Source organism: Telopea speciosissima, chromosome 8 (assembly GCF_018873765.1).
Source record: "Telopea speciosissima isolate NSW1024214 ecotype Mountain lineage chromosome 8, Tspe_v1, whole genome shotgun sequence".
Taxonomy (NCBI): Eukaryota; Viridiplantae; Streptophyta; class Magnoliopsida; order Proteales; family Proteaceae; genus Telopea; species Telopea speciosissima.
In genome coordinates, this window is record NC_057923.1 from 42,472,054 (window position 1) to 42,544,142 (window position 72,089).

General features: G+C 42.0%; 1 protein-coding gene across 1 annotated transcript; it reads right to left on the reverse strand.

Annotated features, from left to right (window-relative positions):
- Positions 1 to 6,336: 6,336 nt before the first annotated feature.
- On the reverse strand, positions 6,337 to 35,534 carry LOC122672311. Its single transcript, XM_043869805.1, has 6 exons — positions 35,206 to 35,534; positions 34,773 to 35,004; positions 34,592 to 34,728; positions 34,362 to 34,495; positions 34,238 to 34,258; positions 6,337 to 6,398 (listed from the first exon to the last, which is right to left on the reverse strand). The coding sequence occupies exons 1-6, from the start codon at positions 35,532 to 35,534 to the stop codon at positions 6,337 to 6,339; spliced, it is 915 nt and encodes a 304-aa protein (XP_043725740.1).
- Positions 35,535 to 72,089: the final 36,555 nt, after the last annotated feature.

Genomic DNA, 72,089 nt, shown 5'->3' on the forward strand with positions numbered 1-72,089 from the left:
CAGTGGAGGAGGCAGTAACAACCAATACTATAATGTGTAGGAGGGGGGGCAAGATACTGAGACCAAGCCCTTGGCCTTGCAAATCACCAGCAAGGAAAAACGACCAGGCTAAGCCAGTGTCCGCATGAACCAATCTATGGTTTTCTTTGAATGTGGGTTTACATCATGTGGTATCATTATCTAATGTTGGACAAATTGAACTTGTAATTGCATTGATCTTCTAGTACTAGTCTAGCAAATATATTACTTTGTAATAGGTTCATGAACTACCAAGTTTTCACTATCATTGATTTATAAGATCCTTATACCAGTCTAACAAATATGTTAATTTGTAATTGCATTGATATTCTAGTACCAGTCTATTGTTCTTGTTGTTAATAATGTCATTATCATCAAATCACTATCATTATTGAAGCTATTCCATATTACTTCAGGAAGTCCCCAGAATGCAAAATCCAATGTTTTGTAGAAGAACAAGATGGAAGAAAAGAAGTCTGGTTCATAAACAAAACCCTAGAAGCAAAAAGCACAATAATGAAGTGTCTCCATCGGATCAACGATTTACCAGACTGCACTATGTGTTATTTCACCACCGACTGAAATCACTTGTAAAACATATTAAGTGCTATTTCTATCAAGTAATACACTTCCTACCTCAATGGCTCCCTGCCAAATACCTCCATCACCACCAAACTGCATCCTTTTAAGAAAATCTACTTTTTGTGTTTCCTTGTGATGCAGGCCAGTTCCCCCATTTTGTTGTTGCCAGGTTGACACTAAGAGGGGGGAGTGAATCAGTGTTCTTCAAAAATAATCCCTAAATTCCAACCTTATATTGATGTGGATGGTTCTCCCATTTTGTTGATGCCAGGTTAACACTGAGAGGGGGGGGTGAATCAGTGTTCTTAAAAAATAATCCCTAAATTCCAATCCTATGTTGATGTCGATGGAGAAGACTTCAAGCAAATCTGATTGGCCGGGGCAATCTCGTAATTACCAATCCCACAACACACATGCACGTCCACCTCGCAACCACTGTGTGGCCAAGTCCACCAAATAGTGCACCCCACTCTGTAGATCAAACACACTCTAATATATGCAATGAAAGTAAAGTAGACAAGACACCAAATTTACGTGGTTCGGCCTAACTGCCTACGTCCATGGAGCAATACCCTACCCAGGGTTTCGTATATTTCTCAATATGCTACTCAAATTTTTTACTGCAACAACAGCCCAGGAACTACAATCCCTGCTTTGGTTTGTGCAGCAACACAAATGAGGACAACTACCCCAATCTCTGTACAAGCCCCCACTTGACAGAGTTATAATAATTAATTACAAATAACATAACCAAATCCCCTAATACAATGGCCAATATTGGCTTATAATCAAACTTGGTTTTTTTCAACTAAACATGAAACCTAGAAACTCACGATGGGGATTTACAATTGGGGATTACCTCTTGTAGAGTAATCCAACAATCATGAAGCCTCTGACACAGAAATCGTGTCTATGTACGCTCCACTGCTCAAACCATCTTCAATACGGAGTCATCGAGCATAAAATAGTAATATCATTGAATTTTTGTACTCAAACGATGCTGCAACTCCTTCCAATGACTTCCTCTGGAAAAAATACCCAATTTGAGAAAAAACTTCATCCCATTTGGACATCGGATGGCCAAGATACGGCCTTCCAAAGTTGAATGCTCCAAAAATTGGTAACCAGTGGTAAATCCGTAAATAAAGAGATTCTTCGTGACAAACAGTGCACAAAAGGAAAAACGCGTCAAAGATTTTCACACTCTCTTCCTTCATGAGAAATGGGGGTGATGTCATGGCAACATCACACTTCACTACACCTTAGTTATTTCCTTTATCTCCTCCTTTTTTTCTTTTTCTTTCTTTTTTTTTTAATGAACCAAATCTGATGCCATTGCATGAACCTGTAAAATCACAACTTTAACAGTATGAAACCTTCACCTACTACTTAGCCCCTTTGCCAAACACTATATAAAGACTTAATATGCTTTTAAATGGTGTTCTTCAAGTGCGGGTACCCTTGTAACCCTACCAAATGACCAAAATACCCTTATAGCTGTGTAGGTGACTGTTTGACCATTTTAACTCTTCCAAACCACCAATAGCTACTGCCACAACACCACTATGACCAAATACGTTGCCAACAATGACAACAACATACCAAATACGTTGCCAACAATGACAACAACATTCCACACACTCCAATGGAATAACAATCTCCCCCTTTGGAATTGTTGGCAACTCACTGCACAAAGTCATCATGACTGTGTGATGCACTTCTCTCCCCCTTTGACAACAAGTACAAAGGGTACCGACACTCCCCCTGCACGGAAGCTCCCCCTACTCTCCCTGCACATGTATCATCATCTATTGTGCTCATGGAGTAATAACTTTAGGTTTATCTTTGAGTGCTTCAAGGTTGTTGTCGAGAAGTACCCCTTTCTTGCATATCATGCACATTTCTTCAAGACCTTCAGAAAGTGCATAGAGATTACGAGTTGTCCTTGATCCTTATGCCACAATCTTCCCATTCTTTGTCTTCTTGATCACACACCCATCTTTAGTGAATGGAACTTCATTGCCACTATCACATATCTGACTGACACTCAAGATGTTGTGTTTCAGTTCACTAACATATAAAGCATTATTAGAAGAAATATGTCCATTGTATAATCTGATTTTTCCTTTTCCTTCAACTCTAGCGCCATCATTATTTTGAAATCTAATCGAGCCTTTTCCAACATGTTCTAGATTCAGAAATTTATCTTTATCACCTATCATATGAGTAGAGCATCCGCTGTCAAGAATCCATGGTGATGGTTTACTGTGTGTCTGGAAAGCAGTTTGAACAATAAGTGAACTATCATTGTCCCCTTCTTTTTTCTCAACCCAAACTGCCTTCTTTGCCACTGTGATGTGTTTCCTTTTTTTATCTTCAACATCCACTTTCTGTTTTTGACTTTCCTTCTTTAGAGGATTCTTCTTCAGGTTTCTTCTATACTGCCTCTGTGAGGGAAGTATGGTTTTGCAGTTCCTTGCCATGTGTCCTAACCTGTAACACCTGTAGCATTCCACACTCTCCTCTCTAAGTGGAGCATACCTGTTCCTGCTTATGAAATTCGTAGGCTTGACCTGATTTTGCATTCTGACAACCTGTGCCCATAAACATTACACCCATAGCAGTAACCATTAAAGTAGCTCTGTCCCTGTCTTGAATATCTCCCAAAGTTCTTGGGCTTCTGATGACTAACTGTGGTAAATCCATCTCTGTCAACTTTCTTCTTAGTAAACTTTTCAACATTAGAGTTCTTTGGTTTTTCACTAACGAATCTCGCCGGATTCCTAGTAGTGCCCTTACCTTTAGTCTTCTCACTTCCAGATGAACTTCCTTCAAAACCAAGACCAAACTTTATCTATGGTGACCTCTAAAAGCTAAGGATCTCATCAAGTATATTATCCTGTCCTTTGTTAGATGGTGGATGGTCTGTCTTAATCAACTGTGTGCTCACTTCCTTGTCTTTTCTCTTCAATATAGTAATTGATGGGGTTGTAGGAGTTGGATCATCATTCTTCATTAGCTTCTCAATCACTGTCCTCAACATAACAATTTGTTCCTCCAATTTATTGCATTCTTCTATCTTCAACGAAAGACTGCTATTAATATCATCAGTTATCTTCTCTATCTCCACAATGGTAAGCTTTAGTTGACTGATCATTTCATCTTGCTCTTCAAGCTATTTTTCAAACTTCTTGTTCTTCTTTCTCTCTACTTTAAGTTCTTTTAATGCAGAGTATAATTCAACTTCAAGGTCATATTCACCCTCAGACTCTTCCTCTTCATCAGATTTTTCAACTGTTTTATTTTGACTTTTGCTTCCAAATGCCATTAAAAGTGTCTCATATTCTTCATTATCTGAATTTTCACCTTCTGATGTTTCTTCTGAAGAGGTGTTGCTCCTTTTTGAAATTAAGCTTCTTTTCCTGTAGTTGCCTTTTCTAGGAACAACCTTCTCCTTACCTTTCTTGGTTTTACTTTAATGGATATCTTTATATAAATCATCTGTCTTACCTTTCTCTGGACACTTCGATGCAAAATGACCAATGCCTCCACAGTTGAAGCATTTTAAGGGAAGTTTTCCCTTGTATTTTCCTCTTCCCTTCTTGAACTTCCTTGCAAGATAAGCTATCAACTCATCATCAGAATCATCTGAGTTACTTTCTTGCTTAATTTTCAGTTTCTTCATGGCTTTGAATGTAGCTTCCTTTTTGGTAGGTTTTACCTCCACCATCCTCATCTCATATGTTGTCAGTGTGCCGTGCAATTCATCTAAACTCATGGAATTCAGATCTTTTGATTCTTCTATTGTAGACACTTTGGGGTTGTAGAGATCTGGTAAAGACCTTAAAATTTTCTTCACCACCACTGCATCAATGACTTGCTCACCTAGCCCTCTGATAGAGTTAATAATTTCATTTACTTTGTTCATATAAAATTCAACTATCTCTTCTTCTGACATTTTTAGGCTTTCAAATTGATTTTTGAAATGCTCGAGCTTGGCCTCTGTAATCTTGTCATCCCCCTTATGGATGCCTTTCAATTTGTCCCAAACTTGTTTAGCTGTCTCACATCCAGACACTCTTGCCAATTCCTGGTCTGTCAAGGCACTCAACAGTGCACTTCTGGCGTTATTCTCATGTTCATACTTTTTCAACTCTGTCGCATCTGTAATGCCCTCTGTAGAAATGATGTAACCTATCTGCACAATCTTCCACATATGATATCCCTGTGATTTCAAGTATGTCTCCATTCGAATTTTCCAAAAGCTATAATTGGAGCCATAAAAAATTAGAATCTTCCCGTACATGCTTTTTCCTTTACTGGTGTTTGCCATCACTATCAAATCTCAATGTCCAACCCATAACTGTTAAGTTTTCTTCCTTGGGAATCTAGCTCTGATACCACTTGTTGATCCCAGGTTGACACTGAGAGGGGGGGTGAATCAGTGTTCTTAAAAAATAATCCCTAAATTCCAATCCTATGTTGATGTCGATGGAGAAGACTTCAAGCAAATCTGATTGGCCGGGGCAATCCTGTAATTACCAATCCCACAACACACATCCACGTCCACCTCGCAACCACTGTGTGGCCAGGTCTACCAGATAGTGCACCCCACTCTGTAGATCAAACACACTCCAATATATGTAATGAAAGTAAAGTAGACAAGATACCAAATTTGCGTGGTTCGGCCAAACTGTCTATGTCCACGGAGCAATACCCTACCCAGGGTTTCGTATATTGCTCAATACGCTACTCAAATTTTTGACTGCAACAACAGCCTAGTAACTACAATCCCTGCTTCGGTTTGTGCAATAACACAAATGAGGGCAACTACCCCAATCTCTGTACAAGCCCCCACTTGACAGAGTTACAATAATTAATTGCATATAACATAACCAAATCCCCCAATACAATGACCAATATGGGCTTACAATCAAACTAGGTTTTTTTCAACTAAACATGCAACCTAGAAACTCAAAATGGGGATTTACAATTGGGGATTACCTCTTGTAGAGTAATCCAACAATCATGAAGCCTCTGACGCATAGAAATCGTGTCTATGTACGCTCCACTGCTCAAACCATCTTCAATATGGGAGTCATCGAGCATAAAATAGTAATATCATCAACTTTCTGTGCTCAAACGATACTACAACTCCTTTCAATGGCTTCCTCTCAAAAAAATACCCAATTTAAAAAAAAAACTTCATCCCATTTGGACACGGATGGCCAAGATACGGCCTTCCAAAGTTGAATGCTCCAAAAATTGGTAACCAGTGGCAAATCCATAAATAAAGGGATTCTTCGTGACAAACCGTGCACAAAAGGAAAAATGCGTCAGAGATTTTCACACTGTCTTCCTTCATAAGAAATGGGGGTGATGTCATGCCAACATCAAACTTCACTACACCTTAGTTATTTCCTTTATTTCCTCCTTTTTTTCTTTTTCTTTCTTTTTCTTTTAATGAACCAAATCTGATGCAAGATACCGATCCGATGCTCGAGGAGATTCTAGAGTTTTAACAAAATAATGGAGAATGTCTGTCTACAGTATAGCACTTAAAAATAAGCCAAAAATTTTGGCTAAGTATATAAACTTTTGCCTATTCCAGATTTGCTCCGTGTTTGTGCATCGACACAAAAATATCTGTAACTTTCTCGTCCAACACTCAAATGATGCAAAACCAGTTTCATTGGAACCGTGACTTAACAAACTTCATTTCTCATGAAGATCACTTCACCCAGAATTTCCATTAAGCCTTCCAAAAATGACCTTAAAGTCACTACCATTGTATGAACCTGTGAAATTACAACTTTAACAGTATGAAACCTTCACCTGCTGCTTAGCCCCTTTTCCAAACATTATATAAAGACTTATCATGATTTTAAATGGTGTTCTTCAAGTGCGGGTACCCTTGTAACCCTGCCAAATGACCATAATACCCTTATAGCTGTGTAGGTGACTGTTTGACCATTTCAGCTCTTCCAAACCACCAATAGCTACTGCCACAACACCACTATGATCAAATACGTTGCCAAAAATGACAACAACATTCCACACACTCTAATGGACTAACACATTTGAAAAGAATTCATGGGCTATGGCCATGCATGATAGCTACCTGGTTAAATCAAATGGAGAACTGGATTTGGTTGCAAGGTTCTTGAAGAATACAGGGAAGAATTGTGATGCTAGTTACCATTATATATTGTTATGAATTCTGTATTGTATTGCTTGAACCATTGGGGTACAATCAGTGAGTATAAATAAGGGTATAATAGAAGTGTCCTATTGGGTTGTGGATACCACATTGGATAACGATAGAATGAATTGTTATCACATGCGGTTTACAAGTGATATATGATGGGAGGAGTTCTACACACATAAGGGAACCAATATAGCGTTACTGGAATGTAACGACTATATTAGTCAATACACCCCCTGAAGATGAAGAGTCCAAGCAGCGGATCTTTAGCTTGTCCCTCATGAATTGAAAACAGGCTGTAAGAAGAGCCTTGGTCAATGCATCCGCGAGTTGGTCAATAGTGGAGATAAACTAGACCTGAAGTTGTTTCTAAGCAATACATTCCCAAACAAAATGGAAGTCTATCTCCACATGCTTAGTACGACCATGGAAGACAGGATTAGCAGGCAAGTAGGTGGCGCCAATGTTATCGCACCACAGAATTGGCGCAGTAGCTTGAGGAATCCCCAGTTCATTGAATAAAGATTGAAGCCAAATAATTTCAGCAACAACTGGGGCCTTATATTCAGATTCAGTTGAAGAATGAGAGATAGTTTTTTGCTTGCGAGAATTCCAGGAGATCAATTAGGGCACAAGAAAATAGCAAAGCCACTTGTGAAGTGATAATCAGGGATAGCGAAGAATCCACTTGATGGCAGACCAGTGATCAGTTGTGGAGTTGTGCATGAATTGACAGACTTTATTAATAACAAATTGAATGTCTGGCCTTGTCAGAGTTACTTATTGGAGGGCCCCGACTATACTTTAGTAAAGTGTTGGATCAGCCATAGGTGTACCTGCAAATTTGGTGAGACTTGTAGTGGTGGACATTGGTGTAGATACGGGCTTACACTCAGTCATTTTAGTTTTTGCCAGAAGATCAAATATATATTGGCATTGAGAGAGAGACAACCCTTGGGGCAACTGAGTAACATTGATTCCAAGAAAGTAATGTAATTGACCCAAGTGCTTGATGGAAAAGGTAGCACCAATCTCTATAAGAAAATTAGTGAGAAGAGTATCATTGCTGCCGGTGAGAATGATGTTATCCACATAAATGAGAATGTAGATAGTGTCACTATCATTTTGATATATAAATAGAGAGTTATCAGTTTTAGAGCTTTCAAAATCATTCTTGAGGAGGAATGAACTCAGACGGTCAAACCAGGCTCGCGGGGTTTGCTTTAGCCCATACAAAGACTTATGGAGCTTTCATAGCTCTCTCTTCCAAACCCTGATTGACCTAATTCTTTCACTAACATAAAGATGACTCGAAGGGCTATATTTTGCATGATATCACCCTCATCTCAAGGTCAATGCACAGATACTGAAAATAGAAGCATATATTTCAAATAAAAATTCCTTAATTTATATGAGAATAGTGTAATTTTTTTGGTTCCCTTTTTTTTTAAATATAAACGTTTAACACTCATGCCATCTACTTTCCATGTTTGGAATTTGTTAGTGTCACACCCAATTTCTTAACCATGGGAAATATGACAGGAATACTCCCGTATCCCAAATCATTCGACAGGATTGACATTCTTTGTTATGTCATGTACACTACCTGGCTTCTCATTCATTGAATAAGAAGAAATCAGAGTTATGGCAGAAGAATATATACATAATGATCACCATTAATTAGGAGTTCTATGTGATATCTTATAAGTAAATTAAACAGTTTAACACAAATATCTCAGGTCACAGTTATATCACCAGCACTAAAATCATATAATTGTAAGAGAAGAAAAGTCAAGTAACAATGCCATTATTACATTCATCCTCGAATCCACAAATACGAAGTATCCCAATCAAGTTTGAACCCCAGGCTCAAACTAATAACACTCGTGGGTGCACTTGTTGCAAAGATAATCCGATGTCAGCTCCGACTCTGGCTGAGCGCCCCAAGCCTCGAAGTCCTTGCCCAAGGGTAATGTTGAATCTCCTCCAATAGTGTCTGTAGCCCCTGTGTCGACATCTAAAAACAAGGTTCCCGAGGGATGAGCTTATAAAGCCCAGCGAGCGATCAAACCAAACGCAATACATTAAATAGATACATCATCAATGCATGCTAAAGTATGCTCATCACACATGATGCATGAATGTTCTTATTCGATACCTTTCCCCTTAACAATGAGACTCTAAGTCAGGTCAAGTACTACAGTAACACAAGGAGCATCATCGGCCAACGGTATCATACACGGATGGCAAATAACGGTGCCATAAACGGATGACAATAACAGTGCCATAAACGGATGATAAATAATGGTGTCATAACGGATGGTATTCCGACCATGTCAACCCCATGTTACCTAGGAAACCAGCGAGACCGGACTCGCTCACCGAGATTGTCCATGAGCCCCCAATACAAACCCCGTCTTAACATCACCGAAGTATGGCGATGACTTCATGGTGGGCAACCCCGAAATACGGTTGGGACCCATGGGTTTGCCCAACACCTACACCCCTGTCGGAAGGGTCGTAGTACTGGGTTCATCCCCTCCTAGCCAACTGAGAACCATAGAATGCAATGATAATGGTTACAATTCTACACATTATGAGTGTAATCCAGGGGTTGAGTTCATAGTGCCAAATTTGGTGGTCATTACCTTCTCATTTTCCAACTTACACCCACACCAAAGTAATAATATGGCGGGTGTGTTACCGAGATAACGGTCGGTCGGTCACACCCGAATCAATTCCATAATCCATCATAATAAAGAATTATAAATAAAGCTTCTTATATTGTACACCCCCCCATAATAGCATGATCAATATGTAAAGTGCATCACTATTCATACATGAATAAACCCGCCCCCATTCATTACACATAACACAGGAGAGATAGTCATGCTCATGATACCTAATTAATTCAACATGCATAACTAACTGGATGCCTAATGAGAAATACTCCATAAAATAGTTCAAGTGTTCAATCCACTTACTTCATTGAAGCATAGGTAATCTTATCTTCCGTGTAGTGTATGGTCCTCCCGTACGCGTACGCTAGCCTAGAATGTCATCATACAAGTATACAGTAGGTGAGAGAGTGTCAGGGTCCAAGGTCCGGAGTCAAAAACTCCAATTCAGTACCAATTTGGCCTAGGTGGATCATGCACCTGGCGGATTGTGCATGCAATGTGGCCTTTAAATAAAACAGATGGGCTATGCTCAATTTTACCCTGGCGGATGATGGCATCGTCCGCTAGCTGTATCGTCCGTCAGAGCCCGAAAGTGCAGGAAATGGCTTGGATTGATTCCAAACCCTGGTTAATGGCCATGGGATCGGTTGGAATCTATGGGTTAGTGTATTAGGCCTTCAAATGAGCCATTAAACATGTACATTGGATCCTAATTAGGTCCCAAGGCATGGATTGTGTGTTCAGTGCTCAAAACCTCAAAATGAAGATCTATAGAAGGGGGTTTCATGGCATCTCAGCCAAAGGCAAGGGAATGGGGTGTTCAAGGGTTCCAAATGGTGCTCTAGGCATCCAACTAGGTGAATACACTAATTAAAAATAGAAGCCCTATGGTTTGGTAGGAGATTGGATGGACTTCAACATCAAGAATCCTCAAATTGGAGGTTCTTCAAGAGGGTTTCATGGCAATTAAGCCATGGGACTGAGGATGGATAATTCTAGGTCAATAGTTGATGTCTTTAAAATCAAATAGAAGGGATAAAGCATTTAGAGCAAGAAGTCCCATGATCTGAACTAATATTGATCATTAACTCATCTAAACCTAAGAGAAAGCAATAGAAATAGAGAGGGAAAGGGTTGCTTACAATGGGGAATCAATGGAACAGTAGAGGGGAGGTGTTCTTGAGCTTGGAGTAGTTCAATCTTCTTCTCCTCCACCAGCTCCAAGGTTGGAATGGGTTCCAATGGTGCTGGAAAGAAGGTAGAGCTCACACATGGTGCAAAGGTGGATTTGGGAGTGATCTTCTTCCTTCTTCTTTCTTCTTTCTCCTTCTTCTTCCTCCTCTCTTTCCTTCTTACTTCCCACGTTCTCTCTCTTCTCTCAGGTGTTAGAGATGGTAGAAATGAGAGGGGGCTGTGGTTTCCACCTATTTTGATAAGGATTCAAAGGTGTGTTTGGTTGGGGTTGATTTGGGGCTTGAAATGGGTTTTAAAACACAATAGAATCCAAATAGGTCTTAGGTCTGTGGTCTTAGGGTTTAGTTAGGTCATATGGACCACAAATAGTCTAAAATAACCAGAGGTTAAGCCTTGGGTTGAGGCAGGATGAAACTAGACCGAAATAACATCATTTTTGTACTTGGCGGATGATGTAGTGGTAGACTGTGTGCATCGTCCGCCGGTTTCCCAGGCATGAGCCGTTGGGTCAAAATACAGCAGACTTCTGCTCACTCTTTTGGCCATAACTTGATCAATACATAATGAAATGATGCAATTCAAAATGCGTTGTAAACTAGACTTAAAGGGATACATTTTTCATGAAAAAACCATTGATCAAATCATAAGGGAAGAACCTCTAAATTGGGTTCAAAGATAGTTATAGTGCGTTGACAGCGGAACATAATTTGAATCGACTCCGACGATCTTGTCTACTTCGAGGATGTTAGGGTAATAGTTTAAAAGGGATTCTAATTGGGGTTGTTATACATGCAGGGAGGACATGAAAGAGTACCACTAATACACATAGAAGCCAAGGCAATGATCAGGAACCAAATCATGTAAAATGAGCAAACAACAAGGTACAAGGTCTAAGTCTAAAGCTTGCCTAGTCAAGGTCTTCCTTCGAGACTTCGAAGGGCTGTATAAGCTACGCAACAACACATACACAAGTATTATTAGTACAAGTTGGGTCACAGGTGTAACAGTTAGCGTTTAAAACCCGCACCATAAGACTCTAGTTTTTTGCCTTTCATGTTTTTGCTAACTGCTGTGGTTCATGCACAAGCTCTCATTGGCCCTGCGCTTGTGCAATGTGTGTACAGCCGGTTAGTGATCTTTTACCCAATTAATTAATAGGAATAAATTTTTGTCACCAAAGTGGTGAGCTAACAATTTATCCTTATTCCCAAAAAATATTTAATGCAGGGAGAAAGGGGTTTTCAAAAAGTTAAATTGCATATCTTATTTGAAAACCGATTTTTATCCCTATAATAAATATTGTATGAAGGGAAAGGGAGCCTATCCGGGAGTGTCTCCAATGTCTAGACATAGACCCCAGTGAAATGACCACCATCCGTCCCCCATAAAAGGCAAAAACCCAGCCCATGTTGATGCTTTCGTGCACACTCCCATTAGCCCTATGTTGGGGTAAGGCCATGCTCTCGGACAGTAAATTCTCTCCTTTGTATTAAAGAACTTTTAGGAATAAGAGAAAGGGAAAAAAGTAAGATTAAAATCATATTGCAATCATCCTTAAATTTTTTTTTTTTTTGTTTACCAAAAAAGAAAAACCTTAATTTTTTTTAAAATTAAAATTGTCACCAATCTTAGATACAACAAGATTTTTCCTAATTAAAAACATGGGAAGAAAGTGTGCACATCTATCTCTCTCCTTCCTCCCCATGAGAAAGGACCATCCTATCCCTACCATTGGGCAAGGCCGCTCACCGCTTACTTGGAGCCGGTGGTGTGCCCACCCTCTACCTTAAAAATGGTATAATCTTTGTGGTGAAAAAAAAAAAACGCTAACTAATTGCGTGGCTCCTGTGCCCACATAGGCTGCGTGAAATTATCACTCAATCACTAGTAAAATAAAATATTCCATTTAGGCGGATCCCCATATCCGTACTCTCATTGGCCAGCGTGCTTATGCAAGCCCTATATGACCAGATTGCGATCTCTTGCCCAATAAATGAAAAAAAAAACATTTATATGGATATATGGGTGGGATCTAGACAATCATAAGTATTATTTCCATGTGACATAAAGTTATTTGTTTCATTTTGTACGAGGGAAGATGTTTTAGGGAGGCAGTTTGGCAAGTGTATCGAGGGAGACATCTCTTCCTTGTTTCGTCTGGTTCCCACCCTTTCGGCCTTTGCAAAAATATCTTTTCCTTCTCACCTTTCAGTTTCTTTCAATTTCTTACTGGGAATTAAGTGGGAAGTTATAGTCTTACAGACGCTGTTGCGTCAGGAAATCATTCAGGGGTCCCTCGAGTGTCGTAACCTGCAAAAGGACCAGGGTGACAAAGGAGAACCGGTGTGGTTCCGGCCTAGGACTTTTCGATGCCTAAGTTAGATCTCTCTGAGCAAACAGATGAATGATAGAATTCAAGATATTCAAGATGGGTTGATGGGGTATAGTACCTTCTCTTTTATAATGGAATGTGGCGGTGTGGAGAGTCCCAGTCAATAACAGGTAGTCCTCGTAGTTGATAGAGTCCCTGGGTGGCAGGGTTCTCCCTTGGTTGGCTGCCCCTCTGCGAGAGATAGTGTCCTGATAGAGTTGATGTCTCCAGTAGATAGATGCTTGTGCTTGTTGGATAAGGTCTTTGGTGTTTGAGTCCATCAGGGACGATGTGACTGGTAGGCGATGGCCTAGAGTCCTTGAGATGGTGCATGTCTTATTGATGGCGGCGGTAGTGGCCTGGTCTTAGATCAAGGTCTATGTCCGGGATTCGATCCGTACCCAGGGTCCACGTTCGTGCTCGTGCCCGTCCGAGGTCCATGCCTATAGGCAGTCCATGTCCATTGTGTGGTCCACGCTCGAGGGGGTCCGTGCCCATCTTCCGGCCAACGCCCGAGGTAGTCCGCGCCCGAGGGTGGTCAGTGCCTCAGGTAGTCCGTGCCCGTGCTTGGTCCTCCACTGGTCTTGACACGGCCCACCTCCTTGGGCCAGGACACATGGCAGCTTCTGATTGGTCAGCATGAATTTAGGTTTATCATTTGCCCCCACTCTCTTGGAACGAAGTGTTCAAGAGAGTATCCTTTTCATTTTTGTTTTGAAGCTTTGTCTCCCTTGCTCTCTTCTAGTTTCTTCCTTTCTTGGCTATTAGCCCTTGGCCTTCCTGGTGGCTTGCCCAGCCTTGGCCTACTTAGTGTTGCTTACTCTTGATCTTGATCACGCCTGCGGTCTCGGTCACGAACTTGTCGCCTCCTTACACCTGTGTCGCCCATGCCTCGGTCTCACATTATTTGCTCGTACCTTAGCCTGTTTGTGCTCATCCGTGCCAGTTGGTGCAGCTCAAATGTCCGCACCCGTTCATGCTGGTCTGTGCCCGTTGGCGCCGCTCGACTATCCACGCCCATTGGTGCCGCTCAACTATCCGCATCCGTTGGCACCGCTCACCTGTCCATGCCTGTTGGTGCCGCTCGATTGTTCGTGCCCGTCTATGCTCGTCCACGCCCATTAGCACCTCTTGACTGTCCGCGTCCGTTGGTGCCTATCGACCGTGGTCCTTGGCCGTGGCCAAAGACCCCCTTGTTTTTTTCCTCTTTCTTCTCTCTTACTTTTTCTTCTTTTCTCTCTCCTACTTTTTCTCTCTTCTCTCTCTTCTTCTTTTTCTTCTTTTCTCTCTCCTACTTTTTTTCTCTTTTCTCTCTTCTTTTCTTCTTTTCTCTCTCCTACTTTTTCTCTCTTCTCTCTCTTCTTCTCTCTCTTCTCCTTTGCTCTTGGGCGGCGCCCATTGATGGATTTTGAGTTTTTGTTTTTTCATTCTTTGTCTTCTCTCCCTTCCCTCTCCAAGAGTCGATGCCCATGCCTTTTGGGCATGGACCCTTGGCCTTTTTTTTTTTTTTTAATCACTCTCTTTCTTCTCTCCCTTCTCTCTCCAAGAGTCAACGCCCATGCCTTCTGGGAGTGGACCCTTGGCCTTTTTTTTTTTTTTTTTCATCACTCTCTTTCTTCTCTCTCTTCTCTCTCTTCTCTCCTCTCTTCTTCTCCCTCTTAAGAGTCGACGGCCATTGATGGCACCCATGGCCCTTTGGCCCGTGGTCTCTTGGCCCCTTTTTTTTTCACTCTCTTTCTTCTCTCTCTTCTCTGCTCTCTTCTTCTCTCTCTTAAGAGTCGAAGCCCATTGATGGCACCCATGGCCCTTTGGTCGTGGCCTCTTGGCCGTGGTCTCTTGGCCCCTTTTTTTTTTCACCCTCTTTCTTCTTTCTCTTCTCTCCTCTCTTCTTCTATCTCTTCTCTCCTCTCTTCTTCTCTCTCTTAAGAGTCGACGCCCATTGATGGCACCCATGGCCCTATGGCCGTGGTCTCTTGGTTGTGGCCTCTTGGCCTTTTTTTTTTTTTTTCTTGCTCGCCCTTGGTATGTTTGCCCATGGCCCTTTAGTCGTGGCTCCTTGGTTGTCGCCCGTGGCCAGTCGTCTATTGTCCGTGGCCATTGGCGGTCATCGCACCCATTCGGGTTCCACGCTCATCCATCGTCCTCGTCCCTCTGGCATCCGTGCCCATTGGCTTGTCTGTGCTCGTTTGGCTCGTCCATGCCCATCTTCGTTGGTTCATGCCTGTCTTCTTTGGTATAGAAAATATTTGCTCTCTTATTTTTATTTTTTTTGTATTGAGTCGAATCAGTCTTTGGCCACAGACACATCTTTACTCGAACCTTGACCTTGACCCCTCGTAAACTTTGACCTCGAACCTCGCCCATGCCCATGGCCTGTCACCTACGGCCCTTGGCCGTGGCATTTTTTTTTTTTGTATTGACTCGAATTGGTCTTTGGCCACGAACACATCTTTCCTCGAAACCTTGACCTCGACCCCTCACGAACTTCAACCTCCGACCTCGGACCTCGAACCTTGCCCATGCTCATGTCCTGTCACCTACGGGCCCTTGACCGTGGCAAATTTTTTTTTTTTTTATTTTTTTTTATGGTACCTTATGGGTGCACTTGTTGGTCATTGCAGCTCGCTTTCCATTCTCCTGGGTCGGCGGCTTAACGTTGGGGAAGTACCACCCAAGTAAGTAGCCTCCCTTCTGGGTGTTGTTGTTCCTCGTCCCTCGTATATGGCCGATAGGCCTTGGTAGTCATTCAACCTTGATGGCCTTGAGCCTTGATAGTTATTGGACTTTGGTGGTCCGTGGACCTTGGTGGCATTGCGCCTTGGTGGTCCGGAGACCATGGTGGCATTGTGCCTTGGTGGTCAACGGACCTTGGTGGCATTGCGCCTTGGTGGTCTAGAGATCATGGTGGCATTCCGCCTTGGTGGGCCAGAGACCTTGGTGGCATTGCTCCTTGGTGGTCCGGAGGCCGTGGTGGCATTACACCTTGGTGGTCAGCGGACCTTGGTGGCATTGCGCCTTGGTGGTCCGGAGACTCTGGTGCTTTGGAGGTGATCCGTAGACCATGGTGCTTTGGAGGTGTTCAACTGACGGTTAGGAGTAGACGAGTATATCCCAAAATAAAATTTCAAATTATCCTTGAAAACTGTAATTGTAATGTGACCTACTGTGTACCATGGCTGACAGTCGACTATGCTATTGCTACTGCTACTACTACTACTACTCTTCTCCAGCACTACTACTGCTATTGCTGCTCCTCTTACTAGGTGTTCTGAGTTCTAGGTACGATCTATCTTCTTGCCCCCCAGAGTTTTCAAGCGGTAGGTCCCTGGGCGTATTTACTTGGAAACTATATTAGGTCCTTCCCAGTTGGCCAACAGCTTTCCCTCCTTTTGTGGTTGTGATGCACTTGCCCATCATAGAACTAGGTCTCCCTAGTGGAATAGCCTCTCTCTAACCCTGGCATTATAGTACTTGCCACGTTCCTCAGTAGTGCCTTCTCACGAACCTCATCCAGAAAGTCCAGGTTTGCTCAGAGTCCATCGTCGTAGGTGCGCTCATTGAAGTACAACACTCTATGAGACATGACGAGGACTTCTACTGGTGTCAGTGCCTCTGTGCCACATGGTAGGCAGAATGGGCTTTCTCCTATGGGTGTCCTTACTGTGGTTCGGTACGCCCATAGAACACTTGGTAGTTCCTTGACCCACTTCCCTTTGGCTCCTTCTAGCCTTTTCTTGACCCCTTCTAGCAATGTTCTATTTGTCACCTCCACCTGACCATTGGCCTGTGAGACAGGACGATAGTCAATGTTGTAGCTCTAGCAGAATGCTCTGAACTTGGGGTTGTTGAACTGCTTCCTGTTGTCTAAGACTAGTATCCTTGGTACCCCCAAACCTATAGATGACGTCGTCATAAACGAACTTCTCCATTTCATTCTCTATTATTTTGGCTAATGGCTTAGCCTCGACCCATTTGGTGAAGTAGTCTATGGCGACCACCAAGTACTTACGATTCCCAAATGCTGCTGTGAAGTCGCCTAGGATGTCCACCCCACACATGGCAAAGGGGATGGGGTTGATGATCGATGTCAATTTGGTGGCGGGTAGATGGGGTACTAGGACGAACAATTGACATTGCTCACAAGTCTTGGCATACTATATTGCTTCTTCTTGCATCCGTGGCTAGTAGAACCCCTGGCGGAGGACTTTGTAGGCTAGAGCTCACCCTCCCATGTGGCTTCCGTATATCCCTCATGGACCTCCACCAAGGTATACTTGGCTCCTTTGGGTCCTAGGCACTAGAGTAGTGGTGCTATGACCCCCCTCTTGTATAGTACTCCATCAAAGACAGTGTATTTTTCTATTCTCATCCTTAACTTCCTTGCTTCGATCGTATCTTCTGGTAAGATGTCATTTTGTAGGTAGTTGAGTATAGGGTCCATCCAGCTAGGTCCTTCCTCAATCTCGTTGACCTGCTTCTCCTGATATGTTGGCTCATGTAGTATTTCAACGTAGACGACACTGGCCAGGTTTTGGAGCTCATCGTTGGTTAGCCTGGATAGGGCATCGGCAGTGGCATTCTCGATCCTGGGAACCCAAACCATCTCGAACTTCACAAACTCCCCAATCAATGCTCGAGCACATGCTAGGTATGCAACCATTTGCTCGACCTTTGCCTCATACTCTCAATTCACCTGGTTCACTACAAGCTGGGAGTTACTCTGGATGGATAGATGTTTGACTTAGATGGCCTTGGCCACCCGGAGTCTAGCTAGTAGTGCCTCATACTCTGCTTCATTATTGGATGCTTAGAATGTGAATCGGACAGCATACTAGATTTGGAAACCTTCGAGGCTAGTGAGTATGAAGCCAGCCCCACTTCCTGCTATATTACGCGCACTGTCCATGAACATCTCTCATGATCCTCGATCATGCTCTTCTGGTTCTTCTGCTTTTGGCTCGATCTCAGATAGGGTGCATTCGGCGATGAAGTCCGCCAAAGCTTGGCCTTTGACGGTCGTCCGTGGTTGGAACCTGATGTCATGGTCACTCAACTCTACTGCCCAAGCTATCAACCATCTGGAGACGTCTGGCTTATGGAGTACCTTCTTCAGTGGTAGGTCGGTGAGTACTGTGATAGTATGGGCTTGGAAGTAGGGTCATAGCTTCCTAGCCGTAATCACCAGCGCGTAGGCTACCTTCTCAATCCTTGTGTACCTGGTCTCTGCATCAATCAGGACATGACTGATATAGTAGATGGGTCTCTATATTCTACCCTCTTCCCTCAACAGTACTACGCTTACCGTGACCAGGGTGGCGGCCTAGTAGATTTACAACTCTTCATTGGGTTCTGGTCGCCCAAGCAGTGGTGGATTCTCCAGGTACTCCTTTAGTTCATCGAACACCTTTTGGCACTCCTCCGTCGATGCAAAGTCTTTAGGACTTCGGAGGTTCTTCAATATCTTGAAGAATGGTAGGCACTTGTCTCCCAACCATGACACGAACCTTGAAAAGGCGCCAACCCTTCCATTCAACCTCTGCACTTCCCTGACCTTCCGAGGTGGTGCCATCTCTTGGATGGCCTTGATCTTGGATGGGTTGGCTTCTATTCTCCGTACTGAGACCATGAACCCTAGGAACTTCCCTGATGTTACACCGAAGGCGCACATTGTAGGGTTTAGCCTCATCTAGTTCCTTTTCAGTACCTTAAATGCCTCCTCTAGGTCGGTCAGGTTTTGGTGGGCTTGGACACTTTTCATTAGCATGTCATCTACATACACCTCCATGTTATGTCCAATCTGTTCCTCGAACATCTTATTGACCATCCTCTGGTAGGTAGCTCCTGCGTTCTTCAGTCTGAATGGTATGACACGGTAGCAGTAGTTTTCCTTATCCGTCTGAAATATGTTATAGGACTCATCATCCTCATGCATGAGGATCTGGTTGTACCCAGAGTAGGCGTCCATGAAGCTCAGCATCTCATGGTCGATAGTAGCATCGATCAACAGGTCGATCCTGGGCAGTGGGTACTTATCCTTCGAGCATGCTTTGTTCAGGTCCGTGTAATCGACGTACATCCTCCACTTCCCATTGGGCTTTGGTACCATGACCACATTCGCAAGCTAGATCAAGAACTTTTCTTCTCTAATGAACCCTGATTGGCTCAGTTTTTTGACCTCTTCCTTTATAGCTGCCTGTCGGTCGAGGTTGAAGTTCTGCCACTTCTATTGGATAGGCTTTTTGGTTGGGTCTACATGTAGCCTGTGCTCTACAATGGACTATGGTATGCCTGGCATGTCCAAGGTAAACCATGCAAAGACGTACATGTTTGCTTGGAGGAGACGCCCAAGCTCATCCTTATATTCTTTACTCAATAGTGAGCCAACCTGTACAACCTTGGAAGGGTCGTCCTTGCTGAGTGACCAGGTTCTTTATGCACAGTGTCATTTTTTTTTATGCACACTGTCATTCCACGTGTGTTGCCATTGTTTTTCTTGACAAAGGTGGCATAGCATTCTCTGGCCTTCTTCTGATCTCCTCGGACTTTGCCTACCCCAATATCAGTGGGGAATTTCATCTTCAAGTGGAGTGGTGATACGGCCCCTCTAAGGGCTATCAGAGATGGCCGCCCTAGGAGGCCGTTGAAGGACACCACGGACCTGACGACCATGAAGTTCACCAAGATGGTCACTTGTTAAGGATGCTCTCCGAAGGTGATGGGCAACTCTATGGTACCTCTGATGGAGGCGTTGGCGTCCGAAAACCTATGGAGGTAGGTCGGCTCTGGTTTGAGTTGGTCATCCCCGAACCCGAATTGGTGGTAGGCTTCCAATGAGAGCACGTCCACAGACACCCCTGTGTTTATCAGTACCCTGTACACTGGTCGGTTGGCTATCTCTAACTGCACTACTAGGGCATCTTCATGTGGAAAGCTCACACCTTCCATGTCTGCATCCGAGAAGGAGATTATCAGCTTGGTCTTGGCTACCTTGCTTGGCTTCTCTGCTACTCCCACGAACCTGGCATGGGCTTTGGCCTTCCTAATAGACTCTTGCCCTAGTCCTCCTAGTATGGTTAGGATGGGGGCTCCCTTGGTGTTACTTGGCTCTACTACATCCCTCCTCTCTTCTGGGTGGTCTCTCTCTCGATCTGTCCTCCTTTCCTCCCTTCTTGGTTCTTCTCTTTCTCGGTCACGACCTCGGTCTCCCCGACAATCACGTCTTCCTTTCACGTACTTGTTCAAACTCCCTGCCCTTACAAGTTGCTCTATCTCCCTCTTCAGTTGGTAGTAGTCTTCTGTGTCATGTTCGTTATCCTTGTGGAAGAGACAGTACTTGTTGGGGTTACGCTTCTCAGCTCCTGCTAGCATGGGTCGTGGCCAACAGAGTAGGTCACGGTATTGGATTTGCATAAGGATCTGGGACCTGGTGGTGTTTAGGGGTGTGAACTCTGGGCTGCTTGCTCACTCGCCCCTTTCTGGGCGACGGTTGCTCCTTCATGATGGACAGTTGCCCTTCTCCTGTCGACGTTCTGTCCTTGACCTCTTGCTTTCTTTGTGGTCATCCGGCGCCGACCTCTTGTTATCTTGTGGCTTGGCCTCGATCACATTCTTCCAAACCTGTAGTACCTCGGCCATGTTGGCGAACTCATTACACCGCTCTAGAAGCTCCTTCAGGGTCCTGGTCTCATGACGTGTCAAGTCTTTGATCAAGTCCTGGTCTCTGATGCCCCCAGCCAAGGCTGCATGCTGGGTATGGTCGTCTAAGTCTTGAACCTCCAAGGACTCCTTAGTGAACTTGCTGACATACTCCCTAAGGGACTCTCCAGGGTTCTGTATCACGTTCAGTAGATTGACCATGGTCTTCTTCTGCTTGACACTGCTTTGGAAGTAGGTGACAAACTATTCGCATAACTCTACGAACGAACCTATTGACCTTAGTTGTAGTCTAGAGAACCATGAAGTAGCAGCACCCTTGAGAGATGTAGGGAACGCTCAGCAGGAGACCACGTCTGATCCCCCATATAAGGTCATCATCCCATTGAAGTAGTTGATGTGATCATTAGGGTCTGTGGTACCACTGTAGAGTATGAAGGTGGGTAACCTGAACCTGGAGGGAAGTGTGGCTGCCATGATCTATGTCGATAATGGATGCTGCCCGGGGATCGAGTGTGTCTCGCCCTTGGTCTGTTTCTTCAATCCTTCCAACTTCTCATCCAAATCTCGGAGTCTCTTATCTAGCTCCTCTTCTCATGACTATCCCTCACATCTGGCCGAACGTTCACTACGATCTCATTCTCGTCCTCTCCTTGAAGTCCCCTCCCATCTTGAGTGTTGGCGGGATGGCGAATGGTCACGTTGCAATGGCCCTTGGCGGGAACATGAGGGGCTTTCTTCTCGGTAGGTCTGGCTCCGCCCTGGTGTGTGACTTCCTCCTAGTCGACATTGGAACACTGACCTCCTGATAGACCCTTTTGGGCTAGGTACCACGAACCTATATGATGGTGTCCTCCCACGGTCTGACCGTACTGGGAGGTCCGCTATTCTCCTGGGATGCTGGGAGGGATCCCCCCGCTAGTGAGTGGCACTTGCGCTCTTGGTGTACCTCTCTAACCTATCACCCCTGGGAGGTGACCTCCTAGGGCTCTGCTCCTATCGAGGGACAAGATCTATCCTTGGTGCTGGCAACACCCTGTGATGATGGGATGTCGCACGCTGCCTCAGGTAGTCTCGAAAGAGTCGTTGGTCATTGAGGATCTACCGCTGCAAGTTATTGATCTGACCCACAGTCGCTGGTGCATTAGGGTTAGGTACTGGCTCCACGGCTGCTTCGGGGTTGAGGTAGACTACCTCGACTTATTGGTTCTCCAGGACCTCCCTCTCCTAAGAGGCATGGTCATTGGCCCTACGACGTGAGCTCTTTGGAGGAGGTGATCCATTCCCCTCCCTCATAGCATTGTTGGTGGAGGGAGCGATCTTCTTACCCCATGGTGCCATTGAGTAGTTATGGAATCAAGCTAGTAGGTACGATGGCTAGCGTTGTTCCCATAGACAGCACCAATCTGTTGCGTCAGGAAATTGTTCAATGGTCCCTCGAGTGCCGTAACTTGGAAAAGGACCAGGATGACAAAGGAGAACCAGTGTGGTTCCGGCTTAGGACTCTCCGATGCCTAAGTTAGATCTCTCTGAGCAAACAGATGAATAACAGAATTCAATATATTCAAGATGGGTTGATGGGGTAGAGTACCTTCTCTTTTATAGTGGAATGTGGCGGTGTGGAGAGTCCCAGTCGATGATGGGTAGTCCTCATAGTTGATAGAGTCCTTGGGTGGCAGGGTTCTCCCTTGGTTGGCTGCCCCTCTACGGGAGATAGTGTCCGGATAGAGTTGATGTCTCCAGTAGATAGACGCTTGCGCTTGTTGGATAAGGTCTTTGGTGTTTGAGTCCTTCGGGGATGACGTGACTACTAGGCAGTGGCCTAGAGTCCTTGAGATGGTGCATGTCTTGTTGATGGTGGCGGTAGTGGCCTGGTCTTAGATCAGGGTCTATGTCCGGGATCCAATCCATACCCGGGGTACATGTTCATGCCCGCGCCCATTCGAGGTCCACGCCTGTCATGTGGTCTGTGCCCGAGGGGATCCGCGCTCGAGGTAGTCCGCACCCGTCATGCGGTCCGTGCCCGAGGTATTCAGTGCCCGAGGGTGGTCCATACCCGTCATACCATCTGCACCCGAGGTAGTCCGCACCCGTGCTTGGTCCTCCACTGCTCCTAACTCGGCCTACCTCCTTGGGCCAGGACACATGGTAGCTTTCAATTGGTCGGCGTGAATTTAGGTTTATTAGACGCACTCCCACCTTTCACCGATCAACGACCCGAAGCTATAGTTCATCCAAGTTCAAACATAGAATAGCAGCGGTACGTGGTGAGTCAATTCATCTTTCATCTGCATGTAATGAAGTAAGTTAGTTACTATTTGCATTTCCAGATTTTGGCATTTGTGTTCTTCGTTTGTAGTCTCATTTCTTAGTTGCCAAGTAGTTGAATCGTACATCCTCATAATTTCTTTATTCGATTTTATATGTTTGATTTTTTTCTAACTGTATCATTCTAGTTCTTGAGAATCAACTTAAGTTATGCTTCCTGATGTATAATGTTTGTTCAATAGTTTAATCTGTTTTTCATAATGTCTGCTTCCTAGGTTTCTCTTCTTTGCCAAGCAGTTCAAGTGTTGAACAGAAGATGATTTTTGTGTATATTTAGTTGCAGATTACTTGAATTATTACATCTATACGATTTATTTTCTCTCTGTTTTTTTCTTTCTAATGTATAATGTCTTTTACTTTATTTTAGACGTTAGCTAAGTACGGTATAATTGGTTTCCCAATCATTCTTAGTTTCCTTATTTGAATAAGTTTCATAGTTAGAGAGTTAGTCTTTATTTTTTGTATATATATATATATAGATATATCATCTTTATTGCTTTTGCTGTAACTTTGATTCCTTTCTTATTCTAACCGGGTAGTGTACATGACATTGCAAAGTGTCGATCCTATATTTTGGTGTGGAATACAGGGGTATTCCCGTCACAATACCCTAATCTGGGGTGGGGTATGACACTATTGCTACACCAAATTGCTTTTAGTTGGATTAGGTTCCAAGGGATGCACATATGATCAAATCATTCATTTACTATTCAACTAATACAGTGAACAAGGAGATCAATGAAAGAATTGTTACAAATCAATTTCCTCATTCATAACCTCATACTCAATAATTTGTAACAATTCCCCTTACAGCAAGAAATTTTCTCGCAAATCTTGAAATCACTGGATAATCAATTCACTTATTCATAACCTTATACTCAATTTTTTTTTATCGGTTTCATTAGGTTAGGTTTTTTGTTTGGATATCAATCGGTTCAACGTGGTTCAGTTTTCAGTTGGTTCCATCATACCCCAATCCAAAACCAATTTGATAAGGATCGGTTTGGTTCGGTCTGGGTTTTTTTGGTTGAACTTATCGGTTCGGGCAAGATTTTGACACCCTTAGTTCCCATCATCTTACTTTTGTGGTCGGTGGCCCAGGTAGAACATGTGATTGGTTAAAATGACATCATTACTTAAATTCATCAATTATATTCCATCTATTTCTCATCTTCAAGTGGACAAGTGTGGACAAAGACTAGAGGCCGGGCCTAGGGGTGTCAATCGTTGGTTCGGTTTGGTTCAGTTCAGTTTTGATAAGATTGGATGGGTTTTTGTTGGGTTGGATAGGTATCGGTGTGAGAATGGGTGAATCCGAAACCAAACCAATAAGAAAAGGTTTGGTTTCAGCCGGTTTCGGTTTGATTTGAATTTGGTTTATCTTGGTTTTCCTCTTATCGGTTTGAATTCAAGTTCAATCCAATTTGGATTTGATTTATTTTATATGTATAGGGTGCATCTTGTTAGATTTTGGCTTTGTATCTTATAAATTCATTTTCCTTATTTTAGCTAGGATACAACTCATCATATTAAAACAATAAAATACACAAGCGCATACGTTACTATATGTTACAACCGTTTTATGGAAAATATTGATGATTCCTCTATCTAATACTCACTTCTCATTTCACAATCAGAGTTCCTCTATATAATACTCACTTCTCTTATGTAGTCTTGTTCTATTCTTCTTGTGATTCCCAGGTGCCACTGAGAGGGGGGACGAATCAGTGGATCTCAAAATTTTTTCTTCCAATCTCTAGCAAACAACTTACTGGCGACACTTCACCCATTGCAATTCAAGATTGTCCAGGGCAGTCCCATAATTACCAATCATAGATAGACACGTCCACCACACATTATAATGGGGTTGGGTCTACCAGACAATGTCCCACCACTCTGCACAAAAATCACTTCAACTATCTGCTGAAAATTAAAATAATGCAACGACATCAGATATACTTGGTTTGGCAAAAAGTGCCTACGTCCATGGAGGAATACCCATAAAAGGTTTCATATGTCCCCGATACACTACTCAAATTCTGATCGCCACAACAATCTAGGTGCAACAACACCTGCTTCTTACTAGGTTCCTACACAGTCTAGGGCTACAACTCCAAAGCCAACCAAGCCCCAACTTGATTGGTATTGCAATGTTAAATTGAAAATCAATTACAAGCCTTTCTCCAATACATGAACAAAACTAGGGTTTTTTCAACGCATAAGCAAACCCTAAAAAAAAATAATAGGACATGTAGAATAAAATAATACCTCTCTCTTGTGTATTCCAGCAATCAATCTACTACAGTACCCCTTCGAGACTTGATGCACACATCCCAATGTTCCTTGTAGCTTCAGAGATTGATCAATTAGTGTATTCCGTATATAACACCTTTTCTTTACGTTTCATGCCTTTGAAAGTGGCTCCAATAGATAGTTCTCGAAAAACACACAATTTCAAAAAAAATCGTCCTATTTAAACCCCAAATGGCTAAGATACGGCCTTCCACAGATGGATGCTCCAAAACCGGTAACCATGGGCATACAACAACAACAACCATAACCTTATCCCAACTAAATGGGGTCGGCTACATGGATCCCAGGTTTAAGCATTAGTTAAAGCAGCATCCCAGGAACATCCCCCTACGCGGGATCGGCTACACGGGTCCTTGACCTCCAAACAACTCTATCCGTGGTCATACTAGGATCTAGCCCTACCATATGCATATCCTTTCTTACCACTTCTCCAATAGTCATTTTAGGTCTGCCCCTACCTCTTTTAGTTCCTTCCAATTGAATCTGGTCACTCTTTCTTACTGGTGCATCCGTGGGTCTCCTTTGTACATGACCAAACCATCTCAAGCGGCTCTCCCAAAGTTTGTCCTGGATTGGTGCAACTCCCAATTCGGTTCTAATATAAACATTCCTTACTCTATCTCTCCTGGTCTTGCCGCACATCCTCCTCAGCATCCTCATCTCCGCTACACTCATCTTATCTATATGACTCTTCTTAACTGCCCAACATTCTGCCCCATAAATCATCGCTGGTCTTATTACTGTCCTATAGAATTTTCGCTTAAGCTTAATAGGCATACGTTTGTCATATAAAACTCCTGATGCTCCTCTCCATTTCAACCATCCTACTTTAATTCTATGGGAAAAATCATCTTCTATATCACCTTCTTTGTTAAAGGTTGACCCTAGGTATTTAAAGCATTCACTTTGTGGTAGCTCTCTCTCCTCAAGTTTCACCACTTCATCATCTCGCTTGGTTTGCCTGAAGTTACACATCATATATTCTGTCTTTATTCTGCTTAACTTAAAATCTCTTGATTCCAAGTTTGATCTCCATAGTTCCAGCTTTTAAACCCCAAATGGCTAAGATACGGCCTTCCACAGATGGATGCTCCAAAATCGGTAATCAGGGGCATAATTGTAATTAAATAGATTCTTCGTGACAAAACCATGTGTAGCAACGCCAATTCAGATATTTGTCTGTACATACATCTGCCTGGTGACATCAACGATGACATCAACAGGAATTGCAAAACACTTTTTACTCTTAATCCAACATGAGAATATTCTTTAAAATATTCCTTATTCTTTAACTCAACAATTAATCTCATGGATTTAAATGGAATCTTGTCTTGATAACTATACTCCTGCAATGCACTAGATAATGACCTGCTTAATTACCAGAACAGAAATTGGTGCAATATGACGCACGTGAATAACGCACCATGCGCCAAGCCACTAAAAAGCCACACATAAGCATCTCTCGAACCAACCCTTCTCCACCTCACTATATGCCTTCAAAATGGAATCTAGCCCATAGATCTTGATCCAATGGACAGAGACATTCTGTAACTTTAGCAAATTAAAGGGAAATGACTCCATATAATGGTCATTAAATTAAAGCCAAAAAATTTGGCTAATTATGAAAGAAAACGTCCTTCTCCAGATTTGCTCCATTTTTGTGCAACGACATAAACAACTTTATAACTTCCTCATTTGACATCGAACCAAGGTGAAACAAATTGTGTTGTAACCATGATTCGACAAACTACATTTAATGTGAAGAGTGTTTTGCCAGTTCAGCTATTAAAACTTCCAAACTTCCAAATACAGCTTCAAAGTGGATCCCACTGCATGATCCTATGAAATTACAACTTTTGATGTACAAGGCCTTCACCTGCTGCTTCAGGCCTTTACCAAACACTTCTTAGGGACCCAATATACTTCCAATAGTCATCCTCCATTTTCGGATGCCGCTGTAACCCTACCAAATGACCAAATTGACCTTGACACTAACTAGTAGCCCGTTTAACCATTATGGCTTTGCCAAATCACCAGTAGCTATTGCTATAACACCAATATGACCAAATACGTTGCCAACAATGACAACAACACTCCACACACTCCCCTTTGAAATTGTTGGCAACTTCCACTAACAGTCATTGCACTTCTCTCTCCCTTTGATAACAAGTACAAAGGGCTACGCCCCCTACATGGAGACTTCCCTATCTCGAATCTCCCCCTACATAGCTGCTAACTACTGTGCAATTGGATTCACAATTCCATGTTTGTCACGCCCCTATCCCAAGCTTAGGCCATAAGCACAATCAAGAGGGTGATTAGGATGACACACGTCACCCCAATTCCTATCAGGATCAATGACACAGTGTCCCAAGCCATAGTCAACAACCAAGGACCCACCCAAATGATTACATTTGCGTAAAAGAAATGGATATTCCATTAAACATCGGAGATAATAAGAGCGGAAGCAATATTTAAATATGGCAGTTACAATATGTTCAGCTGGCTAAGTGATACAGTAGTAGTTTGAGTTGACCACCAACTGACCATGCCATAACTACTCAGAATATTAGTAAGTTATTACAAAAAGTGTTCATAATGGGCACAAAGCCCCAAAAGAATCAAAAGTGGGGACAATCCCCAGCAACATCAGTGCCCATAAGGCCATAAGCACAGTCATCACAGGAGCAGCCATCGTCGTGTTCATTTGACACAAACTCCGGCTCCTCTACGTTAATACTGTCATAATCTGTCGGGCTGAGCTTCTAGGCCAGCCAAATAACCACCATCTGCATCCAAATCCAAAAAATTGTGTACATAGGGGGTTAGCTCCACTGAGCCAGTGAGGGGAAAGGGGAATGCACAAACACACAATCACACATAGTCCATGATGCATGTAATGTTAAAGATATTTTCCACCTAACAACCAGTCTAAGTCATGGTATATGCTACTGTGATAACTCGGGAGACACTAAGGGTCACTTATTCTATCACCCCAGTGAAACCTCAATTATCACGAGGGAGCCCACACTGGTAGAAATCATAGACCACCTAGTGGCAGACCCCGATAGCCATCACTACCCCTGACCTGGCATCTCCCACCTCCACAGGCAACATGTGCTCAAACTATCCAACACATAAACCCCTATTGGCAAGGGTCGTAGCATTAAGGGAGCATAAATCCTAGCCACAGATATACTACATGCAAGTCCTATTGTCCCGAGAGGCATTCCGAGTGCATCAATGTCCCATTCTACCTAGTACCCGGGTACCAGCACGGCACAGTGCATACAGACCAGGATGACAAGCAATGAATATAATAAGAAATTCTGGGGTTCCGGCACCGTATGTAATACCCTGATTTTGGACTAGGGGTAATTTGGTTATTTTACCTAATGCAGGATTATGGCAAGCCGAAGTGTAGGAACTTGGACTAGCTGGAGGTGCACACACGCACGCATGGTAAGTAGTGTGCCCTAGTGGAACACCCATAAGTTAAGACCTAGACTTTTGAGACCTTCCAAGATTGAGGAACACATAATTTCGAGGACAAAATATTTTTAAAGGAGGGGAGGATGTGATACCCTGAAAATTTTTGAAAACTTAGTAGTGGAACATGCTAAGGTAAAAACAATTTGACTTATATTGTGGGGTGTATGTATGCGAGATTAAGTGATTTATGGTTGGTTCACAGAAAAGAACTTGAATGGTTTGAGCTTGAATGATTCTATATGGATAAATGTCGAATGGTTGAGGGCCAAGTCAATTATGGATCAATTTGTTGGTTAGTCCAACTCAAGTGTGAGTGGTTCAGTTATAACAAAGTTTATTTTGGACCTTTGATATAGATTATGATTGAATAAATAAAGATATAGAGGTAATGTCCAAGAAGTTTAAAGACTTATTTGGCCAGGTTTGCATATTACATCAGTGGTTCAAGAATAATAAGATTGATTTTGGTTTAGTTTAGTGATACAACGTTTTAACCAAGAACCAAGTTACCATGTTGGATATTATTTATTGGTCAATAGATTTAGTCTGATCAAAGTCAAATTTTTGGAGTCTGATTTAATAAATTTGTTAAATTTCTAAACATAATGTTTGACCAATAAGTGATAGGCAGTCGGAGAGAGTGACTCAGATTTCGAGGAAACACCTATTTGCTTTGGATCGCAAAGGACAAGTCCTATATAACCATACTATTTTCATTTGTGATACTTCTTTAGAGGAATCATGATATTCAAGAGGCTTTGTGGGAAAAAGGAGATGATATGCGATGCAAGTATCCGCAACTGTTTAGAGATCTAGATATTTAAATTTTAAGGATGAAATTTCTTTAAGGAGGGTGGATTGTAATATCCCGACATAATGGGGAGATCCAAATATGTAAATTTCGAGGACGAAATTTTGTTAAGGGGTGGAGAATTGTAATACCCTGATTTTGGACTAGGAGTAATTTGGTCATTTTACCTACTGCAGGATTAGGGCAAACCGAAGTATAGGAACTTGGACTAGCTGGAGGTGCACACACGCATGCATGGTAAGTAGTGTGCCCTAGTGTAATACCCTCATTTTGAGTTTATTCCTTGTCTAAGTATAGAATTAGGGTTTTACTTATAACATATATAATTTGATTTGAAAAATAATTCACAGTTAGTAACCTAGCCTAGTGCTTAGACATTTAATTCAATTTGTTAGAGGTCTAAGGTTCTATTCTTTAGAGGAGCAATTAAATATTTTATTTTTTATAATTTTATAGGGCTTAGAATGGACTTCCACGATTCTAACTTGGGAGGTCATAGGTTTTAGCTAGGGAAGTATTATGGATTGATAAGAAAAGGTGAGCTGGCAATCTCCAATTGATTGGAAACTCAAACTTAAAAAAAGAAAGTCTTCATAAAATAAAATCCCAACAAAAAAGGAATTTTAGCTAAAATAAAATTACCTAATCTAAAGTTTTAATTTAAAAATCTTAAGTCAAGATTCCTTTTAAAATATTTTCATTAGAGGACAAGTAAATAGATGTAGTTAGAGACAAAATTGGATTCTTCCCACCTTCTTTCTTGTTAGGATTAAATTTCCATAACTAAATCCCAATTCTCATTCCTTTTATCATAAATTTGAGAGAGAGAGAGGGAGAGAGGAAAATTCGTGGACTATAGAAAGGAAGAAGAAGAAGAGAGAAGAAGAAGAAGAAGAAGGAAGGAGAAGAAGGAGATTCGAACTGTGCAGAACCAGAAACTTGACATCCAATTTTGACCCTTTTTGGAGTCGAATTGGGAAAATCCTATTTCATAATAAAACATAGCCTCATCTCTTATCTTCGTAACCCAACTTGAATCAGCCCAAAAGAATTTTTGAACAAAGAGATATTGCTGATTTACTGAAGGTAGGTCATTCTGTCAAAAATCTGTGTTTCTCAAATCCGAGTTTATGCAATATATTGATGTTGATTTCATCATTACCTTAATCATAGGACTTTATTAAAGTGGTTCTAAATTAGGAAGACATATATCAATATTATTGAAGCATTGATTTGAGGTCACTTATAGAAACCCTAATTGCTTCACACAAGGTGAGTAGATCTTCAACCATTATACTTGATATTTTCTTTACATATAAAATTTATTTTGAAACATTATTTTTAAATCTGAAATTTAGTTTTAGATTGAGATTTATCATGCCAATAACATATTTTATTCATGCTTTCACTCCATTAAATTGTTCACACATGATTGCTTGCAAGGAATAGTGATTTTCTTATAATTTAATTCACATATGTGTATAGAATTTTTATTAATGTCATGTTTATAGACTAATGAATCCAATGCCTATTTGTTGATAGTATGATGAAGGTCTATGAATGATTCTTCATGACTACAACCTAATGCATGATGTTTTGGGATGATGCATAAAAATCTGATTTTGTTTAGGGATTACTTTAAATTTTCATTGATGTTAATGTTGGATAAGTGATTACGAAGATTTTGCCCAATCTTTCCTATTATTGGTCTTCACTCTATGTATTGATATGTTTATGAAAGTCACTGTTTCAAACTTTATTTTCATTCTTTTCAATAGTATGTGTTAGGGTGAAATTAGGGAGTTGCTAACCCTAAGTTTCAAACTTGGATGTATAGCTTTAAATTATAAGCAAACCCTTGATTGTTATTTTTGTTGTTTACCTTACCGACATTGGTGAATATGTTAGGGTAAGGATAAGTTAGCGAGTTTTTAAGCTACGGGCTTACCCTTATTAGAACTATATGGACTACTAGAAAGAGGGGTGATGATCAAAAACTCTCTAAGAGGGCATTGCTGGTAAACCTTCGGGGGCTTTGAGTCGATCTGGGAAAAGTTTAGTCACTAGTTTCTCCATTAGTTTCTTGATGTTGAGAGGGGACAGTGGTGTTGTAGTTGATCATAGCTGGGTTCATACGCCGCTATCATGAGGGCCTTGACCAGTATATGGTAACTAGTTCACACTAGTCCATTAGGGAGTGATGTGTTTGTTATTTTACGTTCTTTCGATATACCTTTCGTTGATTATTGTTATATATACTTTTCATTACAGTAGTGGTGATAAGAAAATATGGTTATGATCATTTTATTTTATTTTTTTCGGATCTATATATACATATTATTGTATGTCTTTACATTTCGTATTACTTGTGCATGTTTTTCACACCTGTATAGTTATTGTGGATTTACTTGCTAAGCTTTTCCCGAAGCTTACCCTCACCATTTTTTAGATGAACAACTTTATGAATGTGAACCTGGATGTGAGGATGTACTAGAGGAGGAGGTCCAAGAGGACGAAGCATTTGGAGTAAAAGATGACAATTACTCTTAGAAATTTTACACTTTCTTTCAACCTTAGAAGAACTTATTATTTGTTTGAGTTTAATTAATTTTTAGAGATTGTAACCTTTATTTAAGAATTTTAAATTTAATTTGGAAGTTGTAATAGCTTAGTTTAACAACGTACCCTACTTTATTTGAAGTCTTAATATATACATTTAGACATGTATTTGTGTTTTGGTTCTACTCCGGATCATATCTCCTTGACATAAACGATCTTGTGGACCGTTACTGTCCCTAAACCGCTAGGGTGGTTTTAGGGGCGTTACACCGTAACCCAATAGTACTAAGTAAAGTAAACATATCCACATTTCATCAATTCGTATCCAACAAGGTTTTATATGCAAAGATGCAACATGTTAAGGATGAATGCAAGCATAAAAACCATCATGTAGTCTATAGTTATATATTATATATCAAGCCCAAACATCACCCAAAGCCCACTCACTGTTTGCTGACTTGTCGTTTGGGCTGTTTGGTAAGGTTTATCTTGGTGCACGTACTCCTGTACAGATTCTAAAATCTGAGGATGTGTGAGAACAATGTTAGAAGTGTATAGGTGGGTCCCATGAAGGATCCCAACAGTTTATTTGAAGTTTGGGTCAAGACAGCAGGGGCAGATGCAGGAACAGAGGTAGCTAGGTGAGTCCGATCGTGGATCCGTCCAGGGCAAACCCTGAAGATATATGGAACAGACTCACGGGCGGATGTGGAACATGGATCTACTCATGCATCCATCCGAACCCTGAGACATTCACGAGAGCGACCTAAGCTACGGGCGGATTCACTGGCTTGTGGCTCCGCCCCAGGCTAATAGCTAGGTTATATTGGATGGATTAACGGGTGGATACAAGATAGTGGATCCGCTCATGGATTCGTCGCCATTCTTTTGAAATCTGTGAAGATCCCCACCTCAAGTCCTTCATTCATGGAACCATACGGGTCCTTGGGTTGGGGAGGTGAGTCCAAACCTCTTCGTTGGAGGTCTAAAACTCATAGTCCTTTAAAGAATTTAGGGGATTCAAGGGATTAGATCCATCTCCAAGGTTCTTCCCAAACTTAATCTAGGTTTTCAATGTTTGAACAACAACTTAGGTCATTAATTAATGAAGACACTAAAGGAAAGGGATATAAGTCTCAAAGGGAGCATTCAATAGGAACTATTGGGTTCCCAAGAGAAACCCCAAACTTGGAATCGATCCCAAGGGGATTCCCAAACCCGGAAATGGAAAAGAGAGGGAGATAGATGAGGACATTTACCTTAAGGATGGATTAGTGGTTGGCTTCCACCTCCATTGCTCCCTTCAAGCTTTCCTCCACCAAAGCCTTCAATGCTCCAAGTCTCCAACATTTTGGATAGGTAGGAGAAGTAAATGAGACTTGAAGGCTAAGCTTTGGTCTTATATCAAATCCCCACTTAGGGCCTGTTTAGGTTGGGCTTTAAGAGCCAAAACTCATTTAAAAGCCCACTAGGCCAATGGGTCCACCTATATGGCACACTCATAAGCTAAGGAGACCAAGGGTGGGGCCAACCTTATCTAGGTGCCTAGATAGGATGCCCGAGCACAGGGTGTGGGTCCCACATGAGGAAAACACCCAGAAGGCTAAAACAGCACGGGTGGTAGCAATCTTTGTGAGTCCGCGCGTGCGTCCGTTGCTGCTATAAAGGGTAGAACCCTAAGGAAATTGGTCAGTTTGGCCCACACTTTAAGGCCAACAAGGGGAAGGTATACTAACATTCATAAGGGTAGTATCTGACCGTCCACCGTCACGACGTGTCCTTCATGATGCCGAAGAGTTTCCCAATCGCGATGCTAAGCTCATCGTCAAAAGAGATATCTAGGTGTGGGGACATGGGGAACACCTTTCGGTACTCTTCACTCTAGGGACTCGTACTAGGAGGATGATCATCGAAATCACCATCAATATATCTTCCCCACTGCCAGTTAAGGAACCGTTCCTCCACAGGCAGGCCCGTGAACTGGTCAACTATCTTGTGGCTAGGTTTGACCACGAGTGAAAATAGCTCACCAGCGTACACGACAGTGGAATCTACACATCACAAGAGAGAGAAATTATAATTAATAGTAAATTCGAGCGCGGATGTAACATCCTCCCCACCTTATAAAAATTCAGTCCCCAAAATTTGGCTTACCTTGTAAGAATCCAAGGGAAGGGTACTTTGCTCGCATTTCCACCTCGACTTCCCAGGAGGCTTCTTCCTCTGTGTGGTTGCACCACTTCACTTTCACATAGTGAATAGGTCTATTGCGGAGATTCACCACTTTGCTGTCCAAGATCTTCTCAGGTTATTCTTTATAAGACATATCCGCTACCAGCTTTGGTGGTTCCTGGGATAAAACATGACTGGGGTCATGCACATACTTTTGCAACATAGATACGTAGAAGACGTTGAGCACGTCATCCAAAGATGGTGGAAAAGCTAACCGATAAGCCACCGATCCAATCTTCGTAAGAATCTCATAGGCCCAATATATCTCAAGCTTAGCTTGCCCTTCTTGCTGAACCACATAACACCCTTGGTAGGCGACACCATGAGAAATACCTTGTCACCGATAAGGAACTCTAGATCCTTATGCCTTTGGTCTGCATAGGCCTTTTGCCTAGACTGGGTAGCCTTGATTCGCTTGTGGATCAAGTCCACCTTCTCATAGGATGCTTGGATCAATTCTAGCCCAAGGATACACCGCTCACCTACTTTGTCCCAGTACAATGGAGTATGGCACTTCTTCCCATACTGAGCTTCAAATGGCGCTATTCTGATAGTAGCTTGATAACTATTATTTTAGGCAAATTCGATAAGCGAGATATGCTCATCCCAATTGCCTTGCATATCAATGGCACAGGCTTGAAGCATGTCTTCCAATGTCTATATTGTCCTCTCTGACTGTCCGTTAGTTTGTGGATGGAAGGCAGTGCAAAAACTCAATAGGGTACCCATAGCTCTCTAGAATCTGCCCCAAAACTTGGATGTGAACCTGGGATCTCGATCAGAGATAATACTAACTGGAACTCTATGCAGGTGAACCATGTTATCAATGTGTAAGCGGGCCAGCTTATCTATAGAATAGGTGACCTTGATTGGGATGAAATAAGCTATCTTCGTCAATCTATCCATAATAACCCATAGAGCATCAACACCTTTGGGTGTGCGAGGCAGTCCAGTGATGAAGTCGATGGTGATATGCTCCCATTTCCATTCTGGCATGGGCAATGACTGTAGAAAGCCTTGGGGCCGTTGTCTATCTGCCTTCACTTGCTGGCAAGTGAGAGACCGAGCCACAAATTCAGCTACATCCCTTTTCATTCCACTCCACTAGTAGTGTCCTTTCAGGTCCTTGTACATTTTATTACCTCCTGGGTGAATTTAATAGGGAGAATCATGTTCTTCTGACAACACTTCCTTCCTCAGCTGATCGTCTTTAGGAACACATTGGCGATCCCTAAACATGAGAACACCACTATCTGTCAATGTGAAATTCAGATCTCGCTGTGTGTCACCCTGGATAGCTTCAATTATCTCCTACAAGCATTCATTTGAAGCCTGAGCTAACCGAATCCTTTCCACCAAGGTGGATTGCACAAATAAGGCTGCTAAAGATAGAGTAACACCCTCTACCAATAACTCCAAATCCATCCTTCTAGCTTCTTCAACAAGTTCTTTACTGGCAGCTAAGGATACAATGGATAAGGTCTAGGACTTCCGACTAAGAGCATCCGCCACAATGTTAGCCTTACCTGGATGGTAATGGATGGTGCAATCGTAGCCCTTCATAAGTTCTAACCAATGCCTCTGTCTCATGTTGAGTTCCTTCTAAGTAAAGAAATATTTGAGGTTTTTATGGTCACTATAGATCTCACTCTTCTCTCTATATAGATAGTGTCTCCAGATCTTCAGGGCAAAGACTACAGCCGCCAACTCTAAGTCATGAGTTGGGTAATTCCTCTCATAATCCTTCAACTAACGAGAAGCGTAGGCTACTACTTTTTCATCCTGCATCAAAACATAACCGAGGCCCATCTTGGAAGCATCATAATAAACTACCATCCCTCCAGTACCATTTGGAATGGTATGTACCAGAGCCGAAATCAGTCGTTGCTTCAAATCCTAAAAGTTCCTCTCGCAGTCATCAGACCACTCAAACTTCACTCCCTTTCGGGTCAGTCGAGTCATAGGAGCAGAGATTTTTGAAAAGTTCTCGATAAATCTCCTATAGTAGCCGGCTAAACCAAGGAAACTATGAATATTTGCTACATTCTTGGGTGTCTCCTAGTCAACTACTGACTGTACCTTACCAGGGTCAACTTCAATAACCTTCGTAGAAACCAAATGGCCTAGGAAAGCCACTTGCTGTAACCAAAAATTGCATTTGCTAAACTTAGCATATAGTTGCTTTTCTCTCAAGCGCTGCAGCACAAAGCGAAGGTGGTCAGCATGTTCTTCTTCGCTCTTAGAGTAGACCAGGATGTCGTCAATAAATACGATAACGTACTTATCTAGCACGTCATGAAACACCCTATTCATTAGCGCAATAAAAGGTACTAGGGCATTGGTCAGCCCAAAGGACATAACCAGAAACTCGTAGTGTCTATATCGCAATTTGAAGCCTGTCTTGCTGATGTCACTACCTCTGATCTTTAATTGATGATACCCCGAGCGGAGATCAATCTTGGAGAATACCCTTGCTCCTTATAATTGGTCGAATAGATCATCAATCCTAGGCAACGGGTACCGATTCTTGATCGTAAGCTTGTTGAGTTCACGGTAGTAAATGCACATACGCATACTACCGTCCTTCTTCTTTACAAACAAAACAGGTGCACCCCACGAGGAAACACTTGGCCTGATGAAACCCTTATTCAATAAATCATTAAGCTACTCTTGAAGTTCTTTCAATTCTGACGGGGCCATTCTATATGGGTCCTTAGACACTGGACCAGCACTGGACACTAGGTCAATCATAAATTCTATTTCCCAATCTGGTGGTAACTGTGTGAGGTCTTCCGGAAAGACATCAGGAAAATCTCTTACTACACTTATCTCTTCCATAGGTGTGTAACCTTATCTTTAGTGTCTAACACAGAGGCTAAGTAACATTGACAACCATGTGCTAAGAGCTTCTGAACTTGGAGAGCTAAAATAATTGTCTTTCCAGGCTTTTTGCTTTTGTTGCCCTTGAACACAAATTCATTGTCTTCTCCTGACTTGAAGAGTGTCTTCCTCTCTACATAGATTAAGCTAGCTCCGTGAGCGGACAACCAATCCATTCCCAGAATGATATCAAAGTCCTCATATATAGGATTATCAAACTGGCCCCAAGTACATGGTCGCTCACTCGAACAGGGCAAGAGTTGAAGGCTTGGTCAAGCTCGACCTTGCTTCCAGTTGATGTACAAACTATCAGCTTTTGTTCCATACTAGCAGGTTCAATTGGTAATTTCTCGACAAAGGAAGGTGATATAAAGGAGTGCAACGCTCCCAAGTCAAATAACACATATGCAGGTAAGGAGCACACAAAAATCAAGCCCGACAAACACCGAATAGCCAAACATGATAAACTCAACATAAAGAATTTTACTAAGGTGGTTGAGTACAATACCTGTGATGACGCCAGGGTCAGATTGGGCTTCTTCATGAGTGACAGAATAAACTTGCCCCTGAGTCTTGCTTGCTGGGGGAGAAATTAGTGGGTGAACAATAGTCTTTGCTTGGGGCACCTTTGAAGTCACAACTGGCCATGAACCTGGCTGTCGAGGTTGTGGACAATCCTTAACCATGTGGCCGGACTCCTTGCAATTATAACAAACAAGAGTCTGGGTCCCATAATAAGGAGCAGATGTAGGTTTAGGCACCTGGGCCACATCAGGTCTACGGGACTGAATTGGAGCTACATTGGTGTAGGCCCCTCTCCTTTGGAACTTGTTAGGTCCCCTAGAATCATGAGATGACTCGGCCTCTTGCCAGCTTATATGGCACTGTAATTCTCCCTCTGCTGATCTTCTATCAACTTGGTGGCTTTAACCACTTCTACATAGGTGGGGTACTTGTGTAGTACCACAGAAGTACTTAAGCTGGCCCTAAGCCCCTTTCACACCTTCTTGCTTCACGTTCTTAGTTTTCAAGTGGGTCGGAGCAAAGTAGAAATACTCCTCAAAGATCTATTGATATTCAAGGACTGACTTGGATCCCTGACTGAGGCTCATGAATTCAATTTCTTTCTTCTCTCGAAAAGTTCTTGGGAAGTAATTCTCGAGAAAGGCCTCTTTAAATTGAGCCCAAGTTGCATTTGGGTACTTGGCCTAGAAATGTTCCTTCGAGGAACGCCACCATGCATCAGCGTCACCTCAAAGTTGGAAAGTGGCACATTGAATCTTCTCAAGGTCACTACACGATAGCACCTCAAAGATCCTTTCGAGATCCTGTATCCAGGTAGATGGGAACATAGAGTCATGGATCAACTTATAAAAAGTAGGTGGACGGTGCTTTTAGAACTTCTCAGAAAGTTTGGAGGCATCGGCCCATTCTGGCACCACATTTCGGACTGGTAAGGCAGCCGGAGCAGCAGGAGGTGGATTTTGGATCACTTGCACTATAGGAACCTCATTTGCAGTTGGCCCAGGAGGAGGAATGATAGGAGTGGCATTAACTGTGGGATTAGGGACTTTGTGCACTGGAGGTGGCACTCTTGGTCCTTCCCGACCAACATTCTAAAGCTAGGCAGTCATATTCTGCATAAAAGCGTGCTACTCATCTTGGGATTCCCAATGTTCCCTTTGTATATCATGCAAAATGTTCCCTAGGAGTGCGGCAACATCCGCATTAGTGTTCACTGGAGGTAGTGTAGGCAAACCTTCCTTAGAAACATCATCGGCATCATCCCTAGGAGGGGAACAATTCCGATTACAAGTATTGATCATGATTTAGCACCTAATATAGATAAGATGCCCGACATATTAGCACAAGGATAAGGGAAATAAATGCAAGGTAAGGGACTTTAAGGGAAGCAAGGACGAAATTGTAAACAAAGTGTGTGTACTAACACACAAGAGAAACTAGGGTCCTAAGAGTGAGGCTGAGCCAAAAATATAGGCTAATAGCCCTTTAAAACCCAGGTGGATTCACGGGCGGATCTTATCTTCTGAATCCATTCGTGACTCCGTCGTAAAATTGGGCTGAACGAACTACCGGACGGATGCGGAATGTGAGTCCGTTTGTTCACCCGTTCTCAGGCTGTTCATTGGCCAAGAAGACTAAGCTGAATAGAACTACAGATGGATCCTTGGAGCATGGTTCCTTTCATTCATCCACACAGTTCAACAACAAAAGGTCAGGGTTTTTATACTCAGCGGATTCATGGGCAGAATCATGATAGTGAGTCCGATTGTGCATCCGCTTGAAATTTTTTGATAAGAATACCAACTGCGCATTTCAATTTCATTTTGGCTTGTTGGGAGAAGGCGGAGGCACAGAGCAGGGAAGCCCAAACTTCGTCCGCTCAAGATTTCCAGCCCTAGATTGGTGGATTTGAACTTCTTCAACCTCAAATCCAACCCTCTCACTTCAAGGTATGTGATTCTTCCCATTCTTTGGTTTCTTGAGTTGGTTTTTGATCTTCTTCTAGGGTTTCTAGTTAGGTTCTTCTTTCCTTTTCCCATAGTATTGTGTTTGATTACTTAAAGAATGTTGAAATCTTGTTTTTCTTGTTTCCTTGAGTTCCATACTATTTGTGAACATATCTCTTCATGCATACACCCATCCATTGGGGCTAGGGTTGGTTAAACCCTTGCCAACACCAAAAATCCCCCACTATTTTTTTTTTTTTTGGTTAATTCATCTTATGGCAGGGAATACATTTCTTATTCTCCCCACCTTACATAAGTTTGTTGTAAATTTTTTATGTTCCATTACTTGTTTAGCATCATTGTAAATGCCCTAAAGGGAAATTTGTAAGAATTCCCAAGTTTTGTCATTTGAGAAGGAAATTTATTTGATGCTTTGGGGTATGCTTTTTTCTCTTCTTTTGATTTCTCTTACAAGCAGGCTGCTTGCACAATTTGTTGTTTGATTCCTTATTATCATATCAAATTTTATAGAGGTCTATTGGAGATTTCTTCCTTAACCTGGGTTCAAGAGCACTATGGTTCCATAATTTTCTTTTAATGTCTAAGTGAATGTGAATCAATTATTTGCTGTGTTTTAGCCTTAAATTTCCATATTTGTTAACATTGGAGCAATTAAACACTCACATTGTCTCCTTCATTTCATTAGTTGTGTGTAGGTTATTTAAGGTGAAAAGATGGCTCCCAAAACTAGGGGAAACTGGGCTCCTACAGCAGCAGCAGCACCAGTTCCAGCCCCAGTCCGCTTTGATGCTAACTTCTTTGTGTCAGTGGAGGCGGATGACCTATACACTCGAAAGCTTCATAGACGGAAGATTGAAGTAGGAAGAGATGTCATTGTAGAGGAGTTGATTGCCTTCAAGGTGGGGATTCGAGCACTTGGGGTGGTTCAACATGTGAACCTTGCCCAAGTACTATTACACCAAGTTTATTGGGCACTTCTACTCCAACATGATAGTGATTCAAGAGGATGCAAGGAGACTTCGAATAAATTCTTTTGTGAAGGGAGTCAGAATTTCATTCAATGAGATAGAGTTGAGAGTTATCCTTGGGATAAGTTCTGTTGGGAACTGGGTTTATCACCCACCAGGAAGGGATCCCTTGACTTACATGTCCAAGGCAGAGTACAAACAGTTGTACAACACCATGACTAATGACAGGTATGAATACCTAATGAACATGACCACTTTTGGCAATTCTCAGCGGATTTTGAATATGATAGCCAGGACCAATCTGGTGCCTTTCAAGGGGCACAACACTGAGCCTTCCCTCATGTCTGCTACTTTGGGGTACTGCTTGCATCAGGGTGTCCAAGTAAGACTACCCTTTGTCATAGTCAAGCACATGGAACAAGTTCTGTTCAAGTCTAGAATAGAGAAGACTCTGCCCTATGGAAGACTTCTTACCCGCATCTTTGAGCATTTCTAGGATAACCTGGAGGATGAGCCACCTTGTGAGAGCTACAAGGAACCTTTTGGGAGAAATTCCCTGGCCCGCATGCAGACCAGAGGCAACACATACAGTGATGGGGAGCCAGCGGTCCTAGAGGGTGGTGAAGATGTGGATGTAGAGGCAAGTGATGGTGATGATGAGGGAGGAGTTCCAGTGCAGTCTACTGTTGGAGCTTCCAGCTCTGGAACCTCAGATATGGATGCTATTTTGGATGCCCTAGGCCAGCTGAATACCAACATGGCCAGGGTCAATTCAAACATGCTACAGGGTTTTGCAGGTATCCATGGACAATTTGCCTCGTACAACCATCGCTTCGAGAGGGTGGAGAAGGACATTCATGACATCAATGCCTACCTGTATTATGAAGGCAACGATGAAGAAGATGAGGGCAGTGATGAGGAGATGGGGGACTAGACCCTGGACTGTGGAATTATATTTGACTTTCTCTGGTTAATGTCTTTTGTGGTTTGGATGGATGTTTGTTGAACAATATTTTAATTGGCTTTTTCTTTGTCTTTTCCTTCTTCTTTTTTTAAACATGTAATTAGCATTCTTCTGGCTGGAATTTTGAGAACTTTCTTTTGGGTTGGTATGGGGTTTACTTACCTCCACAGGATGTTAAGTAATATAACAGCTGGATGTATTTGGTACTTATATAGATATATATTAACTCTTTAATTCAGATGTTGTCCCTATTATTTGCTATGGTTCCCAGATTTCTCCCTAGCTAGTCTACTTCCTATGTTCAGCACACATTCCAATTATGCCTGTTAAAAGCTTTTAATTTAGACCCTATTGTATAGAGTAAATTAAAAGCTCTCGGTGGACCATGTTTGGTGCAGATCATCACACTCTGATACCACACTGTCACGCCCCTATCCCAAGCTTAGGCCATAAGCACAGTCAAGAGGGTGATTAGGATGACACACGTCACCCCAATTCCTACAGGATCAAGGACACAGTGTCCCAAGCCATAGTCAACAACCAAGGGCCTACCCAAATGATTACATTTGCGTAAAAGAAATAGATATTCCATTAAACATCAGAGATAATAAGAGCGGAAGCAATATTTAAATATGGCAATTATAATATGTTCAGTTGGCTAAGTGATACAGTAATAGTTAGAGTTGACCACCAACTGACCATGACATTACTACTCAGAATATTAGTAAGTTATTACAAAAAGTGTTCATAATGGGTACAAAGCCCCAAAAGAATCAAAAGTGCAGACAATCCCCAGCAACATTAGTGCCCATAAGCACAGTCATCACAGGGGCAGCGGTCGCCGTGTTCATCTGACACAAACTTTGGCTCCTCCGTGCCAATACTATCATAATCTACCGGCTGAGCTTCTTGGCTAGCCAAATAATCACCATCTGCATCAAAATCTAAAAAATTATGTACATAGGGGGTTAGCTCCACTGAGCCGGCGAGGGGAAAGGGGAGCGCACAAACACACAATCACACATAGTCCATGATGCATGTAATGTTAAATATATTTTTCACCTAACAACCAGTCTAAGTCATGGTATATGCTACTGTGATAACTCAAGAGACACTGAGGGTCACTTATCCTATCGCCCCAGCGAAACCTCAATTACCACAAGGGAACCTACGCTGGTAGAAGCCATAGACCACCCAATGGCAAATCCCAATAGCCATCACTACCCCTGACCTGGCCTCTCCCACCTCCACAGGCAATAGGTGCTCTGACTATCAAACACATAAACCCCTGTTGGCAAGGGCCGTAGCATAAGGAAGCATAAATCCTAGCCACAGATATACTACATGCAAGTCCTATCGTTCCTAGAGGTATTCCAGGTGCATCAGCGTCCCATTCCATCTAGTACCTGGGTACCAGCACGACATAGCGCATACAGACCAGGATGGCAAGCAATTAATATAATAAGAATTCTAGGGTTCCGGCACCGGCATACCCGGCACCGTAACCCAATAGTATTAAGTAAAGTAAACATATCCACATTTCATCAATTCGTATCCAACAAGGTTTTATATGCAAAGATGCAACATGTTAAGGATGAATTCAAGCATAAAAACCATCATGTAATCTATAGTTATATATTATATATATCAAGCCCAAACATCACCCAAAGCCCACTCACTGTTTGCTTGCTTGTCGTTCAGGGTGTTTGGTAAGGTTTATCTTGGTGCATGCACTCCCGTATAGATTCCAAAGTCTGAGGATGAGTGAGAACAATGTTAAAAGTGTATAGGTGGGTCCCATGAAGGGTCCCAACAGTTTATTTGAAGTTTGGGTCAAGATAGTAGGGGTGAATGTAGGAATGGAGGCAGCCAGGTGAGTCCGGTCATGGATCTGTCCAGGCCAAACCCCGAAGATATATGGAACGGACTCACGGGCGGATGTGGAACATGGATCCGTCGTGCATCAGTCCAAACCCTGAGACATTCCCTAGAGCGACCTGAGCTATGGGCGGATTCACCCAACGAGTCCGCTCGTGGCTCCGCCCCAGGCTAATAGCTAGGTTATACTGGACGAACTAACAGGCGGATACATGACAATGGATCCGTTCGTGGATCTGTCGCCATTCTTTAGAAATCTGTGAAGATCCCCACCTCTAGCCCTTCATTCATGGAACCATACGGGTCCTAGGGTTGGGGAGGTGAGTCCAAACCTTCGTTGGAGGTCCAAAACACATAATCCTTTAAAGAATTTAGGGGATTCAAGGGATTGGATCCTTCTCTAAGGTTCTTCCCAAACTTAATCTAGGTTTTCAATGTTTGAACAACAACTTAGGTCATTAATTCATGAAGACACTAAAGGAAAGGGATATAAGTCTCAAAGGGAGCATTCAATAGGGACTATTGGGTTCCCAATAGAAACCCCAAACTTGGAATCGATCCCAAGGAGATTCCCAAACCCAAAAATGGAAAAGAGAGGGAGATAGATGAGGACATTTACCTCAAGGATGGATTAATGGTTGGTTTCCACCTCCACAACTCCCTTTAAGCTTTCCTCCACCAAAGCCTTCGATGCTCCAAGTCTCCAATGTTTTGGGTAGGTAGGAGAAGTAAATGAGACTTGAAGGCTAAGCTTTGGTCTTATATCAAATCCCCACTTAGAGCCTGTTTGGCTTGGGCTTTAAGAGCCAAAACTCATTTAAAAGCCCACTAGGGCAATAGGTCCACCTATATGGCACACTCACAAGCCAAGGAGACCAAGGGTGGGGCCAACCTTGTCTAGGTGCCTAGATAGGATGCCCAAGCACAGGGTATGGGTCCCACATGAGAAAAACACCCAGAAGGCTAAAACAACATGAGCGGACTAACGGGTGGCAGCAGTCTTAGTGAGTCCACTTGTGCGTCCGTTGCTGTTGTAAAGGGTAGAACCCTAAGGAAATTGGTCGGGCTTTGGCCCACACTTCAAGGCCAACAATGGAAAGGTATACTAACATTCATAAGGGCAGTACCTTATCCCTCGACCATCATGACGTGTCCTTCGTGATCCCAAAGAGTTTCCCAATTGCGATGCTAAGCTCATCGCCAAAAGACGTATCTAGGTGTGGGGACACGGGGAATGCCTTCCGGTACTCTTCACTCCAAGGACTCATACTAGGAGGATGATCGACGAAATCACCATCGATAAATCTTTTCCACTGCTAGTTAAGGAACCTTTCCTCCACAGGCAGGCCCATGAACTGGTCAACTATCTTGTGGCTAGGTTTGACCACGAGTGAAAACAGCTCACCAGCGTAAATGGCAGCAGAATCTACATGTCACAAGAGAGAGAAATTATAATTAATAGTAAATCCGGGCACAGATGTAACAATGTTTGTCTTGGAGTCGCTCAAAACTCTCCTTGGGAAGTGGTTTTGTGAAAATATTTGCAATTTGTTTTGATGTAGGAACAAATTCTAATCTCAACTCATTATTTGTCACCTTCTCCTTCAAAAAAGTGATATCGAATGTTGATATGCTTTTTTTTTAGTGTTGCACCGGATTCTTGGAAAGGTTGATGGCGCTCATATTATCACACATGATAGGAATTGGTTCATTACTGATTATGCCATAGTCTGCAACTTGCCTCTTCATCCATATCAACTGAGTTCAACAAGCTGCTACGCGCTACAATATATTCAGCCTCTGCTATAGACAGTGAAACTAGTTCTTGCTTCTTATTGTGCCACGCCACCAAACTCTACCTCAAATAGAAAACACTACCAATAGAATTAAGCTAGGATACAACTCATCATATTAAAACAATTAAATACACAAGTGCATACGTTACTATACGTTACAACCATTTTATGGAAAATATCTACAATTCCTCCTCATCATAGTAAAAAAATTAAATACACAACTGCATACATTACAACTGTTTTATGGAAAATATCGACAATTCCTCCTCATCATATTAAAACAATTAAATACACAAGCACATACGTTATGGGGTGCATCTTGTTTGATTTTGGCTTTGTAACTCATAAATACATTTGCCTTATTTAGCTAGGATACAATTCATCATATTAAAACAACTAAATACACAAGCACATACGTTACTATACGTTACAACCGTTTTATGGAAAATATCGATGATTCCTCCTCATCATATTAAAAAAATTAATACACAAGTGCATACGTTACTATACGTTACAACCGTTTTATGGAAAATATTGACAATTCCTCCTCATCATATTAAAATAATTAAATACACAAGCACATACGTTATGGGGTGCATCTTGTTAGATTTTGGCTTTGTAACTCATAAATACATTTGCCTTATTTAACTAGGATACAATTCATCATATTAAAACAATTAAATACACAAGCGCATACATTACTATATGTTACAACCATTTTATGGAAAATATCGATGATTCCTCCTCATCATATTAAAACAACTAAATACACAAGCGCATACGTTACTATACATTACAACCATTTTATGAAAAATATTGACGATTCCTCTATATAATACTCCCTTCTCATTTCACAATCAGAGTTCCTTGAGGTTCTAATGGAGAATTCTTTGGGGTAAGATCTCTTTCGTAGTCTTGTTCTATTCTTCGTCTTTTTCTTTCTTTTTTATTAAGTTATGTATCTATGTTCTCCAAAATAATCGTTGTCATAATCCTATGTCTTTTCTATTATTTTATTTTTATTAATTATTTGTGTATCATTTTTCGTTCATCATCTGTTTAGGCAAATGTTATCCTTTTCTTTCTCATTTTGCTATAATTTATTCACTAGTATATCTTATTGTTCATATTTAATTGTATTTCTTTCTTTTTAATATTTGTCAATTTGCATTTCTAGTCTAATTTTTATTATTATTGATTTTCCATTGTATCAACAACTTGCTAAAGTTTTCATATCCTAAGAATTTTTCTTCACTTACATATGCTTCTTGATTAACTGCTAAACATCGATAAAAGATAAAAAGGCCTATAGGCAACTATAGCAGTACAAACATATACGTACTATACTAGTAACAACTTAAAAACTTAGAAAGTTAACCATCATGTTGAAAGTGATTTTATGGAATTTATTCCTTTATGACAACCCAATCTATATGCCATAAGGACTGAGTCCTTACTTTTTTCTACTCAGTTATACATCCCTAGTCACAATGGGTTTTTTTTTTATCCAACCCATCGGCTCATGTATCACATTGGCTCCTAGAAATGGCTTAAATATCCTAAATCTATAACATCCTAGCATAAGAAAATTCTTAATTTCATCCTGTTGAGCTAAATGTTGTTTAAAATTGTTGATCCCTATAACCCTATTGTTAGAGTTGTGAGTGAAGCTGTTATAGTGAAAAATGGAGAAAGTCAACGACCAACACATCATAGTGTAACATTTTGAGAAATGTTGAAGGTTGATTATTAGATTTCCAACACAGACTAAAATTCTGCACTTCATTTATAAAGTTGTTCCTCACATTTAAGAGTGAGGGTTTATTGGTCCACGAAGACCATGTAATCTCCCCTAGTCTGCATTCATTTCTTGCTAGGTGATAAATCATATGAGGCTGAAATTTAGTGGATAGGTGACCCCAATACTGCCCCCTACTCACATGCCAAGTTTCAACCAAAATGGAGTTTACCACATGGTAAAATGTAAGAAATTCCAGAATATGAAGAGGGTGCTTGGGTTACCAAAAGCATGCACATACATGCTTGGGAGGCTATTGAAATTTGATGTGGCAGATACATTTCATTTCTTAAATATCCGACTGCAAGAATTTCCACATATCCTTCCCTTTGGCACAACTAGGTGTGCAGAATAGGTAAGTTTTGTGATTTTTGCAGACTAGGGAACTTTTCTCCTACACTTAATGCATAAAAGCCACTAAAATGAACCGCCGGCCTCATCCTATTTATGGGCCTTAAAAGTCTCTTCTATTTTCTTTTCAATTGAATCTTGAAGTCCACATAAATATAAGAACCTTGAAACTCTTGACATTCTTGTAGACAAGCAATGATTAGTATTGATTTTGAGAAAGAAAAAAAAAACCCTAAATTTTGTTTTTAGGATTGTTGTTATGTTAATAGTAGTGCATCCAATAAGCTTTGAGGGGTGTCTTCTTTAGCTTCTTTTATTAGATTTTTATTTTCCAATAAGGAGCATGAACCGATCTTCTTTAGTTCCTGGTGTAAAGGCTCGTAGGCCATTGAGTGGTGCCCCAGGGGCTAGCTTGGGGTGCATGAGTGAAGGGGCAAGGTTGTGGGGGTGGGACCCAGTGGAGGGGCAGTGACAACCAATACTGCAATATGTAGGAGTTGGGGCCTAGATACCAAGACCAAGCCCTCGGCCTTGCAAATCACCAGCAAGGAGAAACCATCAGGCTAAGGCAGTGTCCGCATGAACCAATGTATGATTTTCTTTGAATGTGGGTTTACATCATGTGGTGTCACTTTCTAATGTTGGACAAATCGAACTTGTAATTGTATTGATCTTCTAGTATCAGTCTAACAAATATATTAATTTTGTCATAGGTTCAGGAACTAATAAGTTTTCAGTATCATTGATTTAGAAGATACTTTTACCAGTCAACAAATATATTAATTTGTAATTGCATTGATCTTCTAGTACCAGTCTATTGTTCTTGTTGTTAATAATATCATTATCATCAGGTCGCTATCATTACTGAAGCTATTCCATATTATTTCAGGAAGTCCCCAGAATGCAAAACCCATTCTTTTGTAGAAGAACAAGATGGAAGAAAAGTTTGGATCATAAACAAAATCCTGGAAGCAAAAAGCACAATAAAGAAGTGTTTCCATTGGATCAACGATTTACCAGACAACACTGTATATTTTTTTGTTCTTGCACTTTCTTCCTTTCTTTCTCTTTTACGTTAAGTATTTTGGGTGTTGGTACATTGAGCTCGATTCCTAATCAGATCTATCTTGAACCTTCAATAGAAGCACCATGCATTGCCCAACCCTATATCAATGGTACTGTTTTGAATTGTTCTAGGATAGTTTGAGATAATGACACTTCTCTTTCTCTCTCTCCTTATGCCCTCGTTCAAGTGAGATCACTGATTGATACCTCCATCACCACCAATTGAGATCACTTGTAAAACATAAGAAGTGCTATTTCTGTCAAGTGATATCACTTCCTACCTCAATGGCTCCCTGCCAAATACCTCCATCACCACCAAACTGCATCCTTTGTCCTTATCTTTCTTTACGATGTGCGCAAAGCTACATTATTCAATTATTGACGATCTAATGCATGGAAAAGGATCCAACAAATTGCATGAGATGAATAATCTCCAACATGAAGCTCTAAACATCTCAATCATCTTTGCTAACTATTTTATTATTGATTTTTAAATTTTTTTTGGGGGGTTCTCTTTCCTTGATGCAGATGCTACTCCATAGTGAATACTTGAGATGAAGAATAAACCATCAGGACTAGAAACAAAGCATATCGCAAGTCATTTGCAGGTACAGTAATGTTTAGATTGAGAACCACATAAAACAACCATTTTCATGTTATTTTAATCATCAAAAGTTTCTTCTTTAAAGAAATAAGAGGGTAGAGATTAGAATTTAGAATTTAACTAAGTTAATTATAACATGTAGGGTATTCTGAATTACCAAAACATATTATTTTCTCTAAAATCCTCTCTTGAACTTCCAATGATGTATGCATAGTAGGTGACCTGGGATATATTGTAGGGTGTTAGAGCTGAAGATAGTTGCATATTCTGTTGCATGCAATATGCTGCTAAGAGATTACATATATGGAAACCCTAGAGTGGTGCACACACTGAACAGACCAATAAGCTCCAGACTATAGTTGGTTATCATATGTCCCTGAACTAACTAGCTTTTATTAAGGGGAGATCTCTAGTTGATAGGATCTAGTCTATCATGATGTGGTAAGGGCAATGTCTCAAAATCACTCTTCCCCTTCAGCTATCATGCTCTCAGACATTTATTTTTTGTGTCTGAAATTTCTGAAGGTTCTTTAAATGGATTTCAGGTGGTGCACGATGTGGATCTTCAGAAATTACCAGTGAGGTTGGCAATAGTTCGAGCTGGCTTGGTTGGCGCTGATGGATCTACTCATTATGGTGCATTTGATATTTACATACATGGCTTGCTTGCCAAATATGAAGCTGAGCTGATGCATATGGTTGCCACAGTAGCAGCCATTGATGACAGGCCAAGCTGCTTTAGGTTTCCAAGGGATAATGGAGTTGGAGTAGCACTCCCTCCCAATAACAAAGACACTCCACTTGAGGTAACCATCACAAGCAACAATTGTAAAATTTCTAATTTGAAATGGGAAAGAGAACTTTGGAGGAAAAAAATCATATTTTTTGGATTTTTTTTTAACAGATTAGGAAAGATAGAATACTGATGGAAGGAAACAGAGTGGCTATTCTAGGATTTGGTTCCATAGTTCAGGAATGCATTGAAGCTGCAGATGTACCAAACTCCCGCAACGTAATTGTCATAGTTGCTGATGCAAGGTTCTGCAAACCTCTGGATACAGAGCTAATAAGAAATCTGGCTAATGAACATGAGATCCTGATTACAGCGGAGGAAGGTTCTATTGGAGGATTTGGATATCATGTGTCTCACTTTCTAAGCTTGAATGGACATCTAGATGGGCATCTGAAGGTAATCAATCTCCCTTCACATAAGTTTCAAATTCCTGGAGAAATGCTATTCTTTTCTTCCACTGGACCTTGATTCTATGGAGCTTCTTTGCAGTTGAGATCAATGGTGCTACCTTACAGATACATTGACCATGGTTCCCACAAGATCAGATTCAAGAAGCAAGGCTTACTTCAAGGCACATATGTGTTGTCTCTCTTGGGAAGGGCCAAAGAAGCACTTCACCTCCAGTGACTACAAATATAAATTCTTAAAAGCTCTCTCCTTTGTTGTCTCTCTTAGGTTTTGTTCCATCGCACCTCTTAAAACAAAACCTAAATTATGTTTGTTTTGAAATCCAAGCTGGCCGGTCGGTTTTGGTCTACTGTGGCCGGTCCGTTTGGGTTTGATATGAGAATAAACTAGATAGGCAGGTGATTTTGAATTATCATAAAGCTGACCATTGGATTGTAATGATGCCACATGTCACTGTCATAGACATGAGCAGGACGACGGGATGTAGCTTCTTGGCAATAAAGGATTTGAATCCTGTTTTTACTGTTGGATTCTTAAGTGTGGTGTATTGGGCATGCACTACACTTGCTAGGATGAAAATCCCTCCTCCCCTTCTTCTAGTTCCTCCTCCTCCAAAAAATAATGGAGAACTTAAAGACGCAGGATTCTCTCTCTCTCTCCAAGATCGGATCTCCATGACTTCTAAGCTTACCGATGAGGCAAATAATAAAATGCACATATTCTACTTCCTCCTACTCCGAAACAGAAAGGAGAACTTAAAGGGCAAGATTCTCTCTCTCTCTCTCTCTCTCTCCAAGATCTGATCTCCTTGGCTTCTACGCTTACCGATGAGGCAAATAATAAAATTCACAAAAACCATGAGATTCTAACTACTCCTGTGAAAGGAGAAAGATCAAACGGAAAAAGGGAGGGCCACTCAAATGAGAGAAAGAATCTGTGGAGATATCAAACTGTTATAGAAATTTTATACAAACCTCCTTAAACTCTCAAAAACCCCAGGAATTTTATCTAACCAAATAAAAAAAATGAGGGTTGTGATGGGGTTGCTCTGGAACGAAAGCAATTGATTACGATAATCCTCGGTTCGAGGCCAGGTCACTCCTAGAATTACGAAGAGATGAGGAGTTTGGAATAGAATTTATCGGAAAATATTCTTCATAATAATCTGATCACATGCAAGACTTAAATACATCCTTCAATAACTGAAACAACCTAAAATAAAGATGAAATAACTGAAATAACGATAATTAAGATGTAACTGCTGGAGTGGTACTTCACACGTAATCGATCATGCGGGTTGGTGGTCGTCGAAGCCTGGCCGATGGTTCACGTAGTTGAGACGTGGGTTGTGCCATCGTCACACCTTCACGTGGAGTTGTGGCAGAAGTGGAGGTTGTAACCGTATCATTCCTCCGGTCATCGGAAAGAACCTTGTCATCAAGGTTTGGTGGAAAATCATCGGCGTATGCCGGAAGGACCGATGGTGGTGCCGGATCACCGTGGAATTGCTTGAGGAGTGAAACGTGAAAAACTGGGTGAATCCGTGATCCCGACGGAAGGCGGAGCCGATAAGCGACCTTACTGATACGGTCGGTGATTTGGAACGGACCATAGTATCGGCGCGCAAGCTTACGTGATTGCCGTAGAGCCACTGATGTCTGGCGGTAAGGTTGTAGCTTTATCAAGACCCAATCTCCAATATTAAATTGTCGGTCTGTGCGATGTTTATCAGCCTGAAGCTTCATTCGAAGCTGGGAGCGTTCCAGATTCGTTTTGAGCTTCTGCAAAATATCATCTCTTGTGCGCAGTTCGTGGTCTACTGGATCAGCTTGGACACCAGATGGAACATAGTCGGGGATGGAAGGCGGTGTTCGGCCGTAGAGGGCTTCGAATGGTGTCATTCCGATCAAAGAATGGAACGAAGTATTATACCAATACTCGGCCTAAAGTAAGTGCCAGAACCATTGACGAGGATGATCCATGCAGAAGCAACGAAGGTATTGCTCGAGACAGCGGTTGAGGACTTCGGATTGGCCGTCCGTTTGAGGGTGATATGATGTGCTCATCCGCAGTGTAGTGCCCTGTCGACGAAATAGCTCACGCCAAAAATGACTAAGGAAGATCGGATCGCGATCGCTGACAATGCTTCTGGGAATATCGTGAAGCTTCGCAACGTTAGAGATGAAGCTCTCGGCGACTGTGGTTGCCGTGTAGTGTGGCGGCAGGGCCATGAAGTGCCCATACTTCGATAAGCGATCGACGATGACTAAGATCGTGCTCTTCCCATTGGAGTGCGACAGGTTGGTGATGAAATCAAGTGCTATATCCTCCCATACACGATGGGGGTATAGGGAGAGGTTGCAGCAAAACCGTGCGGTGAACAAGCAGTATATTTAGTTTGCTGGCATACGACACATTCTGAAACCCATTTGCGGATGTCAGTGCGCATGCCCTTCCAATAAAAACTTTGTTTTATTCTAGCATAGGTGGCCAAAAAGCCAGAATGACCTCCAACAGAGGTTGAGTGCAGCTCCTCAAATATGCATCGTGTCAGTGAGGAATGCCTTGGCAGGAAAATTCTTCCATCAAAGTAGATATGTTCACCATGCACTTTGAAATGTCAGAACGCTGAAGGGGACGCCTTGATGTCGTTGATTAACTGCTGTGAAACAACATCTGACTTAATATCCAACTTGATGCGGTGCAGAAGATCAGAATGTGCGGCTGAGAGGGCGCTAAAGGTGACTTCAGTGCAGCGGGACAACGCGTCGGCCACCACATTTTCATGACCCGGCTTGTATATGATTTTGTAGTTGAAGCCCAAAAGCTTCTGCAACCAGTACTGTTGCTCTGGTGTTTGAAGAGATTGTTCCATGAGATGTTGGAGGCTCCGATGATTTGTTCGGATAATGAACTCCCTTCCCAAAAGATAATGTCTCCACCGCCGAACAGACTCAGTGATCGCGAACATCTCCCGAGCATAGGTGGACGATGCCTGGAGGCGGGTAGAGAGTACCTTGCTAAAGAATGCAAGGGGATGACCCTGCTGGGACAGAACAGCCCCCATCGCTGTGCCTGAAGCGTCCGTATCGACCACGAATGGCCAATCAAAATTTGGAAGACTGAGTACAGGTGTGCTTGTCATGGCCTCCTTGAGTTGTTCAAATGCACCTTGAGTGGCCATGGTCCACTGGAAGGAGTCTTTTTTTAAAAGATCAGTTAGGGGCTTGGCAAGTGAGGCATAGCCGCGTACAAAACGACGATAATAGCCTGCTAACCTGAGAAATCCATGCAACTGCTTAAGCGTTGTTGGCGTCGCCCATTGGTGAATGGCCAAAATTTTGGCAGGGTCAACGGCCACACCCGCACCGGATACAATATGTCCCAGATACTCGATTTGCTCCTGCGCAAACTGACATTTGGACTGCTTGAGAAAAAAATGATTGTCATGTAAAAGTTGGAGTACCTGCTGCAAATGGGTGAGATGGAGTTCCCATGATGAGCTATACACCAAAATGTCATCGAAGAAGACAAGTACAAATCTGCGCAAGAATAGTTTGAGAGTGGTGTTCATTGCCGCCTGAAATGTCGATGGTGCATTGGAGAGGCCAAACGGCATTACAAGAAATTCGTAATAGCCATCGTGGGTGCGAAAAGCCATCTTTGGAATAGAGTCGGCGCTTACTCGGATTTGATGGAATCCAGAACGGAGATCAAGTTTGGAGTAGAACCGTGAACCATGGAGCTCATCGAACAACTCTTCGACGGTTGGAATCGGAAATCTATCCTTCACCGTAACAGTGTTGAGCGCCCGGTAATCAACGCAAAAGTTCCATGTGCCGTCCTTTTTTACGAGAATAACTGGTGAACTAAATGGACTATTACTTGGACGGATTATCCCATCGTGGAGCATCTCCGTCACCAACTTCTCAATCTCCCGTTTCTGGAAATATGGGTATTTGTAAGGCCTGACATTGACAGGAGAAGTACCTGGATGTAGGTGGATGTTGTGGTCAAAGGCTCTTGGTGGAGGTAGTCCAAGTGGTTTGTTAAACAAATGTGCAAATTCAAGGAGCAATGAGTTAATGTCTGGGTTGGTGATGGATGGGGGTTCAACGTCTGGAGGTGTGGCCAACAATTGGAAAAGGGAAGCAACAGTAGACGTTTGGACATATTTAGATAACTGAGAAGGCTGGATGTAGTGGATGGTAGGGGTAGGCTCTCCATAAATGGTTATGGGTGATGAGTTCCATGTAAAGCTCATTGATAGCTGGCTGCAATCAAAGGTTACTGGACCCAAATTTTGTAACCATTGAACACTGAGAACAATGTCAGTGCCATGCAACGGAAGCACGGAGAGGTCGAGAACGAAGCTTTGGTCTCCAATGAACAGTAGAACCTGCATGCAGCAACCGACGCATGTGAGAGTCTCGCCGTTGCCAATTGTGACAGTGAATTTACTTCCAGTATGGATAGGAAGATTCAAGTGTGTTGCGACCCGTTCTTGAATAAAATTGTGAGTACTACCGCTATCCATTAATATTTGAATGGGAAGATGATGTAGGAGACCCGTGAAACGCAGAGTGCATGGCGACGGCTGGCCAACGAAGGCATGGAGGGATATTTCAGGCGCTGTTTCAAGAGATGGATCCGGTTCAGGTAATGGAGGGTCGGGTTTCGGTTCTGGAGTGCATAGAGGGTCGACAGGGTCATCAGTGAGGAGAAAATGGAACTGTGGTTTGCAACGGTGGTTTCGAGAAAACTTTTCGTCACAGTTAAAACACAGCCCTTTTTCACGGTGAGCAAGCATTTCGTCCAGAGTCAGGCGACGTACGGGGAATGGGGTTTTATTGTCGGTCGCAGAGGGTGGTGGTTTGGGTATAGAAGATATTGGTAAGATGCCCGGTTGGTGGTGGAGCTGCGGTGGGCGGTATGAGAAGCGTCGTGAGTCTGACAGTTTGTCCTCTTGAAGCTTGGCGAGGCCCATAGCCTGGTTGAGGCTTGAGGGCTGTAGAGCTTGCACTTCTCGTCGGATCTCTGGTTTGAGGCCAGAAATGTAGCAGCTGAGCATGAATGAGCCTGGAAGATGATCGGTACGGTTGGCTAGCGCTTCAAAGGAGGCAGTGTAGTTGAGCACAGACGTCGTTTGCTGGAGTTTTGCTAAAGTGCCTTGATGGTCGACGTATTGTGATGGGATGTTTGGAAAGCTTCCCAGGTCTGGAACAGGTTGTTACGGAAGCACCATTGGAACCATGCAAGAGCGGGCCCATCCATGTGAAAAGATGACACTGTAAGGCACTGTGAGTCTGGGGTATTGTGATAAGAAAAAAATTGATTTGCCTTGAAGATCCACCCAAGAGGATCAGAGCCATCAAAGCGTGGGAAGTCTAATTTGAGGTGGCGAGGTGGTATTGCAGAAGAACTGGAGGGATCATGCTGTCCAAACGATGGTTTGTTGAGACAGATCTGCTCGAGTTTGCCGTCGAAGGAAGTGACCGTCGTAACTAGAGAGCTCAGTTGCTCGGTGATTGTTTTGAGTTGGTTGGTATGGTCGGAGACAGTTTCGTCGAGAACACGGAGGCGAGTTCCTTCTGCCATGTGGGGGAGAAGCTCTCAACGAAAGCTCCAAAATGATGGGGTTGCTCTGGAACGAAAGCAATTGATTACGATAATCATGGGTTCAAGGCCAGGTCACTCCTAGAATTACGAAGAGATGAGGAGTTTGGAATAGAATTTATCAGAAAATATTCTTCATAATAATCTGATCACATGCAAGACTTAAATACATCCTTCAATAACTAAAACAACCTAAAATAAAGATGAAATAGCTGAAATAACGGTAATTAAGATGTAACTACTGGAGTGGTACTTCACACGTAATCTATCATGCGGGTTGGTGGTCGTCGAAGCCTGGCCGATGGTTCACGTAGTTGAGACGTGGGTTGTGCCATCGTGACACCTTCACGTGGAGTTGAGGCAGAAGTGGAGGTTGTAACTATATCAGTTTGTGAGTTGAAATCAGATGCTGAGCTCCATCGCTCTTCATAAAAGAAATGCTTAGTACAAATCGGTGAAGACCCTAAACAAAGGGTTGAGAGCAAGGATTCTCAAGATCCTTCATCTCCAGTAACTTCTTCTAACTTTTCTTGCAACCCTTTTAATTTCCTATTTGTTTTCATTACTGTTTCTATTTCAATTTCTTTTATCATTGTGAAATTTTCCATGTGTTACTTTCTTCATGAAAATCGTTCCCTTTTCACCGGGCTTCCACCCTATCAATTTGTTTCATCATCATCGGCAAATTTAATGAACTTCTTGAATCAAGAGACAAATTTGGAGGTAAATCTCTTATCACCTCCCACCCCACGACTACTCATCTTTAAGCACTCCTCTCAAACTTCTGTTTGGACGAGATTCCCCCCCTTAGGTCCTTAGTTTACTTCGACTAACAAACAGAAACCGCCAATTACAACTTTGGACCATCTTGATCACTGTGTGGGTTCCCCTATTGGTTCACAATTTGGCTCGAAGCATACCTCGTAACTCTCCCTTCACTAGGGTCAGGTCATACTCCCCTCCTTCTATGCACTTCCCCTCCTAGAGTCTCTTACAAAAAAAATTTTCTAGGATGCCTAGATAAAACACCTAGATTGATTCTTTCCTCAAAGAACACTGGAGTCAACTGTCACACCTCCATCCCAAAACAAGGGCAATGTGACGGGAATACGCCTGTAAGCTACACCAAACCACAGGATCGACACTTTGTTGTGTCATGTTCACTACCTAGATCTTACAGTCAAAGAATAAGAATAATTTCAGAGTTGCGGCGGAAGTGAATAAAGATAATAATATCATGTAGCTTAGAATTCTAAAATGATATCATATGCGTAAATGGCAATTTATTTTAATCATCCCATTTGTCATCAGACTCCAAATACCATATAGCATGTATAAAGTATAAAGAGAAGTGACAAAGTATCAACTGCCATTAATTACATTTATCCATAATGTTCTCTCAAAATAAAGTAAAGTAATGTTCATAATCTATGGGCCTCTAGCTCGATCTACTGTGCTTCGTAAGCACACGCCTCATAGGCACAGTCGGGTCCATGCTCCTCCTCAGGCTGGGCACCCCAAGCTTCGTAACCCTCTCCATAACCATACATCGGATCAACCTTAGCTGGATCCGCCGCTCCTGTGTCCATATCTAAAAACAAAGATTCCTGAGGGATGAGCTTCCACAAGCCTAGTGAGCAATTAAACCATTCACAAGCATATAATAATAGATACATTGATAATGCATGCTAAAATATGCTCATCACATATGATGCATGAATGTATTTGTTGATTTTCCCCCTAACAACGAGATTCTAAGTCAAGTCAAGTACTACTATAACACAGGTAGCATCGTCGGCAAACAGTATCATATAATGGATGACATTTCGACAATGTCAAACCCATGCTAAAATGGAAGCCTGCTAGATCGGGCCTCTTCACTAGGTTGTCCGCAAACCCCTGATACAAACCCCATCCTGGTGTCCAACCAAAATACAGTCGATGCCTGGACTTCACGGTAGGCTACCCCAATAACACGGTTGGGACCCATGGGCTTGCCTGACACCTAAACCCCTATCAGTAAGGGTCGTAGTACTGGGTAAGTTATATCCTAGCCAACACATAACTACAGTAATGCATATAATTGTGCGCATGTGTACCTAGAGGTAGAGTCCATAGTGCCATACACGGTGGCCTGGCTATCCCCTCACCCCCTCTAGCTTACTCACACACAAGGTAATAATACAGCAAGTGAGATACCGATATACCGGTCGGCCAGTCACAACCCAAATCCAATCCATCAATTGCATAATAGTCCCACATTCATACCATTCTCCTCACCACTCTTATGGCAATCACAAATCCGACGCCCACTTACGGCACTTGGATTCCATCTTTCATTCTTATCACATATTCACATTTCATTTCCATTCATGATATCATTCAAATATATTCCATAACAGAATTTTAAGCCATCTGGCATTCAATCATGGTTATATCTCATCATACTTCACATCGTTCCATAATAATAGAAAAATAGAAAGTAACATTGCATGCATAGTATTCACACTACATCATCATGCATAGCCTAATTTCATGCCTAATGAGAAACACACAATAAAATAGTTCAAATGTTCAATTCACTCACAATTGACGTATAGAATATCCTTGGTTCCGTGCACGTGTACAATTTGATCACAAGTGTGATATTACCCTAAAAATCACATTTCATACATACTATAAGTTAGAAGGGTGGGTCTAGGGTCCAACCCAAAAGCTAAAAGCACATCTGAAGGTCATTCTGGCCTCTGCGGAGGTTGTTTTCATCCTCCACAGGCTGCCTCCACACAACCCAGAAATGCTGTTTGGAGCAAAGCTTGGGTCTATGCTTGGCCTGGGTTCTTAGGGCTTAAGGTGGGACATTGAGAGGACATAATTGGTCTCTTTAAACGCCTAATAGCATAGGGACTTAATCCCCAATGAGTTCTATGCATTGGACCAAGCCCTAGCATCAAGAACTCCCCAATTTGAGCTCCTATAATGGGGCTGCCATGGTGGTTTGACAATGGAATGGATTTATAGTAGATTAGGGTCACTAACAATCATTATTAGCATCCAATAGAAGGTCCAACTACAGTAGGGTAAGAAGCCCTATGGTTTGGCTAAGGATTGGATGGATTTCCAATCAAATCCAAGTGAAAATACCCTAGAACTTGCATGAATTAGCTTACTTACAATGGGGTTAGCTTAGGACAGAAAAGGGGACAAGGTTCTAGGCTGGAAATGGGATGCAACTCTCTTTCTCCACGAGCTCTTAGGTCCAAGAGTGGATCTCCAGCTGGCTGGGGTGAAGATTGCATTCAAGAGGGGCTCCAATAGGGTTACGGCTCCTCCTTCTCTTCCTTCTTTCTCAGCCTCCCACATTTTCTCCCTTCTCTTGGATGTTAAAAATGAGAGAAATGAGGGAAAGGATAGGGTTTTGGGGTGGTTTAGCTAAGTGTCCTAAGGTGTGTTTGGTTGGGGTGCTTTAAGATATAGAATTGGTTATTAAACTCATAGAACTCCAAATAGAGCTTAGGGTTAAAGTCATAGGGTTTAGTTGGGTCCCCTAGGTTTAAAATAGGTATGGTCAACGCAGAGGAGAGTCCTAGGCTCGAGCTAAAGTGGTCCAAGACAAACCCATTCGGATTTGGGCTGATTTAGCCTCTACAAGGGCTCCCTGCTACCTCCATAGGCTGCCCAGATCATCTTCCACAGAGGGGATTCTAGTCAGGTCTGATTCTAATGGTTTGGGGCTTTTGCTCATGGATGTATATGCCTATTAGAGGAGTATTGATGGGCATGAATGAAGTAATATAAGGTAGGGGTTTGGGTGTGGGTGTAACATTCCCCTCACCTTATAAGAATTTCATCCTCAAAATTTGACATTCCTGATAGTCCAAACAAGTGAGGGTGTTTTGCTTTTAGCTCACTCTCGAGCTCCCATGTCGCCTCATGATCAGTTTGGTTGCACCATCGTACCTTCGCATAAGGGATGGTGTAGTTGCAAAGTTTATGCTCAGGATCTCTAAAACCTCCTCAGGTTTCTCTTCATATGTCATGTCTTCAGCAAGTTCAAGTAATTTTGAGGATAAGACATGTGCTGGGTCGGACATGTACTTCCTCAACATGGATACATGAAACACATTGTGCACACCCGCTAAGGTTGGAGGCAATGCCAACCTATAAGCAACCTGCCCAATATGTGCCAAGATCTCATAAGGTCCAATAAATCTCGGAGTCAATTTCCCCTTCTTTCCAAATCTCATCACCCCTTTAGTGGGTGACACACGAAGGAACACTTTGTCTCCAACTGTAAACTATAGGTCCTTCTGTCTAACATCGGCATAAATTTTTTACCTTGACTGAGCCGCCTTGATATGCTCTCGTATCAAATCTACCTTCTCACAAGTAGCTTGAATCATCTCGGGTCCCAGTATATGTCGCTGGCCTATCTCATCCCAATATAGTGGCGTATGATATTTCCTACCATATTGAGCCTCAAATGGTGCCATGCCAATGGATGTTTGATAGCTGTTGTTGTAGGCAAACTTAATGAGAGAGATATTCTCATCCCAACTTCCCTTCATGTCAATGGCACATGTCCTAAGCATGTCCTCCAGGGTCTGAATAGTATGCTCTGACTGTCCGTTTGTCTGTGAGTGGAAAGCCGTGTTAAAGTTCAATAGAGAACCCATGGCCTTCCGGGAGCCTTCCCAAAACCTAAATGTGAAACTCATCTTGATCTAAATTAATGCTCACAGGCACTCCATGTAGACGAACAACATTATCAATGTAGAGCTCGGCTAATCTGTCCATGGTAAATGTCAACTTCATGGGAAGAAAGTGTGCTACCTTAGTCAGTCGATCAACTATAACCCAAATGGATTCCATACCCCTGGCAGTACGGGGCAAGCCAGTAATGAAATCCATAGTGTTGTTATCCCACTTCCACTATGGGATAGGTATGGACTGAAGTAACATGTGGTTGTTGTCTCTCTGCCTTAACTTGCTGGAAAATAAGGCACCTCGAAACATGGGTGGCCACATCCGCCTTCATGCCATTCCACCAATAGTTCCTCTTCAGATTCTTATACATCTTGGTACCACCGGGATGCACATGGTAGGGTGAACTATGAGCCTCGCTCAACACCTCTTTCCTTAACTCCTCATCATTGGGGGTTTGGAGATTAATGCCAAGTTGGAGGTTTGGGGATCAACCTTGGAATCAAAAGGTCTTAAAATCAGTAGAACTAAGACGGAGTATATGGTATGTAAATTTAGCCACTAGGAGGGCTAATGAGTTGGTGGATATTGAGGAGGAGGAGATTCCTCAAAGTGATTCTTTCAGATATTTGGGCTCGATAGTGTGTGGAGATAATATCCCCATTAGTTTGTGTTTCTTTGTCGCTCTGTTAGGTAGCACTTCGTCGTTCATACTCGGGGATCACTCAGTATGAATTAAACTAGCCAAGGTAGAACTTAGAGAGAGTTGTCCAAAGGGTGGTTCAAACCTTCCAAGGATTCAAGGATCCTCCACAATGTGAGAGGGGTGTATTTATAGATGTAGAGGGGTGTGTGCACTCCAAAATTTGTGTAAGGATCTTGGGTTTGATCTGGATCGTGGATGAAGCATTGGAATGGGTGTCTTTGCATCGACGATGGGTGTTTGGTCAAAGTAATGGCCAATGGGATGTGGGAAAGTGGTTTGTTACCAAAGGAGGAGTTTATTGGGGACTAAGGAAACCAAAATACACATCCAAGTTGCCAAATTAAGCTTGGTCATGAATGGAATCAAAATTGGAGCTAAACATGGCAAGTTTGGGCTTCTCGGATTTGCACAGGGTCAACATTGAACTGAGGTCAAGTTGACATTGAAGAGGGGTTAGTTCTATATCGAAGAGGCTGTCGATGAACATCTCTCCAAAAAAAAAAAAAGGGGTTAGGTCGACATCAAAGAGGTTGTCGATGAACATCTCTCGACATCGATAGAAATGATTTGGGTGTTGGTGTGAATTTTCTGGATGTCGGTGTAAGATAAACATTAGAAAGGCTCTATTCGACATTGAGTGTCCAAGCTTATGGGAGCTGAACCTACTGCCTTCAAACACCTCCAATATGTACCTTGGAATTTTAGGAACCAATCCTCATCTTGGAATCCATGTGGCCCCCACCTATGTAGCTAAACCAGGTAAAAATCACTTAAAAATGCATTTTTCCTATAGGATTGCCTAGCCAAACAGACCTTAATTCTATAGAAACTATAAATAGGGGGCCCAACTTAGAAATTAGGCTGTTACTGTTCCTAAACAGCAGAGAAAGAAAGAGACAAAGAAGGAAGAGAGAAAGAAGGAGGGAGAAGGGAAGAGAAGGAGGGCCTATACCTGAGCAAGCCTTGGCCGAATTCCTCCACAGCCCAAGGTAAGGTCACCAAGCCTAAGAACTGCCCTCTAAACCTTGATCCAAATCTGTTCTTTGATTTTGAACCCCAAAGACCAAAGCTATATGGTTGTCTCTGTAGGATTTCCTATGAAATCACTGCCTGGAGCTTCAGGGCTGCTTAGATCATGCATGCATGACTAGTTTTAGAGAATTCATTTGAATCTATACTATTTTAGCTTTCTATTACTTGCATCTTAAATTTCAGCCATACATCTAGCTAGATTTCATGCCTGATCATACATGCAAACCATAGATAATGAGTTAAGAGCATGGATCTTTGCATGCATGGAGTGTTTTGCATATTAGGGCCTAAGATCTTGGTTGTAACGCATATGCATGCTTGTTGTTGTGTGTGTAATTGAGGTTTAAATGGCTGCATGTCAAATCTTAGTCTTGCATGCTTAATCTATTTGATGTTTGAACCCAAACCCATTAACCATTAGACAAACTGATTTAGGAACCACCATAACCATTGATTTAGCTTAATTGTAAGTTGTATTACCCTCTGATTTCATCCCAAATTGAAGATGGGATGAATCCAGCTGCTGAAATCAAGTTCTGAGCAAGAAAACTCATGTCCAATAGGGACTGAAGGATGCACTGGACGTTTGGTCCAAACGTCCAGTGAATCATCCAGTGCTGCTGTATTTGGTGTAATCTAATTCTAGCCTATTGGACAATCACCCGCAGGCCTAGGAAAGTGTTGGGGGCATAAAAATGACCTTAAAACCCTACACCCAACTATTCTTGCTAGTAACCATATCTTGGGTGTACCAGTGGACCCAAAAAGGGGCCAAAAACCTACACTGTAACCCAAGCTAAACCTAGAAAAGAACCATGCTACTGTTCCCCTAATTGTTGAACAATGATTGAGCAAACCTAAACCAATCCTGGAGCTCTAAGAACCTTTTGAGACAGTGTTTGACATGTTCTAATGGTCCGGTTAACTTAGCTTACAACCCCGAACACGAGGTGCAGTGTCAGACACCAACTGGGACCGAGCCGGTTGAAGAACAAGCGGGATTGACACAAGGTGAGTGAAATTACACCATGGGTGTAGGTGTAACATGACTGATGAGTCATGACAACAACAACAACAATATTTACTGTTTTATTTATTAAATTACTTTATATTTCTATTTGATTCTGATTCTTATTTGATGGCTGTTGGAATTGAATGCTAATATTATACTTGTGAAAATGCTAGATTAGATGTCGTAGCCAGCTTGGAAATGAGACCCATGGTAGCCCATAGAATGGGATACGGTTGACACCACCTGACTCATACTATGTCATATAGAATGCATCTGGTTAGGGTATCATCACCCGTGCTACGAACCCTTGCCAACAGGGGTTAAGGTGTTGGATGTCTGTGAGAGAACCTATATCAAAAAAAAAAAAAAAAAAAAAAAAAAAAAGAAGTTATACCGAAGGTGTCTACTCGGCTGATTGCCAATCTTCAAGAAAGGTGGTATCACAGAGTAATCCCAGAGGGCAGGTCAAGCTGACCTTGGGAAGGGATGCTGGAGCCAACTGGTCTTCTCCGACAACTTAATGGGTGTATTGTGGGAAGGGGTTAGGAGCCTGCACCAGGGATACATGTATTGGGGATTGTAGTAGCACTTGATGAGCACATTTATGTGTGAAATTATTCCATTTAATTCTGCATTTTTATCTGCTTAGAATGGAGCTACCTTGGGTATTTTTTGTCTTTTACAGGGTATAGAGGTATTTTATGCGATTTCATGCTATTCTGGACTATCAGGCATCATATCTTCTAATTTACACGTAAAGTGGTCCAGTTTCTTTTCATGGTTACAAAGAGGGCTGAATTCTTAGCAAGATGGACGTGTTGCATTAGAAGTACGCATTGGTTTCGGAGTCCATTCATGCGATTATTCTTTTTGGGTCAGAAAAGAATAATGGGCCGGAAAATGAGTTGAAATGCAAGCCCGAGCCCAGAACCAAGGAATATTGACTGGCATAATACAAGTGGGCCCCTCCTTCATTTTTGGATGAATTTCCTCCCCTATTTCTCTCTCTTCTATTTTATTCTCTTATTTTATTTTCTCTCCTATTTTCTCTCTTCCATATATTTTATATATTTTATTTATTTTTTCTTTTTCTTCTTTCTCCCATTCACTTTCCTTTTTTTTTATTATTATTTTATTCAAACTCCATGGATTCCACTTTCCTAAAGCTATTTTATCTTCCTAATTCCTTAGTTAGGACTCTAGTTTGTTAGGGATTGGTTGGATTTTTATTTTCTTTCCTCTTTTCTAGCAAGCTACTAAGAAGGAGAGCTCTCCTCCATAAGCCAGCCTTGCTGCCCTCTCTCTTCTCTCCATATCCCAATCAGCCACACTCTATCTCTCTCATCCCCATCTTACACGATCTCTCTCTCTCTTAGTTTCCATCCAAACCCTATTCTATCTCTTTTCTTTTTATCTTTGTTTAATTTTTTTAAAAGTCATCCCTATCTCACATGTACCTCTCTCTCTTTTACTCTCCCATTCCAATCTAGTCCCCGTTATCGTTATCTTAGTTTAGTCCCCTTTAGCTTTATCTTTGTTTAATTCTTAAAATACCACCTAATCTCCTCTCTCACGTTCCTATCTCTCTTCTAATCCCATATGCTGCCCATATCCTAATCTCCCATCTCACTACCCCTAATTCTCAAATCCCTCACGGATTCTCTATCTCTACCTCTCTTCCATCTCTCACGTTGTCTTTTTCTTTTTTTTATTATTAAATTCTTTTTAAAAACCAACTATAAAACCCACGGACAGATTGGGGAGATTTATCCCATTGAAGCAATCAAACCGTGCTCTCTTTCTCTTCTTCTGCTCTCTATTTTTCCTCTTTCTTTTTTTGCTTTTTTTGTTTTTGGATCTTTTGTTCGGCAAGGGGAGGAGGGAGTGATCACCGTTCCAGCAGCTTCATCGCCATAGATCGTCGTCACCATTGCTGCCCTTTGCCTCTTAGCACCTTGATTGGCTAAGTTCCCTCTGTCTTTAGGTGTAGATGAACTAATGGTGTTTGCTATTGAAAATTCTGGTTTGTATTCTTGATTGCTTGATGTTGAGACCCCATCTCTATTTGCATGATTTTAATCAATGTATTTAGTTGGAAAATTCTATTTCTGTGATTCATTATTTTTCATTCAAGCAATGGTATTTTGTTTTTATGTGGTTGTACCGATGATGGATTATAGCTGAACGAACTAAGCGTGCCAAACCCTATAAGCGAAGGATGATAGTACTCGTTAAGATAGTCCATACCTAGGAGGAACCCTACATTCTATGGTATTATTAGGCTTGTGGTTATAATTAACCGAAGCATGCAACCGAATTGAAGAGTAACCCATTGGGGATTCGAACCCTAAAGATAATCTTCTCCCGTATTGGCATATCGTCGTTAGCGTAGATTTGTTTCTTTCATTCGTAGTTTAAAAACCAGATTTATTGCATTTTAATTTTCATCACTTTCATCTAATCATCTTAGTAATTTAGCCTTCCAGTTCCCCGTAGATCGACCCCTTACTTGCTACTTGCTAGAGTAATTTAGGGTTTTATTTTTGACCGATTAACGACACAATCAAATTTTGGCATCGTTGCCGGGGAACCGAAGCATAGCTGCTAAGATTGATTGAGTTGTTTTGTGTTACTTTGTTTTAGTTTTTATTTTATAATTGCAGAATTTTTTTTTTTATTTTTAATCTCTTTATTAGGTTACTTTTAGTATACCTAACGTTCTCTTTGTTTGTGCAGGAAGCCGAGCAGGTCGAGTAGGACAAGCTGTCCATTTGGTTTACTTCTAATTCCTAGACTTTATGTAATTAGGGTTATTTTATGTAATTTTTTTTATTCCAGCATTAGATTGGGTGTTTAGGTTTAATTTTAATTTCCCCAGCCCCTTAAGATCATATGTCTAACCGTTCATCGGGGGCAGCACGTGGAATTGCGCAACCGCCAACACCAGGTAAGTATTTTCGTTAGTTTTAAATTAGTCAATTTTTTTTACTTTTTAGTTCTAATTTTTATTTTTTATTGAGTTTTCTTTTATTTAGTTATTACGTTTTAATTTTTGTTTAATTAACACGTTCAACCTGTGTTGTGTTTTATGCATGGTCGGCGTTCTTTGCACCCCAACCTGACTACCCTTGACCTAGAAATAGAGCGATCTGTGGCTAGACCTAAGGATAATAATAACATGGGTGACGAAAACCAGCCAGGAAGACCGCTGAGCTAGCACTTCACTCCAACTGCCTATACCCCTGCATCTTGTATTCAACTGCTTGCCATTCAGGTTGCTCAATATGAGATCAAGTTCAGCATCATACAGATGTTACCATCCTATTATGGACTTGCTAATGAGGAGCCTTACAAGCATCTTGATGAGTTCTTAGAGGTGTGTTCTACAGTCAAAATCCAAAACCTCTCTGAAGATGCCCTAAAGTTACTCCTATTCCCATTCTCCTTAAAGTACAAAGCCAAACACTGGCTTCATTCCCTAGATTCGGTTAGGATTTCTACATGGGCGGAGATGCAATAGGAATTTATGAAAAAATTCTTCCTCATTGGCCAGAGTAATAGCCTTAGAAGAGCCATTACTAGTTTCTCCCAATTAGAGGGTGAACAATTTCATGAAGCGTGGGAGAGAACCTATATCAAAAAAAAAAAAAAGGTATACCAAAAGGTATCTGCTCGGCTGAATGCCAATCTTCAAGAAAGGTGGTATCACAGAGTAATCCCAGAGGGCTGGTTGGGCTGACCTTGGGAAGGGATGCTGGAGCCAACCGGTCTTCTCCGACAACTCAATGGGTGTATTGTGGGAAGGGGTTAGAAGCCCGCACCAGGGATACATGTATTGGGGATTGTAGTAGCACTTTTACCTGCCTTAATTGTGATGCTAGGTGGCTTAATAAAAATAAAGAACCTCATCTCATGTAGAAATCATTTGGTTGTGCTTGCATGTGCATGCATGGTTATATTTCATTCATGGGCTCGGTGGAGCTCACACTCTTGTATATTTCTTTTTAGATGATCTTACAGGTCGACGTGATGTTGGCTGGGAGGCTCATCTCAAGCAGGAAGGTGGTTTATATTATGACAGTGTGGGTGTGGACCCGGATGGAGGCTATCCCTCTAGTACGAGTGATTTCGGTTATAGTTTAAGATGGCCCATGAAGGGCGGGCAGCTTACCTCATCTAACCTAGAGATTTTTTTGATGTAGATAGGAATCTACTAACTTTCCCTTTTTGTATAGCTTGTGTGGGGCATTTGTTGTCATGCCCCTTTTGTTGTTTTGTGAAGCTATTGGTTGGAGGTGTAGTGACTGTCCGGTTGGTAGTGTTTGTGTAAACAGTAACAGTATGGTGTGTATCGTAACTTGATGGTTAATGTAAATATTAGTTTTCCGCTGCACTTTGAATTTAAATTCTTATCCATCATTATGGGTGTGTGTGTTTGTGAATGGTATTAACAGCTTCTGGATCCTCGGGGATTGACGGATTACTACCGTGCAATTTGGGTCACCTACCTAATCCTCCCAGGGGTGGTTTGGGGTGTGACATTCTCCCCCTCCCGGTTATTAAACATACCCTTTTTGTATGGATTTTAGAAAGTTGCATGGATTTTTTGAAGTTGTAGGGATTTTTAGATGTTGTATTTTAGGTGTTGCATGGATTTTAGATGTTGTAGTTTATTTTTTCCATTCTGTCTTATGAACAAAACAGGTTAATTATTTTGAAACTTTTACTTTTTCCTTTGCAAGGCACAATCCCAAACATTTTTCATTTGATCCCTAATTGTTAAATGCATGGGAATGGTAAGGCAACGGAAAAGAGAGTGATGAAAATGAGATATCATCCAATAAGATCACCCCGCAATTATATATTTCATCCACAATTCCTCTAGTAGATTCACGATCTTCGGCGTTAGCTCTTCTGGTGGTCGAACCTTCACCGTTGATGCTTTCAGATCCAAATGACAGTGCATAGGTACAAGATGAGGCAAATAGAAGATGGTGTGGGTCAAACCCATCAACCACACATAATTACAATCCTGGATTTTGAAGATCGGGGCTTCTATATTCCACCAATGGTAGTTCCATTGAATCTTCTTGTCCCTTCTTTCTTCCAAATATTTCTCCCAATCCTTGATTGCATGAAACTCTATCGTTTCTCTTCGGATTTGGAAATGCTTCAGGTGCAGCGTGGCTTCGGGTATTGGTTGGACCAATCGTAGCCTTTCCAGCAACCACACTTGTAAGATTGCAGGCGATCCTGCACAACAATCTGTGCCATACTTTTGGGAAGCACTCATGTCGTCTAGACCTTTAAGCCTCAGCTAGTACTATAGGGGTGATATCACATCCTTCTAGAAGCTGTTGAACAATGTCGGCTATTACAGGGAGAACACCTTTTCTCGGGGTGCGCAGCAAGTATCTCCCAATCATGCAAAATAAATATGCTTTCCTTCTGTTCTCTTGTCGAGTTTTTCTGATACTTTCCTACTTGGAAAAGATTCCTGCTACTTTCATAATGTCAACTCTGCCATATTCCATGACCTTCTTGACTTCATTCTTGGTCCATCCGAAGAGATCTTGTAGAACTTCTTCATAGCTGTTGCGTAGAGGGGGACGAAAAAGTCTTCCTGACGGCAATGAGAGCATGCAAGCTTGAAACTCTTCAATTGTGAGGGTTGTCTTAACACCTCCAGATCTGAAAACGTGCAGTTTTGGATCCCAACATTGGTATACTTGCAGAAGCATGTCATGATGGATCTCCACATACATAATCCTTCCAAGGATCGGCAGATGTATAACTTTCAAAGCGGTGGGATCTTCCGAACTCATGTCAATGGTCCATTTACATAAAGTCTCATCAAGAGTTGCCCTCTTTAGGAGATGCATCTTGCCTGTACCCAACCAAAGAACTTTTTAATAAATTGGAAAAGATCTCTTTCCTCCCTTTTTTTTCTTCTTCTTTTTATTATATTTTTGGACTCAAGGAATAGTCAGCTCCTATTAGTAACACTTGAGAAGGTGCCGGGTGGCAGATTTTTATTAGACGGTGGGATATTTTTTATGGGTGATGGAGATTGTCGGGTGGCAAATTTAGGAATATGCCCTTGATGAAGGGTTGTCGGGTCAATCGTAGTTCATGTAGGCTTGACGGTTACACGAAATATTTTTTGAGTTGGTCCATGTTGACAAGGCCCTTGACGTCTTCTCCATCAAGATCGACGAGTCGAACAGCTTGCCTGGTAAGGATTTCCTTCACTTGATAAGGTCCACTCCAATTTGGCCTAAACTTGCCCCTTAGGTCGTGGACTGGTACCCTTTTCTCTCGTAGAACCAAATCTCCTTCTTCGATGTTCTACAGGCGAACTCCTTTCTTAAAGGCCCTCGCCATTCTGAGTTAGTACTTTTTAAGGTGATCCATGGCTTTCATTCTTTTCTCATCTAGTAGGTTGAGCTCATCATGCCTTTCCTGCATCCATTCTCCTTTGGGTAGGCAGTACTTGGATTTCTATAGGTAATACTGCCTCCATTCCATAGACCAATAAAAAAAGAGTTACCCTAGTAGAAGTTCGTATGGACGTCTGATAAGCCCATAACGCATATAGGAGTTTGTCTGCCCAATCTCTATGAGTATCAACCATTTTTTGCAATATGACTTTGACATTTTTGTTGGCTGCTTCCGCTGCTTCGTTAGTCTGTAGTCTGTAAGTCGTAGACCGGTGCCTCTTGATACCAAACTTGGCGTAAAACTTATCTGTTTTTCCCAAGAAATGTGCTCCCTGATCAGATATGAGGGCGTGTGGCACCCCATATATGCATATGATATTTTCCTTAATGAATTTTGGTACTTTCACAGTCGTCAAGATGGCATAAGATTGTGCTTCCACCCATTTGGTGAAATAATCTATGGCGACGAGGATGAATTCATGTCTGTTGGATGCTTTCGGAGTCACCTTCCCTATGATGTCGATGCCCCATGTGGAGAATGGCCAGGGAGCATTCAATAAATGTAGTTTCGTGGGAGGAATGTGGATAATGTTGGCAAATATCTGACACTTGTGACATCTTTTCACGAACGTGGCACAATCTTCTTCCAATACCCCAATCTCAGGATCTCCTTGGTGAGCATTCTGGCATTCATATGTGGTCTGTAAATTCCTTGATGGATTTCTTTCATGATTGTTTGAGCTTGTTCCTCATCTACACAGAGCAGTTGTATGCCATCATAAGATCTTTTGTACAACAAGTCTCCTTGGAGCATGAATTGCGTGGCATACTTTCGTAGCCTCTTCTTTTCACCCACTGTGAAATGTTCAGAATACCTCCTTTCTCTGATGAAGTCAACTATGGGTGTGAACCATATTTTTCCATCATCTGTCAAGACATTCACTGATTCTTCTTATGTCGGCTCATGTCTTTTGTCTACCAAAAATGGTCGGATCTAGGTATCTGAGTTGCATTCAACCATTGAGGCGAGGGTGGCCAAAGCATCTGCAAATCTTTTGTTGACTCTTGGCAAATATTCAAATGTGATTTCTTTAAATTCTTGATTATCCCCTCCAAGTGTTCTTGATAGGGTTTCAGCTTTTCATCTTTCATTTTCCATCTCCCTTGAGTTTGACAGAGTATGATTGACGAATCCCCATAAACTTTCAACTTCTTGATTCCCAATGCCATGGCGGCCTCGAGGCCAATCACACATACTTTATACTCTGTGATGTTGCTGGTACATGGAAATTCTATTCGGAAAGCAGAAGGGAGATAAAGATCTTCTAGGGTTATTAGCAATATTGCACCATTAAAGTACAACTACCACCAGTCTTTGCATTCTTCTTCTTCCATGCATGCTAAGTCCTCATCCGGGAAAAAATATTCCATTGGTCGCGAATCCAACTCCATCGGATGTGTAGCTGGATGGTCTGAGACTACTCGCCCCTTCATAGACTTTCGGTTGACGTATGTTATGTCAAATTTTGATAATAACAATAGCCATCTGGCCTTTCTTCCAGTTAGTGCTAGCATTTCAAACAAGTACTTTATCGGGTCCATCCTTGAGATAAGTCAGATTGGATGTGAAAGCATGTAATGCCTCAATCTTCTAGTTACCCAAATCAAGGCTGTATATGTCTTTTCCAAAGGGGTATAGCGAGTTTCATACTCTAGGAATTTCTTGCTCGAGTAGTAAATTGCGTGCTCTTCCTAATTCTTCTGATCAAGCTGTGCTACCATTGATCCTATTGCCATTTCTTTAACGGATAAGTATAATAGCAGCAGTTTACCCAGCATTGGAGGGACAAGTACTAGTGAATGAGTCAAGTACTCTTTTATTTTTTTGAATGCCTCTTGACACTTATCGTTCCATTCTTTTGGTTTTTCTTTTCTCAGGAGCTTGAAAATGGGTTCACATGTCGCGGTTAGACGTGCTATGAGCTGGCTTATATATTGGATACGACCCAAGAAACCTCGGATTTCTATTTCTGTTTTTGGTGATGGCATTTTTGTTATAGCCTTTATTTTGTCGGGATCCATTTCTATTCTTTTTTCACTGACGAGAATCCTAGAAGCTTCCCTGCCGTTGCTCCAAATACAG

Excerpts from the sequence above, each read along its gene's own strand:
- LOC122672311 (XM_043869805.1), bottom strand. The coding sequence starts at position 35,534 with ATGAAAAGGGATGTAGCTGAATTTGTGGCTCGGTCTCTCACTTGCCAG. Across the intron at positions 35,005-35,205 it reads ATCTCTGATCGAGATCCCAG|TTATCAAGCTACTATCAGAA; the intron begins GTTCACATCCAA and ends CTAAAATAATAG. Across the intron at positions 34,729-34,772 it reads AGTTCCTTATCGGTGACAAG|CAAGAAGGGCAAGCTAAGCT; the intron begins GTATTTCTCATG and ends TATGTGGTTCAG.